The 71,290-nt window shown below is 42.4% G+C and overlaps 3 protein-coding genes across 9 annotated transcripts; all 3 read right to left on the bottom strand.

The window, feature by feature from the left end:
- Positions 1-3,593: 3,593 nt before the first annotated feature.
- FAXC (failed axon connections homolog, metaxin like GST domain containing) lies at positions 3,594-31,694 on the bottom strand. Of its 3 annotated transcripts, none has more exons than XM_083497694.1 (7): positions 31,419-31,694; positions 30,784-31,315; positions 24,360-24,495; positions 20,835-21,031; positions 16,129-16,346; positions 14,616-14,732; positions 3,594-11,664 (listed from the first exon to the last, which is right to left on the bottom strand). In XM_083497694.1, the coding sequence occupies exons 2-7, from the start codon at positions 31,287-31,289 to the stop codon at positions 11,378-11,380; spliced, it is 1,461 nt and encodes a 486-aa protein (XP_083353820.1). In that variant the 5' UTR covers positions 31,290-31,315; positions 31,419-31,694; the 3' UTR covers positions 3,594-11,377. The 3 variants fall into 3 exon arrangements, with proteins under 3 accessions (XP_083353820.1, XP_083353818.1, XP_083353819.1); XM_083497692.1 differs by having other exon boundaries at positions 30,784-31,319; XM_083497693.1 differs by lacking the exon at positions 31,419-31,694 and having other exon boundaries at positions 30,784-31,398.
- Positions 31,695-35,565: 3,871 nt separating this feature from the next.
- COQ3 (coenzyme Q3, methyltransferase) lies at positions 35,566-46,461 on the bottom strand. 3 transcript variants are annotated; one of them, XM_083497709.1, is made up of 8 exons: positions 46,294-46,440; positions 45,678-45,746; positions 44,149-44,260; positions 43,021-43,173; positions 42,389-42,488; positions 39,641-39,883; positions 38,284-38,443; positions 35,566-36,748 (listed from the first exon to the last, which is right to left on the bottom strand). In XM_083497709.1, the coding sequence occupies exons 2-8, from the start codon at positions 45,682-45,684 to the stop codon at positions 36,543-36,545; spliced, it is 981 nt and encodes a 326-aa protein (XP_083353835.1). In that variant the 5' UTR covers positions 45,685-45,746; positions 46,294-46,440; the 3' UTR covers positions 35,566-36,542. The 3 variants fall into 3 exon arrangements, with proteins under 3 accessions (XP_083353835.1, XP_083353833.1, XP_083353834.1); XM_083497707.1 differs by lacking the exon at positions 45,678-45,746 and having other exon boundaries at positions 46,294-46,461; XM_083497708.1 differs by lacking the exons at positions 45,678-45,746; positions 46,294-46,440 and adding an exon at positions 46,153-46,246.
- Positions 46,462-49,284: 2,823 nt separating this feature from the next.
- PNISR (PNN interacting serine and arginine rich protein) lies at positions 49,285-68,385 on the bottom strand. 3 transcript variants are annotated; one of them, XM_083497634.1, is made up of 12 exons: positions 68,074-68,385; positions 60,874-60,980; positions 59,265-59,450; positions 58,121-58,347; positions 56,256-56,442; positions 55,455-55,645; positions 55,218-55,355; positions 53,940-54,039; positions 53,223-53,276; positions 51,857-52,027; positions 49,911-51,024; positions 49,285-49,651 (listed from the first exon to the last, which is right to left on the bottom strand). In XM_083497634.1, exons 1-12 carry the CDS (start codon positions 68,127-68,129, stop codon positions 49,621-49,623), a joined length of 2,562 nt encoding a protein of 853 aa, XP_083353760.1. In that variant the 5' UTR covers positions 68,130-68,385; the 3' UTR covers positions 49,285-49,620. The 3 variants fall into 3 exon arrangements, with proteins under 3 accessions (XP_083353760.1, XP_083353761.1, XP_083353762.1); XM_083497635.1 differs by lacking the exon at positions 68,074-68,385 and adding an exon at positions 67,961-68,059; XM_083497636.1 differs by lacking the exons at positions 49,285-49,651; positions 49,911-51,024; positions 51,857-52,027; positions 68,074-68,385 and adding an exon at positions 67,961-68,069 and having other exon boundaries at positions 53,056-54,039.
- Between the last annotated feature and the right edge of the window lie 2,905 nt (positions 68,386-71,290).

The raw sequence follows: 71,290 nt of genomic DNA on the forward strand, positions 1-71,290 counted from the left end.
AGAGTAACACCACAAACGATGGATTCCTTTCTGCATATTTAGGTCAAACTTGTGCCATGAAGAACCCAAAACCACTATATAACAACTCCAGCTTAAAGACTGCCTGCTTGACAGTTTATCACCCCCAGTGCAGCAGTCTTCATCATTATCCACTTTTAAGCTCTGCAACAGCTATAACTATGTGGTTGCTTTATAGCTACAGATTTTCTAAACTCTGTATGTGATCGTGCAATTTTAAGCTTAAAGTAATGGAGACTTCAGGGCCATTGCAGGGCTTTCAAGCTACTTGAGGACACTGGTGTACTTCTAAACTCAATGGGGTCTAAGTCTTTGGACACTGAAACTGGCTATTTTCCCACTCCGAGTAAGGTCTTTATGTCCTCATTCAATGTTTGCACTACCTGCAATCCAGATCCACGTCCTAGTTCACATGTCAGATGGGAAACAGGTTGATGAAAGAGACACAAATGCCATTAAGGAGCCAGGGCATTCCACCCCACTTTTTGGCTTGCTGTAAAAGACACCTGCATTTGTGGCTTGCTCTGCATTAAGTATAGAAACCAGCAGTGGAAGAAACCTTTCTTCGTTTTTTAAAAAAAGATACATCCCTAAATGTTCTGAGGCATAGATCACTGAGGGCTACAATTGATTAATGGTCTGTGAACTGCCTAGAGAATTCAGTTATATGAAGAGGAACATAATATAAATGTAATGTGATAAATAAACGAATGAATGAAAAGAATAGTAGGGCTACCATCCATCAAACTAAGAAGTGGCAGTTGCCCTGCCTGATTTTCACTGTAAGGATTCAAAGCATCTTGGCTGTGAGTCCTGAAAGACCTGCCCCCTGCCTTGCAGGCCTTTTCCCACCTGGCCTGGGAGGACCGGGCCCAGACTGACTCCAGCTACAAAAGCTGTGGCTGCTGAACTTGGATTGAGATATAGTTGGGGGGGGTTGTTGGTGGGTTTTCTCTCTATCTTAGATCTTATTGTGATTTATGTGGAAATTATTTAATTTGGTTGTGTACTTTTTGATCTTTTATTTATTATTTGTGACTACTTTTGTTATGTTTGTAATGATGTAATTTTGCCATGTTGAAAGCCACCTTGAGCATGGTTTTAATTATGGAAAGGCAGCATACAAATAAAATGATGTATGTATATAAGCAATATTTTCCATTATTGGAGCCCTGAGGCTTTTAGGGATACAGTGAAACCTCAGTTCACGAACGAAATCCGTTCCAGAAGCCCTTTCGGCTTCCACAACATTCGAAAACGTTCCCATTGGTTGCAAGAGCTTTTTGCACTCAGCGGAAGCCGCGTTGCACATTTGGGTTCCAAAAAAGGGTTGAAAATGGAAGCATTTTGGCATTCGGGAACCGAAACGTACGAGAATGAAGATGTTCAGGAACCAAGGTTCCACTGTATCTGGAAGAACAGGGGAAACTTGAAACATGTCCCTTCATATTGAGAGAACTGAGCTGGTTACATAAAATTGTTTCAGGGTATTATGTAGCCTATCTTTTTTGTCATTGGGGCCCTTAATGTTGCAAGGCCATGCAGAAGATTGAGAGGATTTGAAACCCTTTCCATACAGTCAGGAGTAATGGGACAATCACATAGAAGGGTCATAACCCATGGTTAGCCATGTTTAATGGTAGCACCCCAAAATAGCACTTTTGTGGGAATCAAATACAATCCTAGGGAGAGCAGGACTTACAGTGATACGGGTGTGAACCTGCCACTTTTTAGTTTGATGTAGATCAATCCTATTATTCTTCTATAATGAATTGCAAGATGGTGACAGGTTATGGAACTACAGGTACTTAATTGGATCCTGCTGATTAGGTCCACAGAAACTAAACTGGCTTCTAGTTAAACATCCTCATTAAAGCAGCATGGTCATTAGCAATATAAAGATTATATGTAGTGCCCAACTAAGCACTGGGGCTGTGTGTGAGAAACTATTAAAAGTCCCAGGTGCTCCTACTTCTTCGTTCAACAAAGGTCCTCTAGCTTGCCTATACATTTTATGTTAAATAGCATTGGAAATATTATAGTGCCCTGTAGTACTCCACAGCATAACAGCCTGGGGGGTGAGACGCATTCATCCAATACTACCTTCTGAGAGCTTCTGTAGACCATCTCCCATAGTCAGTCTAGGAGGATACCATGGCTGATATCAAAAGTTAATAAGAGATCTACTAAGGGCAACAGAGTCCCCTGTCCCTCTCCCAGTTGAGGTCATCCACCACCAGGGCAATCAAGGCAGATTCAGTCTCAAACCCAGACGTGAGCCCAAATTAGAATGGATTGCCCAAAAACGTATGCCAGATAAGATGGCACCATATGGGGGGGCATACAAAGGGAGTTCAGGTTGAAATGGGTATTCAACTGTTAATTCTCCTGTGATTTGTTTATAAATACTTTGACTATAAGAGCAAGCAATCTTGCAGTGTGAAGGAATATGAGAGAAACATTTTACTGGCCCATCCAACACTATATCTAGCCAGGTATTCTGTCTCCCCCCAGCAATGGCCAAAAGCAGCTACTATAGGAGATGCCTACAAAACAGAAAGTGCACCAAGAGAGCAATGTAACTTCAAGTGTATAAAAGGATTCTAGAACTCAGATCATGAAAAATAAACTCGTATATTGTTCTTTTATTGCACTGCTCTCTCTTTCTGCAACCAACAGCAGCAGGTACCAGAAATTGGTTTTATATTATAGCAAGGAACCTATTGGTGATGGGCAGGGCCTGAGGGGAAAGTGGGTAGAGCAATAGAAACAAAACTTACCTTTCTGGAATAGTCAACATTTCAGCCATAACAAAGTCAAGGGATTCTACACACCTATGTTATCGCTCAGCATGGACACCAAGGTTCTCCTCCAATGGTCTTTGGCTGGTTCCCTCATTGTGAGAAGCGAAGCTACAGGGAACCAGGCAGAGGGACTTCTCTGTAGTGATGTCCTCCCTGTGGAAGACCCTCCCTGCAGTTGTCAAGGAGATAAAGAACTACACAACTTTTAGAAGACATCTGAAGGCAGCCCTGTATCAGTAGGTTTTAAATGTTTGATGTTTTACTATGTGTTTATATATGCTGTAAGCCAACCAGAGTGGCTGGGAAAACACAGCCAGATTTGGGGGGGGGAGGAGGGGGGAGGAGGAGGAGGAGGAGGAGGAGGAGGAGGAGGAGGAGAAGAAGAAGAAGAAGAAGAAGAAGAAGAAGAAGAAGAAGAAGAAGAAGAAGAAGAAGAAGAAGAAGAAAGGAGAATGTGTGTGACCTGAGGTGAGGCATGATTTTGGGGGGTGTCTACATTCAGCCCCCAGACCTGAGATTCCACCACCTATGATCTATATCAGACTTCCTCAACCTCGGCCCTCCAGATGTTTTGAGACTACAATTCCCATCATCCCTGACCACTGGTTCTGCTAGCTAGGGATCATGGGAGTTCTAGGCCAAAAAACATCTGGAGGTCCGAGGTTGAGGAAGCCTGATCTATTTCCTGTAACACACAGTTAAGAAATATGGCGGTGGCAAGCACTGATATTTCTTAATATCTAAGGCAAGAAGAACAAAGATGGACTCACATTATATTTGATATCTGTTCATTGTCATTTACATTTAAACATCAACTACATATAGCATTGAGACCAAATATACAGATTTCCACATGTATATATTTACACACACACATTGATCAACATAGTGCACAGTTTAAAGGTATGTTACACTCAAGTGCACAAGTTTAAATATGGCTTTATAAACTAGTAGTAATAACAGTACTAAAATAATGGATCCCCATGTAACTTCATAAATTAAAAATAACAAATAGAATTATTTTCTTCTTCTAACGATGGGTTACTTATTTCTGCAAAACAATGCACAGGGAACAGTTGGGCATTAGCTTGTTGTTCCACACCAGCTACATACATTTCATTCTTTCCCCAATATTTTTGGATACCCTGGTTAGAAAGACTTTTGGAGTTATCAGTGTTTTTAAAAATTAAAATCTGCATATTGTTCTGAACTAAATATTGGAGTCATAATAAATTTGAGAGCGTGCACAGACAAGTAGACTGATCCATATAAAAAAAATATGCCACAAACCAATGAACCCTTCATCTTTTTAATGAGTGTAAAAACAATAGCAACTGAACAGCAACAGCAGCCCAAATCCTGCTAATTACCAGAAAGTCTTGACTTACCAGTGAACATATACAGAACAGATAACATGGTACTACTCCATCAGGGATCCACTCATTTGTAATATGCATATGCTAGATCAGATATAAGATGCAATTTGTGTAGCAAGATGTCTGGAGACAGAATGTGCATATGCAGTACCATGTTGATTTCCCACTCTCGTGTTTATTTCATGGCATCTATGCAATTCCATTGCGTAGCCTGCAGTGAAGTTTCCCTTAACCATACATATTATGCAACATGAATGGCAACACCAGTTTCAAGGTCAGATGATACAATGATCATTTGCAAACTGAGAAAAGAAAACTACATGGTAACAAACTCCAGTCATTCTGTTGCAACTAAGCTTCTTTATGCCTTCATTTGTAGTGTTTTCCATGCCTGCTAAAAACTTGTATTCAGGCAAACCTACACAAACATATGATTTCATTATGTATATTTGTCATCAAATGCAGTTGATCTTAATCTATATTATGATAATTTTACGATGGCTACTTGCTTTTAAGGTCTGTTGAACTTATTGTTATTTTCTTATATTTTATACTATCGAGGGGTATTAAGAGGTCTATAAATTGTTAAATAAATGTGCCGCCATTTGCTAAAATATATATTTAACTATGTCCAGGGGCCAGTGTACACACTCTCTCTTTAGGCCAGGGATGGCTAAGCTGTAGCACTCCAGATGTTGCTGGCTACAACTTCCATCAGTCCCAACCCACATAGCCAATGGTCAGGGAGGATGAGACTCATAGTCCAGAAATATCTGAAGGTGACCCATGCTTTAGATCAGAGTGAGGAAGCTCTGGCTCCTGAGCCAAATCTGGCTTGTCAAGACATTCCCATTTGGCCCACCAGTTTGTATCAGGCAAGTCACATCCACGTATAGCCAACAGCAACCACCTATACACCACATCACATGTGGCCTTTTTCTCTTCTGAGCTTGAAGAACGGGGCTAATTTATTAATTTACATCCCCCTCCCTTGCCAAAACAACTTCTGCAGGTAGCACCATATAAGCTGAGCAGTAAGTAACACATGAAACACATTGCATTTCATATCTCCTGCTCAGTACACAGTCACAGCACTCATCTTCTAGATGCCAAAATCAAAGAATAGCAAAGAGAGGCATATTGTATCACTGACAAAATATCAGCAACAAAAAGACACAAAGGGAAACCCTCCGGCACAAACCTTCAAACCTGTCAAGCCAGAGGTCTGCGCACATTTCCACCACCAAGGCAAAAACAAAACAAAACAAAAACCATTTAAAATCCTGCTTCCTTCCTATCCCAGTCATGTCAACTCTTTTCATCAAAGCCTGGCGCCATAAATATTCTGTCTTCTTCTGAAGGTTATGATTGGGGGGCATAGCAGACTAGCTGCTGCACACACACACCCCAACACACACACAAAATAGCTCAGACATTTTTAGGGAAATAAAGCATGGCACCTGTTATATACTATCCATTTCAATGTATCAAAACTGAAACATTGACTCATCAGTAAAAGATATAGCCAGGCCAGCACAACTGGTATACCACCCAGGCTGAACATGGAGCATGTATTGTGTGGCCTGCCAATTAGTTAACAACCCCATGCTATGTAGTCCCAGGTACTCCTTAAAGGTCCATGTTCACTTTGGTGAATAATATGTTATGCTTGTATGATCTACTGATTCATTCACCAGCAGAAGATAGGTATTCACCTGTAGTGGCCCATCCATGACAGTCACCTCTTAAATGCTGCACATCTTTCCCTTTTGTCTCTGTGGAGTACAAACAAATCTACAAACTGGTTGTCAACTAGAGATACAAGTAAGGTATACATTGAGACCTCCTGCTTGCATGCCTGGTCTTGCTTTTGTCTGGTACAGCATGTTCCCCCACAATCTGCTACATCTAAGGAAATGAGGACACATGAAATACATGCTGTTGCTCAATCACATTAGTTAACTTTGGGTAAACACCTTCTGCTGAAATTGGCAATATGCGCTTGCTTAGGTCCAAACGCATATCTGCTTCTTAAGATTGTTTCCTATTTGTGGCAGAGGGAAGGGTGAGGAATTGAATGTTAAGGTTGTCATATACCCACTTGATACAGGTGTCAAGAGTGGAATGCTCAAATTGGCAGTCTTGGTGGCCCATGAAGAGAGAAGGGAGCCACTTGACAACCACAATGTTCATTCTGTGCTAACAAAAAAAGCAGCAAAAATTAAGAGAGAAAGAAGTCATTGGGTGCAATGTAACTTGTACAATTTGACAAACCTAACTGTCAAATTCCTGATGCATTTGAATACTCACATTTTTCAAAGAAAACTGTGCATCTATACAGCAAGCTAGTTGATATTTTGCCAAGTAGTCTCTCCAGGTTTGGTTTACCAGATTATTGGATTGCACCCATTACTGTCTCTCAGAGAAACAGCTTTTTAAAAAACTGACTATTTGTATAAGTGTGGAATACATTTTCCCTTGGAAAGAACAGGGATATCTGAAACCTTATCTTGCATGTATCCTATTTATGTGTTGTACAGCCTCATCTAACCAAAAAGTAATGTCAAATCAATCTCCTAGCACCACAACTTACAATATGATCTGGCTCTTTAATTTCAATACTTTTTATAGGGTCACAGTCACTGCCAGACATCCTTTGCAAAGGGAGTAACTATATTTCTTCAATAGAAGCAAGATCTTCAACTATATATCTTAGAAATCAATATACTTATGGTATCCAAAAGGTTTGCGTGTCCATGCATAGTTGCCTTATCCAGTTTAAACTCAAGCAACTCAATTGACTACACCAAGGGGGGAACACAGGCTAATTAGCTTCTTCCAAATAACCTGAGTTGTTCCTAAGAAAGAAAAGGCATACAATGTGATAAATACATTCACACATTTCCAGGGGGGAAACAGAAAACCCTGCAGCTAAAAAATATCATGGGTTCCAGACATAACACCATGTCCTTTGTAGCTTCCTTGCAAGGTTTCCAACGGCTGCTTCTTTGGATAGACAGAAAGAAGGAAAAGAAACTGCTTAAAAGGTTCAAGTAATTTTTTCACAGGCAAACAAACGAAGCCATCTTAGAGTTGTACCCAACAGTATTGCTCAGGTGATGGTAAGGCTTCCAGAATGGAGAGAGAAGCAATTCAACCTCCTTTATATAACACCCCTCGTGCACTCATCCAAAACTGTGCTAGAAGCTCCACCAACCCTATGAAGACGATATATTACTATCATTATCATCATCGATATTCCAATTAATTTGTTAATCAGCTTCTAAACCAGCATCTCAAGGCGATTTACACAAGAGATCCTTAAAACCAGTTAAAAACACAAAGACAACAGGTACATTAAACAAGACTAAAACCCAAACAATGGGCACTTGTGGTAAAGACCCATTTATCCAGCTTTGAAACCCTGTTGGGACAAAAATGGCCTCAACTGTTTCCAGAAAGTGCAGGTAGTAACTTGACAGGAATGCTATCCCACAGAACAGGGGCAGGCACACAAAAAGCCTTGCTTTGAAATACTGCAGAGAAGGCTTCTGCGATCTTGGCAGCTTGCTGAAGAAACTCTTCAGCAGACCACAATGATCTACTGGAAGTGTCGGCTCATGAGGCCAACTGAAGCAGCTGCTTTGGGTGGTGGAATCCATTCCTAGCGCTGTCCCCATGGGCGCCCTTGCCCACTTCTGCCACCAGGGTTGCACAGTGGTGGTTTCTGGTGGGATCTTGCAAAAGTTCTGCAAGATCTAGTTGGAAGCCACCCTGGCAGGTGTGTGACCCCAGTAAGCAGAAGAATGGGAGGGGATGCCCCTGTCTGTTGGGTGTATAAGAGATAAAGCAGTCTCCCAACTAACCTGGACCTGAGCTGTATAGGGACTTATACGTTAGCACCAACACCTCAAATACATTTACACAATATTAGGAGGAGGTGCAGTGGGAGGCAGAATGACCCAAAATTGCTTCCCTCTCCATTCCACTGATGGGAGTCTGACCATCAACTGAGAAACACAACTGGACACAACCCAAACACAGGTCCAATTATTTTCAAACACATTTGCACCAGTGCAGTGATTTCTCATTCAAGCCATTAAAGAGAAGAATGTACAATCTTTGTATGACCCTATATTCAAAAGAGAAGACAATCATATTGAATATTCTTTCTAAGGGCATGCCCAAAGTGCTATGATTTTGGAGACCAGAAAGTATGTGGTTGTTTGAGGTGTTTTTGTTGCAGGGGTGGAAACCACTGTTATCTCTGTGAAGCACTTCTGTGATTCCCTGTGGTCTGCTGTGGAAAGCGCAACAATGGGGTGGGGACCTGAAAGCACTCCCCAATTAAGATTACTTACAGAGCTTGGTTTTATGGATGTTGGTGCATTTTATTGTTGTTGCAAGTTCTTGCTTTGCTTTTTAATTGTTAACATATCTAGCCATCTATATTTATCCAAGTATAGGTTCCAATAATTTTACATTATCTATATGTCATAGTGTTAAGTTGTTTGAGTGTGTTTTGACACAGAAAAGCAACCAATATATTAATAAATATGAACAAACAGAGCAAATGGAGCTTAGGAGCAGAGTGATCACATGCACCATCTAGAAAATCCTGCCCCATCCACATTCAGACACTTCCAAGCACCCTCACAAGCCACTAAAAACTTGGCAGAGACAACTCCAGCCCCAGCTGTTCCAGAAGGGGCTCAAAGCACCTTTCAGTACCATCAACCATCATGGTATTCGTCTGCTTATCTGGGGATTTATTAAGTGGTTTTCAGCACCAGCCACCATGGTACAGTTGGGGAGTGATTTGTACTGATGAGGATTTTAAGTTGGACCGTTTGTATATGGATTGGAAGCCACACTGGGAGCAGTTAAAACGAAGAAGAGCAGGATATGGGAATAAATAAATACAAATAAAGACATTCAACCCTGTGTTTAGTTGGGTGTCTGGTCCTTTGGAAAGCCACAGAAGTTCAGAGGAAGCCGAGAGGCAAACAAGATTTCCCTAGCTCACAAGACTTAAGGCCTCAGTTGGCATCCTTCATTAAATATCATCATTACAGACAAGGCACAATGAATTTTTGCCGCTGCTACCAACTTCTCTGTCTTTTCAGGCATATTTGGAACCAGCAAAAGTAAAGCAGAGGCCTTGTTAACCTCCCGTCAAACATTCCATAGTGTTTTTGTTTCTCTTTGTAGAAAGGCATCAGCTAAGTGTTGGGACCTTAAAGAGGATAGCCTACGAGCATTTTTTTTATGGATAATGAGAGTAGCTACTGTTCTCATAAACTACATTTCAAAGAAGGAATAGGCCACATAGCAACTAAGAAAATTCCAGGAACCAGAAAATTAGAAGATCTATGATAAGTAAACTAGAAGCACATATTCGTTAGACCAGGCACGCTGATTCAGTGTATCCCAGTTTATCTCTGGAGGTTTCATATCTTGCTTCCTGTTGCAAGGACACTTGTATCCTGGCTGAGCAGCTCACTATGAAGATTGATATAATTACATCTGGATATGCATTTGGAGCTGAATCATATAGCTCAAGTTATCTGGCTCAATGGGAACCCCAAAGTACCCTGAAAACGATAAAAATTAGTCTGAATATTCCAATATACCTTCCCTACAGTAGCCCAGTCTGTGTAAGGTTGCATTCTCTTTGGGTGGAGAGAAAAGAGAGAAACCATTTTCTTTCCATCTCCATTAGTTTACTTATACACTGACAATTGTTTAACATCAAGACCCAAACACTGATGGAGCCACAAGAAGTGGGAGATGGTTAATAATGGGCAAAAGAGTAGCTTCAAATACATCTTGCTGACAGACAGACTGCTCCAAGTGCAGGACTCAGCTGGAGTCAGAGCTCTGGAAATTCATTTAGGGTTGAACAGGGGAGTATAAATACTTATATATAAAATCCCAGAAGCTGGTGCCCCAAGTGCCTTTCCTTTCAGAATCCTGTCCACCACCATGTTCTGGATGCTAGGTGTTTGTGGCATGCTCCACCCAAGAGCTGCTAAAAGCTCCTTGGGAAGATTATTAAGTACTAGCAGAAAACCTATTGTTGTGTGTGTAAGGAAGACTTGTATACCTGGAGGACATCAGTGAAAGCTGCAACACACTGTAGGATCCTAGCTAGTGAGAAACAGACCTCTCATTCAGGGATGGAGAGGAGAGAAAACCAAGTATTCATTTATGTAGTAGAGAAAGGGTTGTTGTGTTTTTTTAAGTGTAAAGGAAGATATTTGGGTGAAGGCTAAACCTCTTCTTTTGACCTCCAACAATTCAAGTCCTCAAAGATCAGTTCTGCTTCTCTGTGCATAGCTCACCTCTCCATCTGCATAACCTGAACTTGGCTTCTGCTTCTCAGTCACACAAAAGTGTGATGAAATGTTGGCAGTGGGCTTTATCCATAAGGCTGAAGAGCAAAATTGGTGCACTGACCCCTTTAAAAAAAAAAAGTTACAATATAAATAAATAAATTGCCAAGCTGATGTGTCAGATGGGAAACAATTGGTGGGATTTTGAATGCAAAAACAACTACCCCTCATTCTTTTTGTCTCTGTTGGCCGTTTCTCTGTGAAATTGGGGACCAGATGAACCTTCCTTATATGGGTACACAGAGGAAATGCAGTCACTTGGCACACCCAAACTTATGGAAGACACGGGGGGCAGGGTGGAGATAATGTTATAATCCCTCACTGTGTTTACTCCAGTCAACCATTTCCACAATCTATGTAGAGACGAGAAATGAAGTCCTAATGACCCCTCTTTCCTCCCTCCACCAAGCCTGTCTCTGGGAAGAAATCAGCTCAAACATCAGCCTTTCTCAATACTTCCTTTTGGCCTTTGGATGGTTTCTGCATATCATTCGGGAATGTTCTTCTTTAAAAAGGAAGGGGGGATCTCGTCTCCACACATTACCTTCCTTGTCAACTATACCACCTTGTTAAACAGAATTAAAATGGGTTTCTCTAGAATCCAGTGGAATGTTCTAAAAGAAATAAAAATAAAAATGCTGAGAAGATCCACATGAATGGCATAAAGCAACATTGTCTCACATCCCAACCAATTTGGGTCTCTTTAGAACCTGGGCCAATTGGCAGGATTCCCAGGAGGTGGTGGCATTTCTGATAAAAGACGGAGAAGCGTTTTGTAGACACATCACTTGCATTGTTCATGATCTGTGTAGTCATCCATGTCCACATCAGAATCGAAGAGGGAATGTCCCGTGTAATCGGTGTCAGGTGTTCGCGAAAAACTATTCTCGGTTCCCTCATCGTCAAATGTTTCTGTCCTTGAGTAAAAACTGAAGTCCTGCAACGGGTGAGTCTTACTTGCTTCGCTGCTTTCTTCTGACTCATACAGAGTGTTGTCATCATCATGGTGCCATTCTGGCCAAAATTTCCTTCTTATTCTCTCACAGTACATAGCAAGGTTAATCAGTTCTCCTAAAAAAACACAGGGAGGGAAGGAAATAGCATTATATGATTACCCAACTACAAAGCCTCTAAAAGTAGTAATAATATTATTTTTCATTGAGAAAATACAATTCATTTTATTTTTATAATGTATAACTCACTTTTCACTACCTCCTGAAATAAAACTAGGTTTAACTAGGTGTCTGAAATTCAGCAGGGATGGGGCTTATGGGAGGGAGTTCCACAGAGTTGAACCTGCAACACCGAAGGGAAAACTTCTAGTCATGCATCTGGTCCATAGGGAACCACTATTAGTGGTCCTCCAGTTAATATCAGTGAGCAAAATGGGATGTACATCCTTAAGGCAGTCCTAAAGGTATTCCAGGCCTAAGTTATTCATGTGCACTAGTACAAGAACTACGAATCTGGCCTGGTAGCAGATGGGAAGCCAGTGCAGATTTTTTAATACTTGTGTCTAGCCCTGGCATTCTGCATTACCTGAAGTCTCCAGACCACACCCAAGGGCAGACCCACACAGAGTATGTTGCAGCAATCAAGTCTTGAGGTTACCAATGCATGTACAAGAGTGGTCAGGTTGTTGTTGTTATATATTTAATTATGCCTCATGTTGTTGTTGTTGTTATATATTTATTTATACCTCATGTTGTTGTTGTTTTCCTGACAGGACTCAAGGCAGATTACAGTTAAAAATAAGGACCACTAAAAATAGAAAAATATATATTTTTAAATACTGTTTAATTTAAAAAGGGACCCTTGTGGTCCTTTCCATCTCTGTGATTCTATAACTGATTTCTTTTGGAAGAAGGGTCTATTTCATATACAACCAATATGCTTCACATTCTTGTGGCTACATCTCAAAGTACCATTCCTATTTGTTCATACTTTAGAACACATTTTATTGACTTGTTCACTGTTATATGTAACAGCAGCCATTATCTAGAAGAGAAAAATGATATATGTTCTGAGGACAACATGGGACAAAATGAAGCCTAACAAACTGCAGTGGATGAATGCTTTCCCCTATAGCCTGTTTTTAGAACTCTAATAGACATAGGTAATGTGCAACCTTGTACCACCAGGTGGCAGGGTTGTCTGAGAGAAACTTGCCTTTCTTCATCGGGATTCTACAAGAAAATATTCTGTAGAACAATATTTTTCACATACATAAACATAACGTATCTTCTGGCGGTTCCCTCATTGTGAGAAGTCAAGTTACAGGGAACCAGGCAGAGGGCCTTCTCAGTTGTGGCACCCGCCCTGTGGAACGCCCTCCCACCAGTTGTCAAAGAAATAAACAACTACAGTGGTACCTCGGGTTAAGAACTTAATTCATTCTGGAGGTCCATTCTTAACCTGAAACTGTTCTTAACCTGAGGTACCACTTTAGCTAATGGGGCCTTCTGCTGCCGCCGCGCCGCCAGAGCACGATTTCTGTTCTCATCCTGAAGCAAAGTTCTTAACCCGAGGTACTATTTCTCGGTTAGCGGAGTCTGTAACCTGAAGAGTCTGTAACCTGAAGCATCTGTAACCCGAGGTACCACTGAATCTGACTTTTAGAAGACACCAGAAGGCAGCCCTGTTTAGGGAAGTTTTGAATGACTGATGTTTTAATGTATTTTTAATCTTTTGTTGGAAGCTGCCCAGAGTGGCTAGGGAAACCCAGCCAAATGTGTGTGTGTGTGTGTGTGTGTGTGTGTGTGTGTGTGTGTGTATTATTATTATTATTATTATTATTATTATTATTATTATTATTATATTGCTTTGGGACAGTTCAGCTACAGATACTCTTCGACAAAACTGATTATCTTGGCCCATTCTAGTCTGGGTTCAGATCCAGTTGGGTACCAAAAGCAGCTTTGGCCACCCTGAGAAATGAGAATTTGAGAGGTGCAGTGCAACCCTGTTGATTCTCCTTGATCTTTCAGCCATTGATCACCATAACATCCTGGAACACTTCAGAGAGTTGGGAGTACCATTTTATAATGGTTTCTTTTCTACTTCTGGGGTCAGTTCCAGATAGTAGCATTAGGTAATATTGGGAGACTATACCTCAGCCCTCCGGCAGCTAATCTGTGGGGTACGAAAGGGTACACAATGCTATTTAATATCTATATGAAGCCACTGGAGGCAGTCATGGGGAGACCTAGAGCAAGGTGTCACCAGCACACTGAGGATGTCCAGGTCTATTTCACTGTAGCATCTGAATCAGGAGAGGTTGCGCATGGCTAAACTTGTGCCTGCCTAGATGCAGTCATGGACTGGATGAGAGGTAATGAACTGAAACTTAAATCAATATGCTAGGATCGAACAGCAGAGACACAGCTGGCCTCAATCAGAAGTCAGGCATTTAATATCACCAGTCTGATGCTCTTCTACCAGAGATTTGGCAGGTATCCTTGCTTTTTACTTTCAGACATCACTTGAAGACCATTTTATGCCTACAGACCTATGCAGTTGTTTACTCAAGGAAATTTTAGCCTGACATTTACAGATTGTTCTCTATTGTCTTTATAGCTTGTTTGCTTTTTATGTTGCCATTCATCATCCAGATGTTTTGTGAGAGGGTGATATATATTAGTTTGACATTTAAAACTCTGATCTTAGACCATAGGTTTTGCCTGAAGTCAGAAGTCCCATGCACACTTAGCCCCTTCAGCAAAGAACTATGCCTCCTGGCTCCACCTTCCTGACAGTGTTCACCATCCCAGCTCTACCTTCTGACTTCCCTGTCTTGGTCAAAAATCTGAAGGGTGAGCTAACTGCAGTCACTTAGCTTGGATAGCTCAGTTGGTTGGAGCATGTTGCTAATGGCAAGGTTGCAAGTTTGATCCTCATATGGGGCAGTTGCAAATTCCTGAATTGCATGAATAGGCCTTGGATCAGATTGCAAACAGGTCCTTTCCATTCACTATCAGACAATGCCTTCAAATCCATAATGCAGGAATTAAAGAAGCCCCTACCTTTAATTAGTCTCTCCGGCCTAGTTCCTGGCAGCGTCCACATTGCCTGTGCTAGATGTCCAAAGACTGTAGCATCTAAAGTGGAAAGTTTGGGCCCCATGATGTACTTCTTGTCACCTACAAAGCAAAGCCAAAAGCATTTCTTTCTTTTTTTAAGCCTGTGGGTATTTATTTATTTCTCCCCTCCCAACTCACATACTGGTGACATCCTGCTATTATCTTCAAAGCATTAAGCTCAGCAGTTGAGCTTTTAAATCACAAATCACCAGGCACAAATTTCAATGATTGTAGAATGGCATTGCCATGTCACTGCAGGCGTATTTCAGCCAATTAATGCATCAAAAGGAAGAGTGTGTTAGAGTTCATACTGTATATAAGCCTGCATTTGAGGACTACTGCAATATGACCAAGGAGTTTTGTGCATTAGCAGTGATAGACAATTTCCCCCAAAGAATAAGATAAGCCCACAGTGCTCATTTAGCACAGGGGTGGGGGGCCTCAGCTACTACACAAGCAGCCTATTACACAAAGGCAAGAGTCAGCCTATTACACAACGGCAAGACCCATTGCTCTCTCCACTTCTTGCCTCTGGCCCCAGGGGTGTAGGGCTTCTCGCCAGTGCCCAGGGCAGATGCGGAGTGTGCTTGTTCAGCCCTCACCTTGGACCCCACCAGGCAGGTACCCCCCAGCCCCTACCACCAACAGGCAAGCGCTTGGGTGCTGGATGAGACACATGGGCGCTTGGGTGCTGGATGAGACACCCTTCGTGCTCTCCAGCCCCCACCACCAGCAAGGCACAACAGGAATCTCTGTAAGTGCACCTGGTTTATGCCCTCCTATTGTGCGCCCGGGGCACCAGCCCCCCCCACACACACACACACTACACCACTGCCTGGCCTTCATGCCATAGGCATCTGGCCTCCAAAAGGTTGCCCCCAGAGAATTGTGACGTTGGGGCTGACAAAGGTTCCATACCCCCTGAATCAGAGTCATCATTGCAAAGGCAAATGAGGATGCTCATTCGCAAGGGAACTCTATGTGTGCATTACTGTGGAGTGGAAATGTGTGCAGTAATTTTAGGTGATCCATAGTGCCGGTATATTTAATTATTGTAGAGAATTTGAATGAATCATGGTGCATTCCCGAAAACATGTCTGAATCCTAGAATGCTGAGCCAAGTCTTCAATGACACCAGCTCTGCAGGTTTCCTTTCAACACAAAATTACTCTTACGCAGAATCAGAGTTGAATAGCCAAGACTGTGCATAATGAGAAATTAATCTCTAAAATCAACGCAACTAAATAAAATGTAAGTTGGCATATGAAAGCATCTCACGGTGGCTGAATTTCTGAAGCGTGTGCAATTTGGATTGTGGGGGAGATAATTTAACACATTCATGAGGCATATACCTAAACTATGCATAAGATGAAAGTGGTTGGAATAGTCTATCAAAACAAGTGATAATGCATTTTCAATATAATAATGTAATGTAATGAAAGCCACTGTACATTACCCAGAAGACCCGCCAGAGAGCGCATGTCTTTCTCCATCAGCTTGTAGATCTCTTCCTCAGAGAAGCGGCCGATGCCATGGCCATACATTTCCCGCCTCACTATTCCTTTCGTTATATGGCAGAGAATCCACTTCAGCAGGTCACTAAAAGGACCAGTAAAGGAAAGCATCTTCTGAGTCTCATGGAGATTGTCCACCCACTGGCAATATGCTAAGGTCCTAGAATGTGGTGAGGGGGGAAAAAACGTTTATAGCTGTGAGGAACATAAACACACTTCTCTCGACCAAACCAAAACGGAAGCTGATAAACACAGATAATAGGAAGAACAGGCTTCACTGAGGCAGTAGATTCCCCAAACTTCTTTTGTGCTACACTGAAACAGAGAAACGCTGCTTCGGGGTGAGGGGGAACACCATTTCACCACCCAGCTAGATCTACCATGAAGAGAAGGGTGACAGTATAATTATCAAACTTCTTTCAAACTCTTATTTTTAAAATTTTTACTATTAATAATAATCTACTACTTTTTAAAAGTAGTAGATTATTAGTAGTAATAATCACACACACACACACACACAGGCTTCCACCTCAGTAATACTGTATTTTAAACATTTTTACACCTTCCTTTCCACAAAATGCCCATAATTATCTTGAAAGAATCAAGTTTTTCTGAAGCTTAGGTATGAGCAATTGGCTAGTGCTCTCACAGGCTAGTATTTCAGGTGCTTTTGCTTTTCCGTACATGGCTTTCTCTTCTGAGGCCTCTGGAGCTATTTGCAATGTACCTTCTCTCTGCAGTGGCATATTGTGATTTGGAAAGACCGTTTTGTGGGTTGGTGTATGAGTGGCCCTACCTCCCAGCAGCAAGTTGCACCAGGTGGCATTTTAGTCCCATCTAACCCTTCAGCCTAGGCGATGATGATGCCAGTAATTACAAAGTAGTGACTGCAGACATTTTTGAAACAAAGGGCTGCCTTGTGGATTAATAATAATGTTCTATAGCAATGCTTGTTTGAGTGTGAAAGCCACGTTTAATGGGACTGTTAATTACTTCTCTCAGCGACACTTGAATATTCCCCTTTCAAGAGGACTGCATGCAGCTGGAACCGGAGATGCACTTGTCAACACAGTATATTAACAGAGACTTCCAAAAGCTAAACATGCAAGGAAGCTACCAAGACAGGCTTTGCGCTTGCGTGTCCCATACCCACCCCCCTAGCCCCAGCCCTCGCCTCTTTCTCAGGACTGTTCCGGGTAGCAGAGCAAATCACAACTTTAAAAGAGCAAGAGATCAACAATGCTCTCAAAGCTAGGCACAGTAGTTTTTCAGCAAGGTTCAGAATGAAATATTTATAAACCCAGAAATACTTTCTAAGTGGTGTCAATTCAGGTCGTTTACCCTACAGAGCCTGTCTACCGGCTCTCTTCCTTTGCCTCCTCATGCTGGCTTTTGAACAAAGTTGAGCTTCACCCTTACCCTAATGCAGCTTTTACCAACCAAATGCCCTCCAGATATTTTGGACTACAAGCCCCACCAGCGTAAGAGCACAGGAAGCTGCCTTCAACTGAGCCAGAGCATTTAGCTCAGTACTGTCTTACAACAGCCATCAGCAGTTGCCCAGGATTTCAGGCAGTTGTTTCTCCCAGCCCTACCTGGAGACACTGGGGACAAAACCTGGGAGCTTCTGCATGCAAAGACCACACTGACTGGGACTGATGGGAGTTGTCATCCAAAACATCTGGAAGGCACCAGATTGGTGAAGCTTTCCCTAAAATGACAGAGGGTGGCCTCAGGTGACCCCACTGTGGGGTGGAAAGGAAGCTTTCCAGTTAGATCACACAAACAAATCTGGTCCCCTACCCTGAAAATATGCCAAGTGTGCCAGCAAGGTGCTTTTAGCACACAGTTCTCACTTCAGCCAACTGGCTTTGGGAAGTTCCAAGTGCCTATAAAGCTCACAGAAAACAGTCAGAACTGCCAGGGGCTCCCCAGTAACATTGACAGAAATCATTCAACACTATGCAGAAATTGATCAAGGAGAAGAAATTGCCACGGAGAATTACACAACATTTAGAAGACATCTGAAGGTAGCCCTGTATTGAGAGGTTTTTAATATTTGAAGTTTTATTCTGTTTTTAGTGTTCTGTTAGGAGCCATCCAGAGTGGCTGGGGAAACCCAGCTAGATGGGTGGGGTATAATTATTATTATTATTATTATTATTATTATTATTATTATTATTATTATTTAATGCTTTATGTTTTTATTATGTTTTTAGATATGCTGCAAGCTGCCCAGAGTGGCTGCGGAAACCCAGCCAGATGGGCTGTTGTTGTTGTTGTTGTTGTCATTATCCATATTCTTTTTTTAAAAAACAGATACACACAGAATGAGCAAAACAAATGCCATTTTAGGTCTTATATACAAAGGTCTTGTATGAGTACCCATCTGCAACATATGTAAGAGAGCCATGCCTGGGCATCTTCTTCGGAGCCCAGATAGCAGTCCTGAAATCACTGCTAGTGCCTCTCAGCTCCCACGCCCGGTGTTCTGTGACCAGGAGTACTTCCAGATTGTCACTACTTCGGAGGGGGGGTATTCAGTCACCTAGGAGCAAATTCAGGTTGCACAATGACAGTTAATTAGGAGGTTGTTGGTGCAACAACTAGCTTCCCCAAAAGATTAAACCTTTTTGAAATGAGGAACGCAATAGGACGATGGGATAACACTTGCTTTCAGTTGCCAATGTTGCCTAATCTCCCTGAATGCAAATCTGAAATGTTCAGCATACACTACTGTTTTTTTATGCCTTCTATAGATCAAGATGCATTGTTCAAGGATGACATGTTTATTATATTTATTTCTCTCCCCTCCCTGATTGTTTGGGTTCTTTTGTTTAGTATTTAGTTTTGGATATACTTTTATAATATCACAAGCTATTCTGCAGTCCATGTGTATGTATACACGCTGAAATATGAAAAACCTTCCAAAAATATTTGTTTGCTTGTTTTAAGCGTGGGATGACACATCATCATCTAACCTCCCCATAATCAAAACAGAATGCATGCTCATTCAATAGCCAACACAGTCTAATCTCCCTGCAAAGAAATCAGGGCGAATGTGCATTGGGAAGCACTCTGGGTTGCCAGAGCTCAGCTGCAGAAGCTGAGTTGGGGAGGGTTGGAAAGGAGGAGGAGGAGGAGGAGGAGGAGGAGGAGGAGGAGGAGGAAAAAAGAGAGAGTCACGCCAGCACAGCAAAAGTCTTTTGTGGATCCAACCCTTAATTATTTATCAAGCTAAACTACTTGCTGAAATGGAACAAGAGAGAGACGACATCAATAGCAGTACTTTAAAGGAAATAACAAAGCAGTGGTTGAAGAGGAATGTAATGGAAGGGAGGAACTCTCCCAGCTTCATCTCCTCTGTCCTGCACCTTTATTGCTGAGAAGGAAAAACCAAGTATAATTGTAATCATTTCAATTCCCCAGCATCTCCAGACAGGTCTGGGAAAGCCCCCTGTCTGAAACCCTGGGTAGCTGTTGATGACAATGGCAACTATGAAGGAGCTCAAAGCACCTTGGACTGCAATCTATAGGGACTGCAATCCCATCCAGGCAGCTTACAGGGCCAGAACCCATTTGACTTCAGAAATGCACTGTTTGCCTTCAGCACATGCTCCTTCCATCTCCAAGCACATTGCCATTGTATGGTGTCAGCTGCTTTGAAATGGCCCAAAACCGTACAGAATCTTTGGGGAAATTTCTTGAAACTCGGGAGGCTTTGCAGGCATATCTAGATGGTACAATTCTGAACTAAATGTACTGAAGTGGAGAAGTTGAATAACATGAATCAAATGTAAAATATAATATGGGGTAGCATAAGTTAATTCAGAAAATGGCTTAAAACAAGCTGCTGCGTGAAGAATCCTGCCTTTGATTAGGGAGGTGAAGCAGCTGGCTTTTACTGACTTATTATGGAAGCAAACATTGAATGTCTAAGAACATGAAATCTCTCTATGGCATTCTAACTGTGCTTTTTCCATTATCATAAATCCTCCAAGTCAGTGTTGTTCTCCCTGGGGTCCATGGGAGGCATTTGTTGACTTGATGAGTCAACAACAAGAGAATAAGCCTAGGTGCAAGGAAATGGAAGTAGATGCGACTGTGTATTTTCAGCCACCTTTATTATCTGTATTTCAATTTTGGATAATCCCTTCATTTTGTTCCTTCCTACTTGTTGCCGTATAGCTGATTGATTAGAATGAAAGCCTTAGGAGGCCAGAAAACCACTTTGGGCAACTGCTGTAGCCCTTGGGAAAGGGCAGGCTTGCTATCAAAATTAAAGAGAGATGAACAGAGGCTGCAGCCCTATATTTCTATGCAGACATAGATATTGCCGGGCCCCCTCAAAGTTGATGAGCATTGCCATTCAAATGGTGTGTGCCCCACATCTTGTGATCAATTATGTGGGGCAGGACTTACCTTCCCCCTCCCAAATGTTTTATTCAGGTTGGAAACCCTGATGTGCAAAGTTTATGCAAATCTGTGCCCCCTTGTCTTTTGGGGTGAATGGAATATTTTTGGGTGGTGTGAGTAAGCAGAAAGACAATGCTAATATAACTAGAAGACAGAAAAGAGAATTGGGTCTAACAAGTGTGCTATCACATCTGAAATCATCAGAGAGCATCTAATATCCATGGCAACTTACCAGTAAAAGTGCTCCTCCACCATTTTTGTAACAGCTCTAGAAACAGCTCTTTCATGTGGGCCAAGATGTTTGTTTAAATTGACTCCAAGCTTCTCTTCCAGAAAATCAATAATGAATTCTGTGCCGGACACTTTTTTGCAATTGTATTCAATCCACGGCATTTTCCCTTGAGGGGAAAGTTTTCCATCAAAGTAGTTCTAAGAAAAGAAGTACCAAAACAAAAACAGGGGGAGAAATCAAACACACATTTAAAAAATAATAATAATAACACAACAATCACAAATCAGTAATTCAGGCTCTATTGCTAAGTCAACAACAAACCCACAGGTCACAACCAAGCATTATGTCTGCTCCTGAATGAATGGTGAGGTGTTTTATCTACCTTTTATGCTTTCATTCTCTGCCCACAGGAAAATTTGCTGCAGGGGGACTCTCAAGTGTAGCTTGAGCTGAGCAACAGAGAAGGATAACAAGAGCAGACAGGGATGGGTGACTGGGCAGGAGAAATCACAGATGCCTCATTTCTAGATTCAGAAACATGTTTTAAAGGTAAATTTGGCACCTCTCTAATCCAAACTGTAATGAGCTCCCTAGACCTGTGTAGGTATGCATGCCCATCTCCTGAACCAGCCTACATTTTTGGACATTTCTAGACCAAAAGTAGGTAACAGGCAAAATTGCAAAAAGTGAGATAGCCCTCAGCTGGATTTTTCAGACTCTGTGGGTGTGGGTGCATGTGAGACTCTACCACCAACTTTAATCCCTTGGCAAGTCCAATAAAGACAGATGGCTAGACTGAGGGTGGGAGGGTTCAATTGCAACCCAGATCTAGCCCTTATTCTTTCAAGTGTTCCAGTATGGGCAACCAATTCTTTCTGCATGTCAAGCACCTGCCTTCCCATTCCCATTTGAATATGGCTCACTACAAGAAGGTGGCAGGGGGTTAAAGGCAGGTGAAGCAGCAAAGGAAGAACAAGAAAGGCAACATACAGAGCCCATCAAGTAGTTAATAATGGTGATGACATGATAGAGAGGATAAGTAGATGAAAAATAAATGATAGTCAAGCATAACACCCAGTGTTGTTGTGTAGAAAAAATGTTTGGTGGGAATTTTCCAAGATGGATTTTTTTTTCAAATTATGTTTTTTAAAACAAAAAAAAACCTCTGCTGCTACATTTTTATGTAAATCATTCTCTACTTTTCGAAATCCATTGCTTCACAAATTTAATTAGTAACATAATGAACCAACATAATGCTAGTCAAATTGAGCAATTGGAATGGAGACAAAACCAGTCAAATCTAAAATCAAAGCTGCAATTAACTTCTTCTCATGAGTCTAATCCTAGGAAGCACATTCATGAGCACAGTTCTTCAGGCCTGCTATGTTTTGATCGCCTTCATTTCTCCCACCCCCTTAATATCTAAACAACATAAGCAAAGAGTGTGCAACCGAGTCATTATATTTATATCTCACCTTCCCTTCCAGCAACACTACGTGTTTCTCCTCTCCCTCTCCCTCTCACATATTTACAAGTACTCAAAAAAAAACCCCGCCTTTACATGGGAATTATTTTTAACAAATTAACATTTAAACCATACGAAGTGTTTTATTGATCCCCTAATCAAATATAACAATTCTACTTTTAGTTACATTGGAAACAAAGTCAAATAAACCTGCTAAAAGACATCAAATCTGTGGGGGGTGGCAGAAAAAATAAATAAATTTGGGGTTGGGGAATCCAGTTCAAAATGGGCTGTAAAATTCACATGGCTAATAATAGCAGTCGTTTGTTACAACCCTTTGCCAATATGCCAAAACAATATGGTTTCTATGTTCTTGTCACGTGTAGCAGTGGGAATGACGCAAGCCTGGCACATGTGAATGGCACCATTGGGCAGGCAGGTTCCAGCAGGCCGTGCAAGAGAGGGAACCTCTTCTGCACATGTATGGACCTCACCGAGTTAAGACAACAGTCAGCTCCCAATCTACTGAAAGTGCCACAATAATAAAATCTTCTTCCCGAATCTGTTCCTTGACAAAAATAGCGAGGGATGTGAAAAGACAAACTTCAGTATAATCAGGATATACCCAAGAAATAATTGCTTTTTAACAGCAGTTGCTTTCCCTTCCACATGGAATTGCAAATGCCAGGTACAAAATGTATTAACACCACCAGGCAGGTGTTCAGGCAGTCCCTAAGCAAACCTGAACAACTCCTTCTATTTCCAGTGTACAGAGGCAAGTGACAGTGCTTACGTAGCCAAAATCACATCACCCGCTTACAAGAGGGAAGTAGCAGCAGGCTCAGGGGAAACACCCCCCACTTCCAGGTTTTCAGAAGGTGGGGGGAACTAAAGAATGGGGATCAGACACCCTGGAAAGAGCATTCTCAATGACCATAAAATGCTTGGTGTCTTTGACAGAGGCAGAAGGGAATATCTGGGGACAGCATGGCTCATGGGCACCACAAGATTAAACAGGAGCACTCCGCACAGCAAAATTATGTGGCATAGCCCACTGAGATTCTGCATGTTTTAAAGCAAACTTAGGGGTAGTAGTTCAGTGGTAGAGAATATGCTGTGCATGTAAAATGTCCCAAGTTCAGTCCCCAGCTATGGCTGGGAAGAATCTCCTGGCTGAAATTCTGGAAAGCCACTACCTGCCAGTGGCAACAATATTGGGCTAGATGAACTAATGGTCTGACTTGTTCCAATGTTCATCTGCTTCCTAAAAAGGAATATTCTACTCTAGAAATGCTCTTCTGACCTGGTCCCCCTGGGCTGTTCCACTTGTCTTCATGAAAATTCAGTCCAGATGCATACTGCTCTCTTGGACTTTGGGTTGCTCACTGGATAAGGTAAGGAATGTGTGAGATAGCTATGCAGCCTTACACTCATATGGCTGTTACTTTCTTAGCAAGGGGTAGCGGAGTCTTCATCTCTGTGAATTTTGGAAGCAGCAAGAACCATGAAAAGTCAGAAAAACACAAAAGTGTGTGTGTGTAAATGGTAGAGATAGACTGAAATTCGGTATTAAGCTATGGTTTTTTTAAAATCAGAATTGTTATTTTTATGGACACACCTAATATATTTATCTATCTACTAAAATTAACATGTTCAATCAAGTAAATGTCACCTTAATCAGAAGGCAACCCTAAGAATAATTGATTAAAGAAGGAGGCAATCACATGGTACAGAACTCTGGCATGACTGTACTACATCATTTATATACAAGGATCGTTTTTTGAAAGCAGTCCCACCCACGAACCTGTCTACTACACACATGTCAAAGCTTACTTGTAAAGAGTTATGTGTTCCCATGTGCAATATGGGAGAGTTTTCCAACAAGCTGCCTAAAAACTTGCATCATGAGGTGGTACTGTTCTGCAATGACTGTACCACGGGACTCTTTTCTCATTAGAACAGACCAATACACCTATCCTCTAGGCGAGGCATATGGTCCTAAAATAGGTGGCATCATGCGCCTGTAAGTAGCCAAAGTAACATAACATGCACAAGTTTACCTGGTAGGGCAAATCAGCCATCCTTAAGTAAGTCTCCATTTTCAAACAGAAAGGAGATAAACTCGGAATACCATTGTTTGGCCTTGAAAACTGATGCAGTATAATAGCATCTTTTGAATCAACCTCTTGCTCTTTCCTATAAGCAAAACAAGCGAGTAAGTTTTACAAAACAGAATCCATCATGCGTCATACAGCATCAATATGTCAAACTTGCAAAGCACAATGCAACTGCTGAGGCAAACTTTCCTTATGTCATTCAATAGGCTGCCACCATTTTGTATTCATTAAGCTTTAAGTCACTAAGAAGCACTTTGGACTGCAAAGGCAAAATAAGCCAAGTCAAGATGATTCAATATTTCAAATATCTAAAACCTTCCACAGTTAAATTCATATACACACAAATGACCATATTCATGGTTATGATGAAAGCGTTACATGTAGAGATGCCATCTTGTCCAGAAACTGCCTTGATAGCAAACATAAGCCTTGATTTATTATTAGTTCATATCTAATGCTACTGAGTATTACTTTAAAATTATCAGGACATTATGCTATACTAAAATTAGCATGGTACTTGTAGCATGTTGAAGGAGAAGATAACATATAGCAATGGACCCAAAGTACTTGGCAAAAGCCTTTGAAGTTAGAATGTTGAGAAGTCCTTTTTTTTCTTTTGAAGCAAGCTTATAGTCCTCATGGTGAGATAATTACTCTTTCCCTCCACCCCACCTTCCTTATTTCAAATAAACTCAGTCAAGTCAATCCAAGGATCAACTTAATTTTTTCTATGCCTGTGAGGAACCATTTCACAATAAATATAACCAGGCTTGTGTATATTCTGAAATCCCAATATCAGCAAGCAGAACATTTAGTATTGACCAAGGAAGTTAACATCCTGAGAAGATCAGTTTACTTCTATTTTAAAAGCAAGGTTCAATCCACTAAGATTGCTGAAACAGATTTGGTTAAAAGTCCCAGAACCCTGGGGTGCAAATATTTACAAAGGTATTTCTTACATAAGGATGCCATACATGGTTCTTCCTCAATCAATTTTACTTTCACAACACCCTATGAAACAGCCTAGCAGCTGAGAGATAGGGACTGGCCCTGTATCTTCTAGTAAACTTTATAGCTGAGTAAGAATTCAAACCTGGGTTTCCCTGGTCCTAGTCTGACAATCTCAGCACTACACCATTCTGGCTCTTCAATATGATCTATTGCCTCCACCTTTGTCTTCATCCCCTATCCTAGTCCCAGGAGCATCAGAAAGAGCAGGATTCCTAGAGTGGTTGCTTTAGGGTGGCGCCACCTTGTCCAATATGGCGCCACCTTAGAACAACCACTCTAGGAAACAGGTGTGCAATGCACACATCTACCCACTCAAGCAGCTCCCAGGCTTAATGGTGCATGAGGTCCACTGCCTGAAAGCAGTGTCCAGAAAAGTAGTTCTGTCAACATAAGGATTTCCATTTGTGCAATTGATCTTCCCCTCCCTCTCATTGCCCTGTGTGCCCACACAAATCTGCTCCAAAGGGTTGGGGGAGGAACCAGAGCAAAAAGGAAGAACACAGGAAGAGGAAGTTCCATTCAGCAAATGGAAATCCTTGTGCTAATGAAACTATTTTCTTCATTGCTGCCCCAAGTCTGCCACATGGCAGGGCTACTTAAGACACTGGCAGAGGACAGGGGAAGTAGTGGCCAAGATAATGCGGCCCCAGTGCCTTGCACAGCTCTTTGCCTGTCCTACAAGTGAACAGAAGTTATGCAGGTATATGCAACTGTACTTATTTTGAATTTTAAAATAAATAAAACACATGGAGCCCTGAATATTATGTACAACACCCACCCACTTTGGTTGGACATCCGCCACATGCATTAAAATGATACAAAAAGCTTGATAATTCATGAAAACTAAAACATGCAGATCAGCAAATCCTTTGTTTTCATAGATTATTTCCCTCAGTGGTGCTAATCAGATTTCCACATTCTATAATCCCATTGATTTTAATGAGATGGGATACACATAAAACTTGTGGATAAATAAAAGCTGGATAAGCCAAAAGGAATTCTGGTTATAGGGGGCTTCAGTTGCTATGAGGCACCCTGTATGAAGAGATTGATAGAATAAAACTCTTACTATGAGCCTTTGTCCCACACAACTCAAAATGTGCTAGTCCTATGACAACAACAGTATTTATTATTGTGCTTCTCCTAATCTCTTGCAGGTTATCTTATACTTTACCGAAGTCAACCTGACAGTAGCTCTGTGAAGAAACTTCACAGTTAAGGTAAAGCCCAATACAATAATATTGTTATGATATGCATACTTTTGGATGAACATTGTCCACTGCGTCAATTGGGGCAGGATGAGAGGAGAGGAGCCTCCTGCTCCTGTCTAGAGAGCCAGGAAAAACACAAAGTGCTTGGGTTCAGCAGGCAGTCTAAGAAATGGTTAGGTCAATAACAGTTTCAAAATATTGTGTTTTTTTGTTACATACTTGCAAGGCTTCAGTTAACAAAAGAATCTTCTTGTTATATGGGTCAGGAGAATTGAAAAGGGTCAAATTGTCATAGGTTCTTTAGCAGACAATCTATTCAGAGATCATTCGTCCTCACATTTATAGGCTAATGGGGATTCAGAAGTGCAGAGAGAACTCTGATGATTGCTCAGAGGATTCTGGCAGGGGTGGAGGAACGCAACAGAAGCAGGGAAAGGAAAAGGGGAAAGGAAGGACTGCCCTGTATGGAGCCAATCATGAGAGAACAGTTGGTCAGAGAGTGAAGAGACTAGAAAGAGGCAGAAGGTTAGCAGAGAATCACTAAAGGCAGACAGAGAGGGAAGGCAGTGTGAGGGCATTCCAGTTTCAGTTCTCCAGAATAATTATTTAAACTGTATGATGTGGGGATCCTATTTATTTTTATTTTATTAAGATTTATAAGTCACCCATCATCAAAGATATCAGGGAGGTGAACAAATATAACCAAAAAAACCATTAAAAGAACAGTGAGAACAAAACGTAGCTACAAGGCAGTAAGGATACATAGGACTAAGTGGCAATGTCCTTCCCTTGTGTAGCAGAAAGGCAGACCTTCATGAACTAGGAGACCTTATCAAAGCTACAGTAAACCTTCCACTTGCTGTCAGGCATCAGTTTGGTACCCAGTGGCTTCACCATGAACTCTGGCCCCAGAGGTTCACCTGCAAATATACTTACCACTAGATGCATGACACACAACTGTTCATCACTATGTGTGTCTATCCCAAGTATCTCCCACCCAGCACTTTTAGAAAATTCCATTCCAACAGGTTGAGCTCTTAATGCAATGTCCGGATATCAAAATTTCCCATAGACAGTCCAGTCTAGCTTCAGCTACAGAAAGTATCATTGTACTAATGCCAGGGAACAGATATTGGCCTTAAGGCTGTGCTGTTTATTGCAGTAAATATAGTTACAAAGAATGCAAAGTTGGTTAGAGTGAAACAAGAATGCCCTCTGGCTCTTTTTTCTTCCCATTCACCCTTCTCCTGTTTGATACCTGTGTCTTATCTGTGGCAAGCTCAACATCCTCTGAGACGGGGTGGGGAGTGTCTACACTGGACTCTGAAGCACTGTTTCCCTCATCCTTGGAATAAGGAAGAAATCTCTCTCCACTTGCCTTCCTCAGTGCTTTTGAGCTTCCACCAGCTCCTGCTACAAAAAGAATTGCTGCGTGTCTTTAACCACAGTTGGTTAGAGACTGTGGTGCTGATAACTCCAAGGTTGCAGGTTCAATTCCCATACAGCACAGCTGCATATTCCTGCACTATAGGGGGTTGGCCTAGATCAGGGGTGTCCAACTTCCGAGAGACTGCAATCTACTCCCACTAAAAAAACTGGCAGTGATCTACGCATTGTATTTACCAGAGTTGTTTAACTTTTTTTTAGGGAATCAAAGTTGTTGTTTTTAGGGAGACAAAGTTATCACTCCCCTTGCTTAGTAACCAGAAGAAACCTAAAGGGCACAATCCCTTATCAGGTACTTTCACTTGTGCGTAGAGTGACACTCTGATCTCATCTCTACTGCAACAGATAGGTGATGTTGGCCTTGCTTGGTGTCAAAGACCTAAATGAGTGCATAAATTACTACAGTGCTCCATTTCCTGATTGCAACCACAGCAAAATCTCTAATGATTTTCTGGAGCACTGACTAACCAGTGTTACAAGAGTCTTCTCCTCTGATGACTCAGGCCAGCACAAACAGCAATTCAGGATAAATCCACCTAATTCATTTTACAAGCTTACTCCAAATTGTAGAATAAAGGTATGCATTTCCATCTTTAATTGTTCTTGTTTCTCTCGTGGCAATTTGCAACAGTTCTCAGATGCCACAGATATCAATCTGTTTACTCCTGTTTTGTGCAAGGATGGCTCCTTTGTCTACCAGAATAAATCTGTCCCAATAATCTCTGGATGTTGCCTCCATCACCACCACTCCATACTTATCATCTAGATCTATAGGAGAAATTGTTTGCCAGTTGCTGTTCCAAGACAGCCAGGACTCATGCTACAGTTATTTAATATAGTTTACAAGAATAATAAAGACCAACTACGGCACCAGTTGTTCATTTCAGGTTCTGGCCTATGACAATCACAGCTGTATAATTTATCTAAACATTGATGGTCTCTCATTTTAAGCTGTTTGTGGCATTTACAGCAAGCTATACTACAGTGCAAGAAGACCATTGCAAATAGATGGAGATGGTATCATTTTGAATTAGGAGGCACATCTATATTGACTTTTATGTCAACAAACCCTCATGTCTGAAGGTAAGGAAGTGTAAGAAAGGTGCTTCGCAGATCTGGGACAGCTTTGGAGGGTTTGGGGTGCAATTCAGCAACTGTGGGAGAATGTAAACATGTGTCAGATGAGAAACACTAACTGATTCTCCAACTGCAAAAGAGAGAGGAGGATGTGGTGACTTATTTATGGCAGTGGGACTAGCAGGAAGTTTTTTGGGTCTGGGTTCATCCCACCATTACCACCTCCTAATACCTTCCCCAAAGAAGTAGCATTGCCAGAAAGTTAGAGGCTGACCAGATATTTAGTGGAACTGCTATGTTTTGGTGGAACTTGAAGACTTAGAGCAATGAGGAACTACAGGCCTGGGAGCCAAATGTAGCCCCTCAGGCTTCCCTGTCTGGCCCTTGGGCCTTTCCCCAGTCCTACTTCATATCTCTCTTGAGTGTCTTTTCCTGGCTGAAATGTTTTGTGGAACTCCCATAATGCCCCTTGGTTGCCTGGAAACTAGCCTAGTGTATCAATGTGAAATTTACATTTGCTTCTTCAATCGCTTTTGCCTCTGGCCCCTCCGACAACACACTGATCATTTAGAGTTTAAGGACAGTGAAGGACAGGGAATGGACAGCTGTGTGCCATGGAAAAATCCCACAGTAAGCAGTTTTGTAAAGGTGACGTATTATGACTCAAAATGATAACAGAAGCAGAGATAACAGAAGGTGCATCCCAACTGAATGGAGTTGCTATCCAATACATGAAAATGAGGTAACGGAAGTTTACGCTCTGATTCTCCCCCTCTCCCTGTTTTCTACACCCATTTCTGTCATATTTGGTGCTCATATCATATGCTTTGCAGCATAAACACATACCTATAATAGGATAGAGAGGGCCATATAAACCAATGCCACAACCCACCAGGAAGTCTCCAGTGCAAGCCCTATTTGTCAGAAGGCTGACCATGGGGACTACTATTCTGTATGCCCAACCAGTATTATTTGGCTGTGTGTCAAGTACTTCATAATAACCACATTGCAAGAAACCCAAAACAAACCACACCCCTACGAAGTGTCCACATCAACTGCTAGCATTTAAGACCTGTGCATATATTAATATTGGGATATTATTTTTCCATGGCCCCTAACCTTAAAACATAGTTGGCATGGCCTGATCAGCTTGAAGCGTATTATAAAACTCACCTTTATTCATGGGGGGGCATGAAAACCTGTCTGCAAATCGCACCTGGAAGCCCCCCACCCTTCAGCTGCATTCACTCAGTGCCATAAAAACACACTACATATGCTCAGAGGCCCATGACAAGCGTTTCACGGGAGCACTGGCACTGAAAACAGGTTCCGGGGTTGATGGACCTTGGGCTCAGACTTGGGCCTGCAGTTGTGATGGTCCACATTGAAACAAAGGAGGTGCAGCTTCTCTTTCTGCGGGTATCCTGGAACCCATTTGATCGATGCATTATGGCTGATCACAACCCATCCCTTCCCCCACCCAGCAAGGAATCCCCTTCACCCCACCCTAGGAAAACAACCCTCCTCCCTAAGGGTGCCCTTGCTGCGCGCTATTTTGCACCTCTTAGCTCTCCATCTCTCTCTCCCAAAGACACCCCCCCCCGGAGGTGCCCCCCTCTCACCTGATGGCCAGGAGCTCGTGGAGCAGGTAGGCGGCGGCGGCGAGCAAGGCTCCCCCGGTCAGATAGAGGGTTTTCTTCCACCACGAATCGGACCCCAGCCCGGCCATGACCCCGCCGTAATCCTGCAGAGGGAAAGCGATGATCTCCCCATAAAAGGAGAAGCGCTCGTCGGAGCCCGCGCACCAGAGGCTCTGGTTCCGGCTGAGATCCACCACGCACGACCTGGACGAGGCGAAGCCAACCCCCCAGGGCATGCTGCGCGGCGAGGGCGGCGCTGGATCCCGGTTCCCCCAACGAGCACGGGCGCAGCCAGGGCCGGCGTCTGCATCGGGGGGGAGAAGCAGGCGGCGAGCCGGAGGCTTAGTTAGAGGCGGAGGAGGAAGAGGAAAAGGAAAGCGAGAGCAGCGTGAGCAGCAGCAGCAGCCGCGACGGGTCTCCTTGGCGAGCTCTGCAACATCATCATCCCCGTCCTCCTGCAGCTGCTTCTCGCCTTTGTGCCTTTGCATGCAGGAGGGGTGATGTCATGGCTCTCCTGCCTTGGGGGAAACAAACAAACAAATAAATAAATAAACCTCAGGATCGATTCATCTACCCTGAAACATCCCCCCCCCTCCCCGCGATCCAGGCGCACCCACCCAAGCCTGCCTCCCACTGTGGCGTCGGCTGGAGGGAGGACGAGGAAGGTCGCGGCGGCAAAAGGGCAGGTCTGCCCAGAGCTCTGGGACAAACAGGGCGGGGATCGATGCGGGATTGAGGGCTGGTTTGGAGGGAGAAAGCGCGCCCCGGTCTGCTTCATTGGCTCATCATCATGGTGCTGTCCTTCCTTCCCTGCAGCTTTCACAACATTAGACCGGACCGTGTCACGTGGGTGGCGTTCAGGTGTGTGTGTGGTGGGGGAGGGGGGGGCTGGACGCAGCATCCTAACAAATAAAAGCATGCGTTCTCGTTGGTAAACAAACCCCTGCTTTTTAGAAGATGCGGGTTTTTATTTATTTTAATTATTAGTTTTCCTTCCATGTTTGGCCATGAGGACGAACGGTGTGATCCTATTCATGTTTACTTAGAAGCAAGTCTCACTCTAGATTCAATAGGGCTAGCTCTCAGATAAGCGTCCAGACAAAAGATTTGCCGCCTAGCTCCTCTTGGCCCTCAGAACCATGGTTGCTTCATTCATCACCATACGCCTGGCCCAGAAGTCAGCAACCAGTTTGGGCAAAGGACCGTTGTTGCTTTTTTATAGAGAATGGGGTGGGTCTCTGATGGACCCCATTGCCACTTACTCAAATGGCATTGATGCAAAGGCCTACTGGCATGGATTGGCATGGACTGCTCTTCCAAACCCCTCTTGGGAGGGGAAGGGTGACTAGTTGCTGAATCCTATCATAGGGAACAGCTAATTTCCCCACCCATGTTACCCGAGATGCCTCTGCAGATGGAAAAAAACTGTTCACAATCCTCCCAATTTAGGGTGGCAAGTGTGAGGTTATCCTTACAAGCCTAAGAAACAGTCTAGAGCAGATCTAAATGCCAAGGCCATTTAGCAAACTTCCACTTGTCTTCCTGCTAATGTTTTCATTACTGTCCCTTGAAATCTACTTCTTCCTGTATTTATAATAGTAATTTTTCTTTCTTTAGACATTTTCTTTCTTTCTGCAGAGATTCTACTGACCGAGGACAACTTGTCCTTTTTCTATTATGAAGTGCATCTTCTTTTCCAATTAGCTTCTGGCTTACCGCTTTAAAGATGACTTCCATCATACATATTTAAGAATCCATCAGTAGAGTAATCTTGATGTCAATAATTGGAAAGGGGAAGCCTTGTGGTTATGGGAATGTTGTTGCGCAACCAGGCAAACAAACATTAACAAATCAACGAAGGTTTCAAAAATTGTGCATTTACTTGTATCTAACAGGACATGAATGATTATTACTTCACAACTGTACACTGTGGGAATGGGAGTGAAATGCTTCCTCTCTCTCCCCCCTCCCCCACCCCAATTAGCCCACAATTGGAAAGCCAGAACAGAGACCTGGGTTCAGAACCACATTCTGCATCAAGTTTGCTAGGTGACCTTGAAATAATGATTATCTAAGAGTGTAGGCAGTGGTGAAGCTGCATGCTCCGCTACCAGGGGTGGAGAGCAGGTGGGGGTGTGGCTGGCGCCCCCCGGGGGGGCATGACGTGCACCTGTGGGGGCACGGCATCCGCCACATGGGGGGGCATGGCGCATGTCTGGGGGGGCACCACGATGGCACCCTACTGGAATGGTATCGGGGGCGATCTGCTCCCTCCACACTCTGGTTCCTCCGCCAGTGAGTGTAGGTTACGAGGAAGATGGGAGTATAGAGTCAGTTATGCCACCGGATCTCCTTAAAAGGGAAAGGAGGGGAATATGTAATACAGTGGTACCTCTGGATTAGTATGGGATCCGTTCTGGAGTCCTGTTCGCATCCTGAAGCGAACGCAACCCGTGTCCCTGCGTCTGCGGGTTGTGATTCGCCGCTTCCACGCATAACGTCATCTTGAGAGTCTGCGCATGTGCAAACGGCGAAACCCGGAAGTAACGCGTTCTGTTACTTCTGGGTTGCCGCGGAGCACAACCCGAAAATGCTCAAGCCGAAGCTACTTCAACCTGAGGTATGACTGTACAACTATTTCTATTGCGTGTACTTTGCCTTAGTTAAGATACTGGGGATAGCTCCAAAGGTTTTCCAGAAAAGGTGGATCATATGCAGTGGTACCTGGGTTAAGAACTTAATTCGTTTTGGATGTCTGTTCTTAAGCTGAAAGTGTTCCTAACCTGAGGCACCACTTTAGCTAATGGGGTCTCCTGCTGCTGCTGCACCGCCGCCTGATTTCTGTTCTTATCCTGAAGCAAAGTTCTTAACCCGAGGTACTATTTCTGGGTTAGCGGAGTCTGTAACCTGAAGCATCTGTAACCCGAGGTACCACTGTAGTTTAGCTCAGAAAACTGGGATCTAGTTTCAATCCCTTTGTGTACTAAATCTATGGAAAATATACGGAGTATACTTAATATAGACACTATACCTTTGGTGATACCCAGAGAATCTGCCATTCACATTTCGGATGAGTTGATATATTAATTTGGTGCTAATTAGTAGTAATAAAGCTCACTGGCTTTTTGTCATGGAATACCATAGTAGATTATCGTTTGTTAACAGGGTGCAACAGATGGAGCTGAACATTTCCTGAATTTGGTAGCTATATGGCCACTATATAGATATTCCAGCAGAAGGTTGGACTTAATGGGGCAGTGGTTTTTACACCTTATAATCTCCTACCATAGAAGTCAAGACTTCAAACCTCTAACTACTTAATGGGAAGCAAACCCCATTAAACTGAATGGTACCTGCTTCGGAATCGTCATATAGAGTCAGGGCTAGATTTCTCTCAGTAGGAATGTGGCAATTTTGTGCAATCCAAAATATCTTGCTAGAATTCTTGTTTTCCCACAATCCTTACTGTCACAGTAGTGACTGAAAGGCACAGAGTTCCTCAAATAAAAAAGCCCTCATGAATGGTTTCAACTTCTACAAGTGTTAAAATCTGTGTTCTTTCCATAGTTCTATTTTTATTTACATGTTTCCTTAAGACTTCTTTTCCCATTTATCTGATAAAAAGCAAGAGCTATACAAGATTGTATCTGCCCCTATTCAACCCACTGCTGACAGCACAGCCCTTTGCTATCAACAGTGAGCGAGTAGTGGCAGATATACTCTGCTGTAATTCTTGCCTTAATTGTTTCTAGGGTGCAAGACTATAAGGTAGGGCCAGCTTTGTTCTCCTGAAGCCAGGATCAAAGAGATATAAAAGGCTGCTAAAATACAGAAACAGGAAGTTAATAAAGCATTTGCTACACAAATAGCATAAAGCCATGGTTCCAAGTTAAAGGTAAAGGTAAAGGTACCCCTGCCCGTACGGGCCAGTCGTGTCCGACTCTAGGGTTGTGCGCCCATCTCACTTAAGAGGCCGGGGGCCAGCGCTGTCCGGAGACACTTCCGGGTCACGTGGCCAGCGTGACGAAGCTGCTCTGGCGAGCTGGCACCAGCGCAGCACACGGAAACGCCGTTTACCTTCCTGCTATAACGCGGTACCTATTTATCTACTTGCACTTAGGGGTGCTTTCAAACTGCTAGGTGAGCAGGAGTGGTTCCATGTTACTACCAACAAAAACAGCTGCTGGTGAGGAACAACATCCTTTAAGTACCCGACCTCAGCTATTTCTCCACGGACAACAAATAATGCTGCAAGAGTCTCCATTCATTGCAAAGCAAAGCAGTAATTTGGGAAGGTTTCATAGAATTATCCCATCTTTTACTTTTACAAAAATAAACCTGCAACACAATTTTGCCTTGCAAAATTCTATTGAGAGGTGCCTACATTTTTCTGCTAGAGATGGAATGTGTCTGTTCCTCTGGTTAGGCACCAATGGTGCTATTGCAACAAACCTCACATGAAATATTGATTGTAATATTTAATGGAATTATTCTTCATTGTTTCTAAGGGTGGTAAAAGCTATTTTAGCAAAAAGCTTTTGTGGCTTGGTACTGACAATCTTGCTGGTGCAGTTCAGATTTTAGAATTTAGCATAAGATGGAATAAGTCTTAGCTACTGCCATTTTTTGGTTGGGCAGTGTTCTCAAAGCTACTGTACTAACATGAGTTTGACCAAACTGCAGGAGGCAGTGGAAGACAGGAGTGCCTGGCGTGCTCTGGTCCATGGGGTCACAAAGAGTCCAACACGACTAAACAACAACAAATTGCCATTTTTAAAGACCAGTTTATTTCTAGGCATTACCTCCATGAAGGAAGGGACCAGATTTACACTATACCCCCACCCCAGAGTTTGTGATATGTTTTCTAAGCACATTTTCCAATCCAAGCTTCTTTAAGTCAGGTGACTTCAATATCTAGTAGAGTACAGCTTACCCTACCATTTCCTTAGATCACTGGACAAGGCTTAATTTCCAGTCTGGATACCATACCAAGGTCCCTTGGAGTCTAGTGATCAGAATGTGCCAAGGCACAGTTCAATTGACAAAAACATTCTAGCGTCTGTCCCTACAGCTATGGAGAATGCATGGCTGTATTTTGCCACAAGCACATGTATTTCCAACAGGATAGTCACATGATGATGTCCCCATTTCCTAGCCCTGCATTTCCACATGGGAGCAGTGCATTAAGCAACCCTCTGCTCACCCACATATTGAACAGCAACTCTTAACAAGTCAAGAAATAGTCCTCGCATTGATTTAAGTCTTGGTTCCATTGCATGTACCCATAACAGCATACCTGAAGATTAACAGGCAAGCAAGAAATAAGTAGGGGTTTATTTCTTAGACAAGCTGCTGAATTAGGATAATAAAAGCAATTCAGCTGTTTTACAAATACAAAATGTAGCATTTTAAACCAGTAACTCTAAAGTCTATGAAAATAATTATTCTCTGGAATTTTAGAGGCATGCATTTTAAGAACTCTTTCACAAAGAACTGCCCCTTTCCCAATAACTTGCACAGCACACCTAATCTGTAGGTATGCAATTGACTCATTATTTAACATAACTCATCTCTGAGAGCTTTGTAGATCTGATACTGTGGAGAATGAACCATTCTTTACCACAAGACAGACTGGCAGACACATTCTAACATCCAGCACTGTGAACACAATACTGTTTGTTCCTTCCTGGTTCATTACAGTCATTTATGCAAATTTTCCTCCAACTTCCTACTACCTCTGGCTATATTGTCTTATCCGGAGGTTCTGATGCCATAGTTTTTGTCTGGAGCTGCTCTTTGTCTGTCTCTAGATTTGGATCCACTTGTTCCTGTATATCTGCTTTTACAGCATGGAGTGCATAGTTAATACTAGTGCTTTCAGTCCAGCTCCAGGACCCAAACAGGGGGTTGTACAACATTCCTTTCACTGTCTTGACTAAAAAGCCATCTGTAAGAAAGGAGAGAGAGAGACAGCATAAGGAGACTATTCTTAAAAAGGACCTAACATCCACAGTAAACATGTGCAAAATTTCCTGTAATGTCATTCTGGCACAATGGTGGTGTTGTCTCAATAAACTGCCAGCCAAAGCAGCATTACGAACAGGTTTTAAATCTTGATGCTATCAAAACATTCAAGAATGTCCATCCCAAGTAAAATGTATCTTGCTGAATACAGTGCTACAAAGTCAAATTAGCACCTGGCTGATTATTTTTGAATTGTGACTAAAATCACAGGTTAACACATGCATTAACCCAGTGGCGTAGCATGGGTTGTCAGCACCCGGGGCAAGGCAAGTAATTTGCGCCCCCTAACCCGTGGATTTGTGCCCCCTAACCCTAACCCCCAGATGTTGCGCCCGGCCCCCCCGCACCCCCCATGCTACGCCACTGCATTAACCCAAACTCAGAGTCAAAACAAAATACCTATCTTTAGAAAGTTGATGTTTATAATCATTTTTAAAGGACACCTACAATTTACACACCAACATTTTACACATCAGATGATCCAATAGTCAGTGTTTAGGTATATCTACATGTTCCTGTGTGTGTATATACCACTTCATCATTTCATTGTCAGCCCTCTCCCTCCCCCAAGTGGAATAAACACTGTTACCCAAACCTGCCACTTGTAGAACGGTACACTTGCCCCTTCCCAACCCCATGATATCATACAGTAAATCTTCTCATTGATGCTTAATTAACATAAATTCCTAAAGCAGAGAAACTGTTTTATGATAGAATCCCTTCTGAAAATACCCTTTAAATGCAACCTACAAAAATCAGGGTGAAAACGGGACACCAAAAAAGGACTAACAGGGCAAACCTATGTTCACTCGGAAGAAAGTCCTATTTAATTCAATAGAGCTCAACCCCAGGTAAGTGGGGTTAGAACTGCAGGACAGGGACAAGATGCTGCTCTCCCTGACACCTTCCCCCATTTAATTATTTACAGTCATTCTTCACCACTCTTCATCAAAGGATTCCAGGGTTGTGGGTGTAAGTGTGAACAAATTCACAAAACTGTCTTTCACTTCCTGGTGTAAGCCTGGCAGGTCTTTTGATTTAGAAGAGTTTGGATTTGATATCCCGCTTTATCACTACCCAAAGGAGTCTCAAAGCGGCTAACATTCTCCTTTCCCTTCCTCCCCCACAACAAACACTCTGTGAGGTGAGTGGGGCTGAGAGACTTCAGAAAAGTGTGACTAGCTCAAGGTCACCCAGCAGCTGCATGTGGAGGAGCGGAGACGCAAACCCAGTTCACCAGATTACGAGACTACCGCTCTTAACCACTACACCGCACTGGCTCTAGATTTAGTATTTCATACACCTTAGATTCTCCCCACCCATTGACTACATATGATTACTCTGCAAAGCATGCTTGCTTTATGCGACACCTGTATCAAGGGATAGTTAAGGTCAGCTAGCAGCCAAACTTGAAGGAAGTTACTGACTATGTCCTTTCATTGGGGTTTAAACACTTACTTGACTCTAGGAGCCTCTCTAGCTCCTCAGGCGGTATGAACTTCTCCCAATCATGGGTGCCTGTCGGAACAATGCCCAATACTTTCTCAGCTACCACAATGCCAAAGATGTAGGACAGCTGTGATTTGTTGATTGTAGTAATAAATAAGGAGCCTTCCGGCTTAAACAACAACAGCACAAGTGTTAGCACATCTGTCATGTATACACAATATAACTAGCAGCATCCAGTTAGTGTGTGAAAATTAGGATTGTCACCAAAGTAAATTAAAAAAATGTGGTTCAAGCTTAAATTGATTTTAAAAATCTTTACAGATTTTCAAGACATTGCAGCAGACACCATCTTAGAAAAAGAATTTCCTTACATATGTGCATATAATGCTTCTTCAAATATTATTCTTGCCTCCAGTTTTCTGGAATAAAACTATTTTAAAATTCTGCCATCCCTACAAATACTGGCACCTTTCTTGCCAATCACCAGATTTTTAATTGGTGAAACTAGCCTATCAGCCAAGTAATGTAGCTCTAATCATGTAGGCCTAGCCAAAACATATTTGCGTGGGTCAATTCAAAAACAGGTCTCATCAGAGCTGTTTGAATTTGTACTATAAGCAATGCAATTTATACTGAAGCCAAATTCAAATTTATTCATGTTACTATGGTTCTGAGATTGGTATACAGAATATCTGCTAAGCGTTACTGCAATATTTTTGTGCACTAATAACTGTTTGGCTTGTTTCTATAAGAAAACAATCTAGGGCCCCATCTGCATTCTATATTCAAAGCAGTATTGTATCACTTTAACAGTCATGTCTTCTTCCCCAAAATCCAGGGAACAGTAGTTTGTTAAGGATGCTGAAAGCTGTGACAAGACTGCTATTCCTCTCACAGAGTTATAACTCCTAATGGTTTAATAGTCAAACCCTCTTTGCAGGGAATGCTGCGAGTTGTAGCTCTGTGAGGCACAGGGTGCCACAAGCCAGGGTTATGTGATCGCTAAACTACTATCATTTACCCTGGGGCCCTTGGGATAAATAGAACTCAAAATATCTACTTATTTATTTTGTGTTTTATAATTTATTTCCTTCATGTTTTTAGGTAAACGTAACAGATCTGTACCCAGAACCCATTTATTGTCTGGTTCATTTCCTCAGCAGGAAAAAGTGCAATATTCTAAAGGTTGTGTTTGTTTTCAATCTGGATAATTTGAATCAATAAGGGTTGCAGAAAATTACACTCTTTAGCACAGAGCAAGTAAAAAAAAAAAAAGGAAACCAATGCAAAACATTTCTTATAATCAACAGCTTAATTTTACAGTGCAAATGATTCAGCATTCTTTTTTTGCTTTCTTCCAACTCACTTTTAACACTTTGCTGCAGCACCTGATAAACATTTCCACATCAGCCACATGTTCTACAACTTCAGAAGCTACAATGACATCAAATGTGTCTGATGCCTCTTCCACAATATCCTCTAGCGTACAGGATTTATACTGTATTCTCTCAGCCAGGACTGGATCAAATGATTTATGCAGTTCTGCTGTTCTAATGCTGTCTTCCAGAGGATCAATCCCAGTAACCGAAGCTCCCAGTCTACCTAGAGGCTAAGACCATAGATACGTTAGTCTCTTCTGCTTAAAAAAAAATAGAATATGTAACCAAGTTGTTATTTGATTAGAAGGAAGTTACTGAAGAGCTTAAAGTAAAATCCAAAGCTTCCTCCCTAACATCTATCCCTTTGGTGTCTCTCCACCCCCCCCCAAAAAAAAAAACCCCTACTGGAATAATAGAAGGGACAGATCCAATAATATTCAATTATTTTACTTTTTCTAGGTTGATTAAGAAGAACCGATCATCATAAGCATAGTTGCAGTTTAGACTGCCAATTATAATAAATAGCTAATTATTTTGTCTTCTAGAAACTGTAGACCACAAACACATACTATAAAAAGTAAATTCTGCATTTCCAGCAAGAACACAGCAACGTCCTGCCTGCACATAATAAATATGTGCATCGGCGCGCACACACCATAGCATTTTGCTTTACAGTGGTACCCCGCAAGACGAACGCCTCGCAAGACGGAAAACCCGCTAGACGAAAGGGTTTTCCGTTTTGGAGGCGCTTCGCAAAACGAATTTCCCTATGGGCTTGCTTCGCAAGACAACAGCCCATAGGGAAATCTCAGGGACAGCGGGGAAGCGCAGCGCGTCTTCCCCACTGTCCTCGGACCTCCTCCCGCCGCCGGCTTCGGAACGAAGCCCCGATGCCGGGCGGCGGAGGGGGAAAGCCTCCCGCCGCCGCGCGGCATCGGGACGAAGCCCCGGTGCCGGGCGGCGGAGGGGGAAAGCCTCCCGCCGCCGCGCGGCATCGGGACGAAGCCCCGGTGCCGGGCGGCGGAGGGGGAAAGCCTCCCGCCGCCGCGCGGCATCGGGACGAAGCCCCGGTGCCGGGCGGCGGAGGGGGAAAGCCTCCCGCCGCCGCGCGGCATCGGGACGAAGCCCCGGTGCCGGGCGGCGGAGGGGGAAAGCCTCCCGCCGCCGCGCGGCATCGGGACGAAGCCCCGGTGCCGGGCGGCGGAGGGGGAAAGCCTCCCGCCGCCGCGCGGCATCGGGACGAAGCCCCGGTGCCGGGCGGCGGAGGGGGAAAGCCTCCCCCCGCCGCGCGGCATCGGGACGAAGCCCCGGTGCCGGGCGGCGGAGGGGGAAAGCCTCCCCCCGCCGCGCGGCATCGGGACGAAGCCTCCCGCCGCCGCGCGGCATCAGGAAAGCCTCCCGCCTCCGCGCGGCATCGGGGGAAAGCCTCCCGCCGCCGCGCGGCATCGGGACGAAGCCCCGGTGCCGGGCGGCGGAGGGGGAAAGCCTCCCCCGCCGCGCGGCATCGGGACGAAGCCTCCCGCCGCCGCGCGGCATCGGGACGAAGCCCCGGTGCCGGGCGGCGGAGGGGGAAAGCCTCCCGCCGCCGTGCGGCATCGGGGCGAAGCCTCCCGCCGCCGCGCGGCATCGGGAAAGCCTCCCGCCGCCGCGCGGCATCGGGACGAAGCCCCGGTGCCGGGCGGCGGAGGGGGAAAGCCTCCCGCCGCCGCGCGGCATCGGGACGAAGCCCCGGTGCCGGGCGGCGGAGGGGGAAAGCCTCCCGCCGCCGCGCGGCATCGGGACGAAGCCCCGGTGCCGGGCGGCGGAGGGGGAAAGCCTCCCGCCGCCGCGCGGCATCGGGACGAAGCCCCGGTGCCGGGCGGCGGAGGGGGAAAGCCTCCCGCCGCCGCGCGGCATCGGGACGAAGCCCCGGTGCCGGGCGGCGGAGGGGGAAAGCCTCCCGCCGCCGCGCGGCATCGGGACGAAGCCCCGATGCCGGGCGGCGGAGGGGGAACGTCTCCCCCCGCCGCGCGGCATCGGGAGGAAGCCCCGATGCCCGGCGGCGGAGGGGGAACTTCTCCTCCCGCCGCGCGGCATCGGGACGAAGCCCCGATGCCCGGCGGCGGAGGGGGAACGTCTCCCCCCGCCGCGCGGCATCGGGACGAAGCTCCGATGCCGGGAGGGGGAGGGGGAAAGCCTTCTCCCGCCGCCCGGCATCGGATGGCTTTCCTGAAGACTTGGGGTGGGAGGAGGGTTTTCCTTCCCACCGCCAACATTCAGAATGCTGTTCTGAATGTTGGCGGTGGGGAGGAAAAACCCTCCTCCCACGCAAGCCCCGGGAACAGAGGGAAAGCGCTGCGCCCCTTCCCCTCTGTTCCCGTACCTGTCCTGAAGGCTTGCGGTGGGGAGAAAAGCCCTTCTCCGCACCGCCAGCCTGGCAAGCGGTTTCCCTAGGAACGCATTAATTGATTTTCAATGCATTCCTATGGGAAACCGTGCTTCGCAAGACGAAAAACCCGCAAGAAGAAAAAACTTGCGGAACGAATTAATTTCGTCTTGCGAGGCACCACTGTACTAGACTATCTTACTATAAGTAATACCATAATGAACTAATAGAGCAGATTGCAAGAGAGACTTCTAGTTAAACAAGTACTTGGAAGAACAAAATAAGCACTATTCAAAACTTCGGTGCTGTGCTACTTCAAAACAAAGGGTCAGGGATAAGAAAATTTATTATCAAAAGGAGTAAGCCCTACCTCAGTTAACAATCCACCACCACAGCCAACATCCAGGATCTTCACACCAGAGAGAGGGCTTCCAGGCTGATGATCATTTCTCATATTTAAAACAGTATCTCTTACACAAAGTACAAAACAAATTATGTTTTAATTATGACTGACCACCAGTAAAGAGCTTTTAGTTGATCAACTACACTTGCATATTACCAATGCCTCAAAATGTTTGCCTTGCTGAGATACGGAATGAAATCAGGGAACTTTCTGTTTACTAAACAAAGATTCGTCATCCTTAATATTCTCTTCTTTTTCATCTCCTATTACAATACACACTCCAGAATCAACATTGGCTCAAAAATAAAGACGCATATGCTTACCTCATAGCTCCCATTATTAAAACACACCCTCATTAAGTGAAATTGGTCTCCACATATCAACTAAGTAGTAAACAACAAAAAGCCCACTTACTTGTGAATAGAACTGCTCATTCAGTCTACCACTTAAAGTCTACAGCTCCAGTTGTAATAGCTTTGCACTCAGTAAATATTTAAGCTGAGCAATACAAATGAAGACACCTCTACTCTAAAAGGTGATGTGTTACGATTTTCAGATTCCCAGAAGTTTGTAAAAGCTGACCCATTCGAAAACCTTACCTAATAAATGGCACTCTAATATCATTCATAGAATGAAGAGCTGCATAATCTCCATGCTCATCCCACCATTTATGTGCCAGGAGTTGGAATTTTTTCATCTCCTTTGGATCGACTGTTGTTTGTGACATGCTGTAGTGTCGCTCTGTGAGTAACCTAAACATCAAAGGTGTTATTACATTAGGTGGCATAAAAACAGGGATCAGCTAGCAAAATATGATTTTAGAAGTGCAACAAGAAGTTCCCTTTATGGAAATGGGAAATTTCACGAGTGGATAAATTCAGATTACAGCTGGACCCCACATGATCGCTCCTTACATTGAAGGCTAATGTATTGAAGGCTAATGTATTTCGGAAATAGTTTTATCAATGGCTAATAAACACAATAGCTTCATGGAATCTCCATGTTCAGGGAGTGACATTATGCCTCTGAATACCAATTGGTGGAGTACGAAAGATGGTGGTTTTCATGGCCTGTTTACGAACTTCAAAAAAATCTAGCTAGCCACCTTAGGGTTAATTGGGCCCTTGGTTTGAATCAACCGAGCACTTGTTACATTCATGTTGACAAAGTCTAGAGACTACAAACTATCTGACCTACGTAGAGACAAATAATTCACAAATCACATCCAGTAGTCCAAGAGGTGGATGTGCAGAATCCTGCTGCCCAACATATATAAATTATGCCTTACCAACATGTAATGGCCCTTTTTTTGAATAAAACAAATGGCTGTCCATTAGCAAGGTTTGCCATGCCACTACGTAAAAGATTGGTGGCAGGGACATTAACATAGTGGCACAAAATGTGCTTTATGCTTACAATACAAAGGCACAAGTGCCCAGAATGCTACTAGTTTGTAGGCCATGTACCAAGAGAGTTACAGATTACACTACTGTTATTTTTTTACTTATTAAGAAATGTATGAAAACCATAACCCCCTCCAAAAAAACCACAATCTTCATTTTGAGCTGAGTCAATCATTATGAAGTAATCAGAAAATACAGGAAGTGTGGAAGGTTATTATTTTTGTTTATTACTATGTTATGCATTTTTCTGTTTTTATATTGTAAACCACTCTGTGATCCTTGGATGAAGGATGGAACAGAAAATTAACAGATAATAATACTCACATTGTGTTCCTCGCTTGAACAAAACTAACAAATATATGATATTTTAACTGATTTTTACACCTCTTAAGGAAGGGTATTTGGACTATTTGAGGAGGCTGTCCATAGTGATTACCTGGAGAGAGAGAAGTAAAGCAATTTTTGTTGTAAGCTTCCTGGCCCAACAATTTTTAAAACTGCTAAGAATCCCTAATACATCTGAGTTTCTAGCTGAACAGGTTAGCACCTATTTTCTACAAACAATGGCTGCAAACAGTTGGCTCATGTAACATTTTGGAGTTCTTTCAGCAGCATATAATGTTTTGCATATTTTCATAATTAGTCTCAGGAATCAGATTGTTTTAATCCAAAAGGGCAACCATGTGTTACCACTCTTATACATAAGTTATGTTTGTGACACTGCTTTTTAATGGGCTAAAACTACTATGTGCAAGAGCTCCTTTTCCCATATTGACACACCATTCCTATAAGATCAGCAGATCAGGCACTCCTCATCTAATATGGTGCAAGAGTCAAGAAAAGGCCCTTTTCAGTGGTGGATCCTTGCACCTTGGGATCCTTGCACATGCATCTCGCCTCATTTCTTTACAGATCCAAGTAGCTAGTAAATACAGCTTTTCAGCGGGCATTTGGAGGAGATGAGACCTGATTGTTGCTGTGATGAAAAACTGTTATTCAGTGATTGTTGTATGTTTTTAATGGATTTTACATATCCTTATTTACTTGCTTTGATTTTAAACCATCCTGTGGCCTGTATAAAGGTGACAAAAATCATCTAAATAAATAAATACACAAATACTGTCAGGAAAACTACCTCAATAGTGAAAGATCCACACCCTCACACTCCAGTGATAATTTCAATGCAAACTTAACATTCAACAGAACAAGCTAGTGACATGAGTATCAGACAACCTGGTTGGAGCTGTGAAAATTCATCCAAAGTTAGATGGCAAAGCCATTTACCCACCTTCTACCGCATTAGCAGCACACCCTAGGTACCCCTGCCCGTACGGGCCAGTCTTGACAGACTCTAGGGTTGTGCGCCCATCTCACTTAAGAGGCCGGGGGCCAGCGCTGTCCGGAGACACTTCCGGGTCACGTGGCCAGCGTGACAAAGCCGCATTTGGCGAGCCAGCGCAGCACACGGAAACGCCGTTTACCTTCCCGCCAGTAAGCGGTCCCTATTTATCTACTTGCACTTAGGGGTGCTTTCAAACTGCTAGGTTGGCAGGCGCTGGGACCGAGCAACGGGAGCGCACCCCACCACGGGGATTCGAACCGCCAACCTTTCGATCGGCAAGCCCTAGGCGCTGAGGCTTTTACCCACAGTGCCACCCGCAGCACACCATAGCACCTTGTAAAATTGCATAAGCAGCAAATCGAGGTTCCTGTTCCTAAGGAGCTTACAATCAACAGACAGCGGGGAAACACTACAATGGCAGGGGCAGGCAAATGCCACGAAACCTATCTAGAGCTTTGGCTGTAATCCGTGACAGCTGAAACACTGGGGTAAAAGGAAAAGTTAAGCTCACCAGGCATGAATGCAACAGGTGCTGTTTTCTGCTATGTCAATTGGTAGGGCTGTAATTGGTAGGGTTGCCCTAAACAAAAAAACTCAGTAACTTCCAGAGTGTCCTGGTTTTTACTTTTAGAAATATGGCAGCTCTACGAGAGGAAGCCCCGCTTGCTAGGGTTGCCGCCTGCCTTGTACAATACATGATTGCCCCCTATTCCGATCTGAAATGCTGCGTCCTGTATTGATACATTTTTGTCTTTTCTCTCTCTCGTTAGGGATCCTCTCCAAATGCACGTGTTTGAAAGTGTGCTTGAAAGATCCTGTATTTAAGCCAAGCACAGACAGATTTAGAAATCCATTTGTAGGGTGGGTGGGTGTGACCAATTTCAAAAGGATCGTCCAGTTAGGCTGCAGCAGATTGTAATGAAATGCTCTGAAGTCACTTCAGCACCAGATTGGGGGGGGGGGTTCCGGCTCCCCAAGCCTTTTACCAGAGCAAAGGTGCCAATTCCGCAGGGATAACAGAGAGCCACCCAGCCGGAGATACGTGCGGAAGAAGCCCGTCAGCATGCAAGGACACCGAAGGTAGGGCAGGACCCCATAGCCACGGCGAAGCGCAAAGGCTTACTCACAGGAACTCAGGGCACGCCGGCAAGCTGCCCAGTCTCCCGCCGTCTCCCCGCGGAAGACCCACAGCCGCCTGGCCCGGCTAAGGCAGCCGCTCTGCCAGCCCTTCATGGCTCAGGCGGATCTCCGCGCGGTGCCACTCTCAGGCGGGGCTCCACCTCCCGGCCCCTGCACCTACCAATAGGGCTCGTCGTTTCCAGCCACAACCCGCGCTCAGCTTCCGGTTCCGGCGAGAAGAGACGCAGCTTTTAGGAATAGCGCCACGGTCATCCTGAAAGGCCGCCGGGGGAAACAGCCCTGCAGCAAAGTCAGATTGTAGTCCTGCTTGCGGGATGCCAGGAAGCCGCTTTTTTGAGCACAGTTTATTTGTTAGTTTATTTAAAATATATATTTTTATGTACCGCTGTGTCATTAAAAAACAAACAAACAAACCACACACACCCAAATCGGTTAGCAGCAATAAAACATAAAACCATACAATAAAAGACAAATAGGAAAAAGTTAACTACTGTGGGAAGGATGCATTCTTAATTGTCTGCACAGGCCTGAATAGAGAAGTTTACACCAAGGCTGACACAGAAGGAGCTTGCTGAATAATGGCAGATAATTCCACAGGACTGGGCAGATGACAGCAAAGGTTCCGTTTGTTATTGTCCAAGGAGCCGCCCCAACTTGGGGAGTGACAGACAATGCTCCTGCAGATTATCTCTGGGCTATAAGGATTCAGGCAATTCCTGAGGTACCCTGGACCTAAATTGTTCTGGGCTTTGTAAATTAGTGCAAGAACCCTGAACCTGGTTCCATAGTAAGTGAGCAGTCAAAGCAGCTGTTTTAGCAATGGCGTCACAGGTTCTTGACCAGAAGCTTCTGTCAGCTGCTTTCTGCACCTGTTGGGAGTTTCCAAACCAGACCAAGGGCAGGTCCACATAGAACACATTACAGTAATCCAGCCTCGAGGTTACCAATACATGGACAACAGCAGCCAAGTTATCCCTGTCCAGGAATAACTATAGTTGGTGAATCAGACAAAGCTGGTAAAAAGTTTAAAGGGGGGTGACTCTTGTTTTAGGTCTTTCTCAGCAATCATCAGTCTCTGTTATAGCCTTTCCTTATTGCAACGTTTCAATACATATTTCGTAAAGTGGAGAATAAAATGGCTGGAGCAACAAATGTATATTTTAATTTGTACAGTAGGCTAATTTCACCAGCCAAGCACTCGAGTGTGGCCTGGCTCGCAGACAGATGTTCCCTTCCTGCCTTTATGGCTTGCACATGAGGGGAGAAAAAACTTCTGGTTGTTTACAATCTTGTACATGGGATGGTTCTCTGTGAGACCTTCAACCTCCAATAACTCTTCAATTGTCTCTTCATTCAGCAGAGAGAATAGACTCTTACCTAGGCAACCGTTTTGATTCCACAAGCACTAGAATAATTGGCAGGGTGTGTAAGAAAGGTGATGAAATTATAAGAAGGTAGGTAACTGATTGTATGGGCTGGTGATGGCACAAGGCACTAAAACCCAAATAGGCCCAGACAGCCTCCTTCTCTCACTTCTTTGGATCCAAGTCAATATGTTTATCATATTCTGTAGAAAAATTAATTATAGCTCCAGTAAAGGAAACTCAATTTACTTAAAGGCTCATTGTGACAACAGTTTGGTCCCACCATTCTCTCTGTGATGTGTTATATAGACCATTAAGTAAAACCTATGAACCTTTTAAATAGGAAGAGTATGCTCTCTTTATTGGCATACAGACATTACTGAAATTAGTGCACTTGTGTGAATGAAATTTCCATTGATACAGGGAGTGACAAATCCAGCTGATGTAGTATATAAAAAGCTTCATGCACAATCTTGTTTACTTAACAAAAGAAGTCTAGTTTAAAAAGTGGATGCAGTAGATCATAGAAAGCTGTATTCCTCAGTACTTCATTTTAAAATAAATGGGATCACTGAAAAAAATCTTTGCCCCCACTGTTTTAATTTTTTAACCAAATCTCTCAGATTCTTAGTTATCTAAAAACCAGTTTATCCTTAGAACTTGTTTCTCTTCTTTCGTTTAAAACTACAGTAGGTTGAATTCATGAAGAAAGGGATGGGAGGACTCTGGGCAACATAATTGTTTGGTGCAGTTCTTTTTATGCAATATTTACCTGGAAGATTTAATGGAACATTCCCAATTGCATATGCCATTGCATCCGTTAGCCATTTTTAAAGGGTATATTTAGTCAGCAAATTATATTTAAAAACCAAAAAGCATAATACCCCTCATCAGAATGTATTATTTGACATTTTGAAGTTCCCAAGAACTCACAATGTTTGTTGACAGTTGTTTGGGATGGGCAGGTTGTAAATTTGCAGTTTGCAAATGCCTGTTTTTACGAGTTCAGTTCTATCAGCCAAAAGACCATCTCTCTAGATGGTTAATATGTTGGAAAAATAAGTTTAAAAACTGTCTTGTTTTTTAAAGTGAAACCATATTTCTAGTAATAAGTTGCAAGACCAGACCTAGTTATTTTTATTAACCTTCTGTATCACAGAGTTATTTAATGGTTTCTAATGCAGAAGTTATAGAGTAATAAAACAAATGAATCCAAAATAGATTCTAGCTTCTCTAACCATATGAACCATTATAGAGTGTGCTTTTTAACACAGAAGTAGGATATTGAGGAATAGAGTTTCAAAGTTACAAACTCACATCATACATGTTGTTTACTTGCACTTCGCTACTATTTGTGCTTGGCTAATATTGGTATGTTGTACAATAAGAATTATGCACATTTTAGTCACAGACAGTAGGATGATAATTCAATAAATGTTTTTTAAAAACAAAACCCTACAGTTCATTTTAACAATTCTTTTGCCCAGGGACTGACCGACCTTGAATTATTCAAGGAGGAAACTTAAAACACTGAGAAAATTTAAAACTGACAAACTGTTCAGTATTTTACAAAAGTGTATTGTAAAAAAAAAAAAGTAAATTAAAATACAAGAATTTAAACAAAAAATGAACTAAAGAACTTTATTGACATCACAGTACATTCAATAGCAATTTTAAGAACATTACAGCTGAAAGAGAATGGCATATTTCATAGTCTTAGTAAGCACTACTAAGGAAAAATGTAAATACAAAGAAATCCTAGCAAGTACTTAACTCCGAGCAGCGTTTCCCAAAAATACAGCTATTTACAGATTATTTTTTTTAAAAAGGAGGGTTCAGCTTTCACCTACACAGCCACAACTGTAGCCTCTATAATGAGCCTCTATAATGAGACAAGCCCTTAAAAACTCATGGAATTTTTAAATCGTATGACTAGTGCCATATCATTCCTCAGCGTTTACGACGTGGAGGAGTCATTGATCTGAAAAATAAGGAGAAAGGGAGGGAAATTAAAGAGGAAAGGAACTATCAAAAAACACACACGTTAGGCTTAAAAACTTAAGTTTTCTTAGTTGGAAATCAATGCTATCAAAGTCGTTCCCATCCGCCGCCACCCCCACCCCACTGAGAATAATCTAAAGAAGTTAGCTTAACTTGTAAAATATATAGTTGCAGGCATGATGATGAACAAAAACAGAAATAAATACATAAATCAAACAAGATACTTAAAAGAATACTACCTTGATCGTGATTTAGACTTGTGTTTGCGGCTTGCCTTCTTACCAGACCTTTGAGATTTCTCCACGGACCGCGACCGACTATGCTTTGCTTTCTTAGACTTCTTTTCTTTGCTGCTGCCTGGTGACTCAGAACTGCTCCTTGTGCTAGATTCCGAACCTGAGTGCTTTTTGCTCTCTTTGGTAGAACTTTTCTTGCTTTCCTGCCTAGAATCATGCCTTAATGTTTTTGAGGAAACTGAATCGCTACGAGAGACCGTTCTTTCACTATCTCTTTTTCTCTTTAATCTCTCATCATGATTGCCAGCTTTACTGTCTTTTTCTTCTTTTCTCTGTTTCTCTTTGCGCTTCTCCTGGTCTCTCTCCCTCTCTCTGTTCTTTTTCTTGTCTTTTTCTAGGCTCCTGCTGCGTTCCTTTTTCCTCTCCTGAACTTTACTATCGTGGCTGTGTTTGTGCCTGTTTCCACTTTCACTTCTACGCTGGTCCTCACTTTTACGCCTATCTCGACTCCCACTACGAGTGGAAAGGCTAGCAAGTCTATCCCTTGAGTGACTATCACTTCTACGCCTCTCCCAGTTTCGGTCATGGGAAGGACTACGATTTCGCCTCCTCTCCCCCCTGTCTGCACTCCTATGTCTACTAGATCTCCGCCTTTCTCTTACCTTGCCCCTACTCCTGCTCCTCTCTCTCCTGTTTCTGTGAGAATAGCTCCTGCTTCTGCTGCGCCTAACCTTATGTGAAGGTGATCTACTGTGGCTACGCCTCTTTTTCCTTTTAGGGGAAGAAGAATGTGAAGAGCTGCGACTGCTACCAGAGCTACTGCTATAGGATGAACTAGAGGCTGTGCTGCTGCTACTACTGCTACTACTTCTGCTGTTGGCACTCGAACTACCACTGCTTGAACTTTTTGACCTACTCCTCCCTATTCTCTCTTTTTCTTTAACCTCTTTTTTGAGTTCAGCATCTGGTGTCATTTGCTTTGGAGATTTTTTCTTTTCACTGAACACATCCGCCTCCACCTCTTCTTTTGCATCCTCTGGTGGTGAACTGCTGTTTTGCTCTTTACTGGTGAGTTCACTCATCTCTTTAGCAATTTTCTCATTCTGGAGCTTTTCTTCTGCAAAAGTAAGTGCATAAAAGAAACAAATACAAAAATCACGCCAAGCGAGATGGCAGAGATACAAGAAACTTCTCCCTATCGTCCACTAATGGCCAGTGTATCAACAAGGCAAGATAGTATAACATTACTTCTTTTATATTACTTCTTTTCTGTAGCTATTTGAAAGTCACTGGAGCTTATTTACAAGTGAACATGAATTAGATTGGGTTTTTAATCATCAACAATTCCCTTTTTAATAGGGTTTTGAAGCAAGAATATAAATGGAACCTAAACAATAATCACAATAAATATCTATGAAATATCTCTGTTGCCATGGGCAACTGTAAACTGGCAGTCTCAATGAATTCAGAGGAATCTTTGTAATATGTGTGTTCCTGGAATCTCTGTACTGGAAAGTGTGTGCCTTTCCCCAAGGATTTCTTCATGCTATAGCTAATTCTGCCTCTATTCTATCCAAAGATTCTAGCAGATTCTTTACTTGTTGCATTCTGGATGTGAGCCAGTCCTTGTGTATCCAACTCTTAACAGATCTTAGGAATTACAATGGCCAAGGCCTCTGCTTATGAAATTTTACTATCTGTGTTATTGACAGAGGTGAGGTCACCTAAAGATAAAACTATTTGGAGTTGTGAACTAGTATCAAAGCACAGAGAAAACCCCAAATTCCTCAGTTACCTGTAATGTACTCTATAGCTCAGGCTTGTGTACATGGTGCATTATTCTGCACTTGGCTCCCAGGTTGCAAGTTAGGGTACAAGCTGGCACATAAGTCTGAGAGGTTGGAAACCATTGCTACTGTCGTCAATTCTGAACCAAACACACATCCTACCTTCCAGCTGTTTCTCCAGCAATAGCTGCTGTTCTCTCTCCTTTCTCCAAAATGCTTCTTGTTTTTGCCTGATTCTGTGTCGCAGTTCCTCGTCATCAGTATCGGATGACTCAGAGCCTCTGTCGCTCCTCTCATCGTCACTGTCTCCTGATCCATAACCACCCAGTCCACCTGCGTGCATAAAGCCTAGTCTATCACGAGGGAAGATTAATCCTGGTTCTTAATATTTCTGCAGGGCAAAGAGGAGAGTATATTGCCCATCTTTCACTTCTTCACTGAAGAAGCCACTTATTCTGGAGGAAGTGCCAAAGGTGGTTGACTGGATGTTCAAGGCCCACACATTTGACCTGCTGTTCAGTATCTGGTTTTACTTCTTCCGGAATAGCTTGCCATGTTTTCCAGCAAGCAATCGCTATGGTTACATACTTTCCCGTTAAGTATATGGGTAAAAAAGCTCTTTACAGAGCCAGTACCAAATGCTTAGTGTACATCAGAAAGCATATACACAGGAGTGCAGTGCCTAAGACCTGTCCCTGAAGACATCTTTGCAATGATTTCAGCCAGCTTCAATATCCAGGGCTTTAAAAAGTCCCAAATGCCAATCAATTTTCTACTGTTCAGAAAAGACTGTACATTAAAGAGGTACAGGTATGGAATAGGAATGGACTTCTCTTCCCCCAAAAGATAGATCTGGAAAAACTACCAAGACTAGCAGAAAGTAATACTGAACATCTGATACAGAAGCATTCTTACTTTCTTTTTATGTTCTCTTCAGTATTAGTTGACTAATACATTTAAGCTAACGTGTAAGAATTTGTTACTAGTAGTAAAAATATTTAATATAACAAGTTACTAAAATTGTATAATGTTACACTGATATTTCAAACATTTTTAAAAAAACTATTACATCTCAGAATGTAATTCTGAATTTCATATCCAGCATATCCCAATATTACACTAACTGCTGGCTATGAGAACTCAAAACATACATTTGTTGTGTGGATTGCTGGCAGGACAAAACTGTAGATTTTTATGGGTTTCTCTTATCAAAGCACACACTAATAGCTGAATTAAAAACAGGAGAAAAATTCCTCCAAATTCACTTTATTTAGATACTGTAGTAGCTATCTGGTGCAAAACATTTCATTTACAGGACAGGCTTACATTATGCTTACAATGGAAATAACACCACTGTACAATTTTGTGTATTTCAATAGGTTTATTTGCAAGATAAGCCCTTTCTAAGAAACACAAAAGTTATCAGATGCTTGCCTATTGCATGTTGGGCAGTTTCAATACATATTTAGAAATGCAAGCCAGAGCAATCTCCCCATTAAGTCCCTCTCAAAACTGGGAACATACTTACCAAGTCCAGTAAGGGAAGCCAATGCACTGGACTGTGCCAGCTGTTTTGCAGGAGCTTTGTATCACATCAACAACAGGAACAACATGTTAACACAAATAGCCACGATTTCATAGGCATGAGAGTCTATGGTATTGTTAAATCTACTACTATTGCTGTTTTGTGGAGGAGAGAAAAAACATTAAAAACGTAATCCATTGAAAACCCAGTTATTTTCTGGCCACGAATGTTTAGAAATTTAAACTGTGAATTAATAGTGGATAGATCAGTTTCTTATAGTTATACATTTCCAAGTTAATAAATTTCATCTGTAGACAGAACTGTACATAATTATTTACTCACAACTATATGGAATAAAGCTGCCTATTTTCGTAAAAAGAAAATAGCTGGCTAACAGTGAAAGCAAAATCATTCATAATTCAAGTATGCCCTAAGTTTTACTCAGCTAAATTTGAACTAGAATTATCTAAAATATGGAAACATTTAAAATAAATAAATGACATTCTATAGGAAAGAAATGGAATAACTGAAGTTAACTCACAATACACTGCACAGAACAATACACTGCACAGGACAATAGTATATGATTATTACAACTGAATTTTTGCAACTTTTCTTCCTTAACATACAGACTGCTTTTAGGTACAGATACTATGGATTTAAATGTTCTAGGACATGCAAAAGGATATTTAATTAAAGTACTAGAAAGCCTAAGCATACCTTTTATTGCTTTACGATGGGCATCTTTAGCCACGTAATATATTTCTTCATTTGTGACATCTAGGAGAATTTCTGTCAGCAGCATTTTTGTCAGCAACATCTATACAATTATAAATAAAAATCCCCAGTTCAAACACAATTCTCAGCAAACTTTTGCAATTCTATTCAGTTATTCAGGTTAGGAAGCATAATGGTTCTATTACCCATGATTTCTTGGAACTGCTGAAGAAAGCATTGGGCTCACACTATGCAACTGGTTACATGATCAACCACAAGCAACGTACTTTAAAATGTACCTATTTGTTCAGTATGCACAGCAGTTCACCTTTGCATTCAGTAATGTGTAGTCAAGTAATGAAAGCAGATGGAAACAGAGTTTGGGAGAGAAGAGCGCTACAATCACATTTCACATACATCTTTTCTTCTCAGTAAGAGAATCCAGATCCTTATAGGAATCTGTTGATCCTATAAATCAAGAGCTTGAATTATCTAAAGTCTGCTCAAGCATTTATAAACCTTTGGGTATGTTATGTGTACCTAACTTGACTCTAGCCATTCTCTCCCCTTGCCATGCATCTTATATCAGCACCATATTATTGATATCCAGTGTCGCTCTAGCCCATAACTTTACAAAATGTCCACTTTTTTTGCCCAAATTTGGTTCTATGTCCTTTCTCAAGCCGGTCATATGTGTAGTTAAATGCTGATGCTGGTTGTGTGGCTTTAAAGTTGGAGTTGACTGTCATCATATTAGGCTGTGCATACAACCATTTCGTTCTTGCCTTAATAGCTACTAGTGGAAGCACTAGCGGAGGCACAGAGAACTTGCTTGCTAACGGACTTGCTAGCTTTCTCTAGCTTAGCCCAAGGGGAACAGCTTTTCCTAATAACTAAGAGTGCAAATTTTAACTAATTAAGGACAGGTTGATTAAAGTTGTTTTTATTCAACTCAAAAAGGAATCCTTGCTTAATTTAAAAAATGTTTTTTAAGTAAGCATAAACAGGCGACAGACACTATCTTTAAAGAGGCACCCCCTTCAATTATGTAAAGGAGGGAATGCCTCTCTAAAATTGAACTTGCTGCAAAATACATGTACACGATCTAAAAACAGAGTTTTCTGCAAACTATTATTTTAGTCAAATGAATTTTAACAAAAATTAATTAAATCAGCATTATTTGATAAACCAACTATGATTTCTTTAAATAGAATGGCAGCCCTACTAATAAGCAAGCTCATATAGGCATGGCCAATGAAATGGTCCCAAACTCCTCCATACCATCTGATACTCCTTTTCTTCCTCTGTCATTTCTGGTTCACTTTGCTCCTCTTGAGGAGCTGGAGAGGGACTTCTACTGACTTTTCCACTACTTGTAGCTTCTACGTTATCAAGATCTTCATCTTCTTCATCACTATCCTATAAAAAAAGGGTTATGAAATAGGTTAAAATACGGGTTAGAATTCAATGCAGCATTATTACAACTGATCTGTCAGTGAAATAAACTTTTTCACTTACAAATTTACTTTTCTGAGGTAACCGTGGTCCATCTTCTTCTCCTGTGTGAGCATTTTCCTTTTTTTCTTTCTTAGACAACTGAGAACGCTGCTGCTCCATTCTCTCTTTCTCTAGCTTCTTTTGCTTTTCTCGTTCCATCTTCTCTAGGCCCTCACGAATCCATGCAGGCAGAGTTCGGCGTTTAACAGCATCTAAATATTCATACAGAAAAGTAGTTTCTTAAAAAGGAACCCATTCATTTTCTTTTTAAGCTCATCAGATAAGGGATGTGTTTGAGGTTTTTAGGATGTTTCACAGGGAGAAAGCCACTGTAGCTTTCTAATTCTCTTCCTAGGCTAAGCTAGACATTGTGGTGGCAAACACATAAATAGGAGTTGGGATGTGGCTAAGGTAAAGGACCCCTGGACAGTTAAGTCCAGTGAAAGGCGACTATGGGGTTGCAGTGCTCATCTCGCTTTCAGGCCAAGGAAGCCGGCGTTTGTCCACAGACAGCTTTCTGGGTCATGTGGCCAGCATGACTAAACTGCTTCTGGCGCAACAGAACACCGTGACAGAAACCAGAGTGCATGGAAACGCCTTTTACCTTCCCACCACAGCAGTATCTATTTATCTACTTGCACTGGCATGCTTTTGAACTGCTAGGTGCAAGGGAAATCTCCTGCCCATGCAATTTCTCAGAATTTCTCTCCTATTGGGGCTCCAAGATCAGCACGCTCAAGCTGTGATAGTACTGTACTGATAACAGGAGCTGGTTCAGCCCAAGGCACTACATTTATTAAAATTAATATGATGAGGACATACCGATTTGAGGAGTCTCCTGTTTTGCAGGTAATGTGATAGGTGAGCGCTGGCGATCTCTGAATGCTGGCCTCTCCCTTCGATTCTGAGGTGGTGCAGGAGGTGCTGGAGGACCTGGAGGGCCTGGTGGTCCAGGCTGCCAGTAAGGTGGATGAAACCCACCTTGAGGTGGACCAAAATTAGCCCCATGCTGAAAGAGTAACGAAGCTCATTTTCTTTCAGATCAATGCTTCACATTTCCTAACTTTAATATTTGGTCTGTACAAAAATGCACAGTAGAAAGAACCTTACTAAAGTTGAATAGAAGCCCTTTTAATATTTTAAGGGACAGCCTATATTCTCTGAAATTGACAGTTTCAGAAAAGAAAACTGACTAGTCCTTCTCACTTCAGAATTCAGAAATAGGAATTTTGCTTTACTGTAACACAACATAAATAAACTGGAACAGTTCCAAGTCCCTTCCGTATTGGATGGGTGTTGGAAGAGAAGATTTAAGTAGATAAATTAATTATATTAATTGCAACTACAATTATCAGCTTGATTTATAGTTCAAAGGAAAGCCACCGTAGCTGCAGTAAGCCAGCTGCTAGTTTGGGATATAAAGTAAAGAAACATAACATCTAAGTTTCTTTCTTTTTAAATCATACTTGCCCCCTGGTTATGAGAGTTGTAAATTAGTTTATGCTATCTCTGTTCTAAGGAATGGTGTGGGTTTTTGGCTGCCTCTTACTGTTTAATTTCATTTTAATTTAATATTTTAATATTTTAGTAAGCTGCCTAGGGAAACTATATAAATGTGATATGTGCGAGAACAATCTGCATAGCAATTTCTGCGCCAATCTCAGTCCCAAAAATTCAATGTGTACTTTTTTATTTGTGTGTAGAGCTTCAGCTGACCAATCTAACAATTACACTAAAGTCTGCAGCATTTTTTTCAATTAAAAAAGGCCAGGGGGAAAAACTTGTAATATCTACATCTAATAAGAGTGTGGGGATTTGACACAGAAGTGAAAAAGGAAAAAGAAAGAGCACTGAAAGATTCATTCTCCACTGATGTTTACTTAAAAAAATCATTTACAACTTCATATTTGACTGCCATATATCATACTTTATAACACTGTATAACATCGACACACTGTTTATAATGGCAATTCAGAAAAGTGTAGGCATGTTTAAGTGCCACTGAAATGAATGGAACTTGGCACTTCCTCTGAAAAGCCTAATCTAGAAAGCCCACACAGACTCAAAAGGATAAATGTGCACAGTGGTCCACACTGCTCACTTCAATCCACACACCTAAAGAAATATACACTTCCAGTAAAATGAATGGAGATGCTTTTTCAGGTAGAGATGTTCCTTGCACATACTGGGACTCTTGCCCAGGAAAAATAACAAAACCAGAGTAAATGGCTATAATTTTGGCCAGTTCTATACTTCTAAATTACAGTATTTCAGAGAAGCTTAGTTGTGTGCAGGAGCGCAGAATTCATTTTGGAAACTGATATTGTGGGCATAATTCACCTTTATGAATCAAATCAAACTGGCGAGAGGTGGAAAAGAAATACTAAATCATCTAGGCTATCTTTCTAAACAGGCGGTTCCTTCTCAGAATACACTTGCTCATGTATTTAAGCATTTTGTTTTCTTTCATATTTTTCTCTTTTACACAAAACTTATTGCATTGGAAAACGAGGTGTTTTAACAACCAAATTATAAAGAGGTGTTCACAATGCAGGTGGTTTGCAGATGACAAATTGTATCTGAGCAAACAATAAAACTTGTGGATTCTGTTGAAAATCAGCACTAGAGGCACAACTCCGTGGAATGGGCTCTGCATGCTTACAATATTTAAGCAAGAAATGTTTCACCTGATAGTCAAACTGGTTCACTGGGCCCATTGCAAAGTTATCAGGTGGTGGTCCCCCAAAGTTGTGATTATTCTGACTAAATATATGCCTGTTGTCAGGGGCAAATTCCCCACTGTCCTGACTGTTGCTGTCTTCCGATGGAGGAACAATATCCATTGGGCCTGGTGCTGGAGGAATCCATGGCTGCTCTGGAGGTGGATGAGGGGGTTGGTGGGGCACGCTCCAGTCTGTTTGGATTTAAAATCAAAATGTTAACAACTCATTCTTTCCATTTCTTCTCTTGAGACTTTCAAAATAAAATCTTTAATGTAAAATACACACAAATATATACCTTAATAAAGCTATCATTCATTGTTTGTGTCCAGACTATCACTGATATTCCTTCTTGATTTTTGTCTGCTGGCTAAATATACCATGAAATCAACCAAAATCAGGATGATCTTGTGTTTCATCATCCATAACATACTAAGAGCTAGTTGTGGACTTGAAAAAGGATCATGAAACAAGCCAGTGAGGAAGAAAACTGTTCTTGGCTAGTTTCTCCAAGTAGCTTACCATTTCCGTTAGCATATAGCTGTACTAGGCACACAGGCAGAACTGGGGACGGGGACGACGGGGACGACTTTCAACTATACATTTCCATACTGTATCCTTTAACCAGCCTAATTTGAAATACATTTAAGAGTTTGTGAAACTGAAAAATCCTTTGTGTACATTAAGCAATGTACCATAAGTACTTTTGTACCATTTTAACAAATAAAGTTAGCCCATTTGAAGCATAGACGAATAACAGCAGCAACTGCTGAAAAAGCACCAGACTTGCTGGTATGAAAGTCTGTGTATGAAATGCCTGTGAGGAAATAGAAAACATTTTGATCTATAGATTGCTATCTGACCAGAACCTGAATCTGACTACAGCTGGCTGATTAAGGCAGCATCTAGGAGCGTATCACAGAGCACTACAAAGGGCAGAACTATATGCTCTAATTTACATTCTGTGCATTAACAGAGAAAATAATTCAAAGCCAATGAGGTTTGGATCTTGCAGTCAACTTGCCTTTTCCAAGGATGCTCCAGGCTTAGAAAGATAGAGCATATCAGTGTTAGAATCCAAAAGCAAAGAGGAAAGTATTAAAAAACAAACCTGGCTGCCACATTCTGTTGAAGTTTGGATCACCCTGAAAGTTGCCATGGTTGTTTGGACCAGGCTCCATGCCTGTCATCTCCTGGCCATTTGGCATCATCCCTTGCTGTTCCACTACACTCTGCTGCCCTGAAGCTTCTCGCTGAGCAATCCATGCTTGAGCTAATGCTGCCCAGTCAATTTGGCCTAGAAATAAAATTAGATTTTCAACGTACAGATTTCCATGGCAGAATTAGGAAGAAATATTTATCAAGCCCATCAGAACAGCACCTTATTCACATGTCATGGGAAGTATATTAAAAGCTTCCTTTTAAAAGTGTCCTTCACATAATTTATATGCATTAATCTAAGACTATTTTCTGTTTCAAATAGGGCAAATAATCATTAGATTTAGGCTGTAATCCTATGTTGTTGTTGTTGTTTAGTCATTTAGTCATATCAGACTCTTCGTGACCCCATGGACCAGAGCACGCCAGGCACTCCTGTCTTCCACCGCCTCCTATATACACACACATAGAAATGAGCCCCAGTGAACACAGTGGGACTTCCTTCTTAAGACTGCACCTTAAGACTACCAAAACAGTTCATTGTCCTATCACAGTTTCATCCAATCCTCCATTTCAAAAATATCTAATAAACAGAATTTGTCAGCTGTATTCAGAGAATGAAACCTGTACTGGTACTAATACTCCAGTTGCTATAATGCACATACATATTTAGCATGCATACTTAAGCTTCAATGGATTTAGTGAAACTTATTCCTGAATATGTAGGAATGGGCTGCACCCCTGCAATCCTCAACACACGCCAATTTTAATGGGATTTAAAGATTTAAGCAGTCTACATGAAGGCTTGCAGCCTAAAAGGTTCAAATCAGCATCACACTGAAGTCAAGGGGGAAACTGCTGATGGATTTAAATGGATGTGATATGCGCCCATTTTTAATTGCAGCCTATCTTCTTTCTCCCATCTCCCAGAAGCTTTTTTTTTGGGGGGGGGATACTTTTCAGCCAGACAACCTAAATTTACTATCATTTTCAAGGCTGAAAGTTGCAATATTATTTTTGTGTACCCATGTTATCCAAGTAGGATTCATTGTAAGTATTCTAGTAGAGCCCGGGTCTTTAGTTAGTGCATTCTGATCTAATTGAGGGGTGCTGGTGCTGACCATAATAGTTTTAAAACACTATAACAAATTGTCAACCAACCTACTTCAAGTCAACATACAAGAAATCAAAAGATAGCAAATAAAATACTAACAGTTGTATTCAACCTAGTGTTACATGTACAAGGTTTTCCACTTGTGCAATGGGATTCTCACCCTCTCGCCTTCCCTTGCCTCCCCAATTTATTACAGGGGTTCCCTCAATTTTCTGCAGATTTGGGGAGGCTGTGGGGTGCACGCAGTGGAAGATAGAGGGAGAAAGTTTTGTTGTGCTAATGAGAATCCTTGCACTGGTGGGACATGTTAGTTGCATGCTGCACTATGGAACAGATTAGCTTGATTAATTCTGTAGCAGGTGAAAGATCATGTCCTCGTCAAATTCCTAAAATGCTAATTGCTGTGCTAGCTTTTATCTTGAAAGCACTTTTCCAGCTATTCACTTACTTGGATCTTGCTGGTGCTGAAATGACTGCATCCATTGCTGCTGATTCAAAGGCCACTGTTGCCAAGGCTGTCCGCTTTGATCCCACATCTTTAGTTCTTTATATATTCTACATTTAATCAAAAATAACAGTTGATGTTCGAGTTGAAACTTCATGTGTTTAGAGTCATTTAACTCTTTCAAAAGTCACAAATTATATTTTAAAATAAAATTAACTACCCAAACATTATCTCAAACAGATCAGGTAGCATTTTCATTTTGTTCCAATTCCTGGTAGCATCCAGAAACACTTATATGCCAGACAATTGCAAATAACAGAATTTCCATTTCATATTGCAGGACTGTCATCAGTTGAGAAACAAGTAAACACTTCCAGAACTTTACACTTTCAGAAAACTGGTCAATTTAGATATTACATGAATTCCTAACAAAATTGTGAAGGAGAGTGAAACAACAATAAACACTTTTGGGAAATAAATATATTGTGAAAAGATGTTTAGAAGAGTTGCCAAATCACAGGCATTGGCCCAGAAGTGCCTTCCAAAGAACCCCTGTCAAGAAAGATTAATTTAGTCTCTGTGACTAGACAGGTGATCACAAAAGTGTTCTCAAAGCACACTATGACTTTGAAGTGGCAACAAAAGCTAATTAATTATTGAGACTATAATGTATTATCATTTGCTTAAATAAAACTGCTACTGGGCGGGGTGGGGTGGGGCATAGACCAGAAAGCTATCGATATGCTTAAGAGACATGTTCCTTAGAAATACTTCTGGATACTACTGAAACATTCCTACTAAGTAGGATTCAACAAATATTTGTAACAAGATTATTACAATTTCAAAAATGAAATTATTATTATTATTTTGTTGTAAATATTACACAAACACAGACAAACTCATAACATGGGAAAGTGTAACTTCCTTCTGTACAATTCTATGAACGCTACCCTAAGCAGTGGAAACTACTGAAGGAAATGCATATTTCTATTCTCCCAAGCAAACATGCTGGACCACTTTTTCTCATTACCAGTCTGCTTGATCACTAAGGTCAGCATCTGAGGCTCTTTCCCATGTGCTTCAATGCTGTATAGTAAGGCATGTGGCTACCAAGTACAAAAAGAGAACCGCCTGTTCACTGTTCACATGCCAACTTGCCTGTGGAATGTTCTCCCCAGGCTCACCTGGCATTCACTTTGATGTCATTTTGGCACCAAATATTTCACACACACCCTTCCAATCTTCCAACATATTTATTACACTCCACTGATTTTTTTTTATTTTATTATTATTGTATTTAGGTGTTACATTACAGTATTGAAATAAATTGTTGTATTATTTTCTAGGCTAAAGGGACGCGGGTGGCGCTGTGGGTAAAACCTCAGTGCCTAGGACTTGCCGATCACATGGTCGGCGGTTCGAATCCCCGCGGCGGGGTGAGCTCCCGTCTTTCGGTCCCAGCTCCTGCCCAGCTGCTCTGGGAATATATCCAGCATTGGAAGGCGCTTGATATACATCTTTGAAATTATTATATACTGGATACGAAGAACCATGAACAAGAGATTTGAAAAACAGCTTCCACAAAAAATCATATATAATAACAGGCATGGGGAGAAATTCAACACCATACAGTAATGTGATTTGTCTTGCTAGATGGAATGCTCCCCTCTAACACCCCTCAGCCAATTTTGGGGGGCACACAGTGAGAGAGGGAACCCTGTTGCACAAGCAGAAGTCCTTGCATGGGGCTTTCACTGATGAGACTCATTCATATGTTGAATCCCACCCTTGGTTTATACTATAGCAGTTCAGATGCATCCACTAAGAGGCTGCAGAAGCTCTTGTGCAAGCAGGTGAATTTACTTTTACTTTCTTTGCACAACATTCCAGTGTGAGATGGAAGACAATCTTTCCATAAACAGTGGAAGCCATCTTCAAATCCAAACACTTGGTTTTGCCTTCAGTGTTTCACAGAAGCCCTATAGCAGGAGTAGTCAATGTGGTGCCCTCCAGTTGTTGTCAGACTGCAACTCCCATCAACCTGACCTTTGGCTATAATGGTTGGGACTAATAGGAGCTGAAGTTCAACAATGTCTGGAGGGCACCACTTTGCCTACCCCTGCCCTAGAGTATTAGGGTACTAATCTACATGCTTTATTAAGACTGGATTTGTTTCCACTTGACTGAATAGGAAATACTTTACTTTACTTTACTTTACTTTACTTTACCAGATCTAGACATATTGTCCCTTCATGACCTATCCCTTCCATCTTTTGCCTTGTTTCTGAATGCCTTGCTCTTCTGGTGCAGCTAAGATACAATATTCCAGGCTTGAATTTTACAAGGGGGAACCCCAATTCCTTCTGATGCAGTTGGATTTAGAATCCAGAAATTGTTAGGATATTTCCGCTCCACCTTAAAAGGGATCAGGCTTTGTGAGTCAGAGTCTGCGTATTTCCTGTTCACAGGATGTTTATGTTTCTATTGCTTTCGTTTTCTCTCTGTGTCGGAGACACTGATGCAGGCAGTCATGTCTTTCTTTGTTCTGATCAACGCTGAATAAAACTTGTAAATAATGCTCTCCTGAGTGTGACTTTTGCTGTGCATTATCTGCTGATAGAGTGTGCATGAGCTCTAGAATGTAGCAAGATATTTTCTAGAAACTCATGTCGCTAATTGCTGATACTGCGTGCCTACGGGAGACAGATGGATCGTCCGGCAGACAGCTTGGGGCCATGGTGGACTTTGTCTCCCTGGCAGTATCCCAACAGAAATATGCTAATGTTCAAACCATTCATATAAATTAAGACATGACCTATAGTTTCTGGGATTTTTAAACTTTTTGAACAAACAGAAGTGACAACAAACAATCCTACGATCATCTAGTACACAAGAAAAGTTATGCCATTATATATTTACACATAAAACGTCTCATAGAACTATAAAATAGGACTCTCCTTCGTAAGTATTGTTGAATTCCATAAGATGTGAAATTTGAAATACTAGAACTCAATCTGCTGGTTTACCAATTTCCAAAGTAAATTATAAAGGATTGATATTGCCTAGTTTTTATTATGTTTTAATCCATTAGAGACCAATATCTTATGTATATTAAGAAAAACAATTATATTTAATGGAATGTTGTTGTTTAGTTGTTTAGTCGTGTCCGACTCTTCATCACCCCATGGACTAATGGAATGTACTTCGTAATAATTTTGGAAAAATATTTTACTATGTTTTTCTGTATCAGAGCATTCCAAACATAAATGAAAAAGTTGCCTTTTGATTCTCGCCTTCTCCTCTATTTGCCTACTCTTCTTGTTGAACCGTATATAATTTCCAGGTGGAAAGTGTTAGTACAGAACCACTGTAAAGCAACACTCTATCTTGCATGCCGCCCCAATTCTCATACATTCAGCTGAGATGGCACTGCAACAAAATAATGATGACTGAGTGGCACAAGACCACCCTCTCCTCCATGTGTAACTGGCTCATCTGCTTAAGTTTGCATGGTGACATATTAATGTGACTTTATCCCTTCAAAAAGCAGGGGGAGCTAACAAGTCAAATGGGCATGTGCAGAGAGCCAAGTTCACACTAGAGACTGTTTATGTGTAGGTGAGGAGCAGCCGACATTGGTCCTCCACTCTATTTTAGCATGAGCCAGACAGTAAATTTTCATCTATAAATATTCCCAAAATATGAATCATTTTCTTCTTCTGTACTTGGTGTAGGGAAGCATTCACCCTCCAGATGTTGTTGAACTACTACTTCCATCATCCTTAGCCATTGGTCATGCTTGCAGTGTTGATGAGAGTTCTAGTTCAGCAACATCTGGAGGCCCAAATGTTCTCCACATCTGTTCTAGATCTTCTACCATTTGTACATGCATTATTTTTCAGTGTTCTAAAAAATGCTGCAATTGATACCTTTTTGATCTCAAATGCTTTACTTCTATTAATAAACGTTTCAAAATTATTCTTTCTGCCTTTGAACTTGCATCCCCAAGCTGCCTACCTATTCTCAGCAGATGGGACTATGTGTGTAATTTCAGTAAAGGACTGAAAACAGATGACCAGAACATACTAAACATACATGACTCCAACACAATCTAACATATGTATATAGAGGAAGCTGCAATTTCCTGTTTGTTACTAGTACCATGCTACATATGTTTCACTAAGATCTTCAATAGGTGCTCCCATCATCTGATGTGCAGCGGGTGGCTAAAGAAAACAACCTACCGGTACTTATTTTTCTTACAATTGGATAGCCCTCCAATTGTAGAATGTTGCACCCAGGGAGCATTGCCTGAAAACGCTATGTAATTTCATGAGTAAGCAAATACCTATTTTCTGTTCAAGCCTTTTAATCCTATCTACATTACTTTTATGCTTTGGTGTTTGCTTTTATGCTGTTCATTTCTATTATGGCTTTTTAATGTTTTTAATTTTAATCTTTTATAAACTACCCTGGAAAACTGTAGAACAGATTTGACCTGAACTAAATCTATTTATTGGAAAACACTATTTCCCCTAATTCTCAGACACTAGTTTGACTACACACAGGATCATGTGCAACAAGATACCTTCCTTGATTTCAGGCATTTAACAAATATATTTTACTTTTAAAGCCAAACTGGTCCTTTATATTTTATATTTATATTTCTTTAACTAATATCATATGCCTTGTATAGGTCTATTTTGTCCTCTATTAAGCACAATGAAAATTCCAACAAGCAAAATGTTGCTGAGAAGCCATTAGAGCATTCCCAGAACACCCATCACAGTATAACTAAGTCAGCTCCCAAAAGTAAACTGAAATTGGCAAAAATGTGGCCAAGGCTTATGTACAATTTTGCTGAAAAGTAAACTTGGGTGCAGATGTTTCACGCGTTAGGTGTGTGAAGCTATTCACTGAAGTTCAAGCTTCAATTAATTCCAGAAGTGCAGCAAAGCCTTCCTGTCTGGAGTTTTGACAGCCAAAGTTTTGACACCCATGTGGTAATTTTAATTTCTAAATATTTTAACTGGGTAGTCTGTTTTTACTTTATTTTCCTGAGCTGCTATTATTCATCCCAAACCTTTGGGAAGAGGTGGGACTTAAACAGAAATAATTATTTAGACAATGGCTGGTACAGAGACATATGGATGTTATCAACATAGATTACCCAACAGTGAATTTTTGACTATCAGAGTATTTCAGTTTTCAGTGTATGTTGAGAAGTGTATGAAGTTGATAAGTATGTTTTAGTACCTTAGTTTGCCACCATAAACCCACTTATCTAGAAGCCCTATTAAATACAATAAGACCTGCTTCTGAGCAGACATAGTTAGAATTAAGTTATCAAAATAGCTTTATGATTCGAACACTATATGTTAGCATGGACAAGACAAGTCCTTTTGTACATACTCCTGAACACTGCATTCTACATGCATTTCCATCAATAATGTAACCGGTTCCATGCATACTGAAGCTTCTTTTCCATGAAATATTTACACTCAGGCCATCCAGAGTTGGTATACAATGCGGACTAAGAACTGTCAACTGTGAATTCCCTGTTTAAAATCTCAAAGCCATTAACTCAGCTGGTAGCATTCAGTAAAATTGCTACTCTCTCTTTCCTCTTTCCCATCTACAATGTCAGAATACTCTCCTACATTACAGAATTCTTTATTAGGATTACTTAGATAGTGCATGTAAAACCAGCTGAATTGCTGAAATAATCTGTATATAAAAGCTTAGTTCCCACCCCAATTTTTTGTGTACACAATCACAGATTTTACTGCTGTGAAGCAAAATGAAATAGAGTGCTTCAGTTAGCACACATGCTTTCATAGCAAAGATGTGAAAGGCTGCAAATTAATCCTAACCATGATAATCTTTTATTTATTTCATTTATAGTCCAACTTTCTTCCATCATGGAACCCAAATCATGATACATAAAGTTCCCAGACTGTCTCCCATTCTGGCACTGATTATTTATTGTGTTTACTCCCCAAGGTACCCAGGAAGGCAAATAAGATACCCAACTTAAAAAGAAAAAAAGCAAAAACATCCTGAAAACAATCAGTTAAAAAATCTCACGTAGCAAAATCCAGGGTAAATAGGTGCGTTTTCAGCATTTGCCAGAAGCTGTACAATGAGATTGCCAGAATAATGAGAGGATAACACAACTTCAGGGTTGCCACAGAAAATATGCTCTGCCACCGCTCCCCTTTGAGGATCTGGGGTCTGAGGAAACACCAAGGGGGCTCCCCCTCTGCCGATATGTGCAAGATCCGTGATGTTAGAGCTGCCTTCCTGAGCCTCAATGCTTGCGGCTAGGCCTCACTAAACTGAAAACAATGCTTACTGCCAAGTAAACATGTGCAGGGTTACTGTTGAAAAACATTATCACAGTTCAAATGAATAACTGCAAGAATTTGACAAACATTTTTGGGCCAGACGATTATGTAGCGAAGTATGAATTGCTTTACCATTACATGAGGCGAAAACCCACTTAGCTTAAAAAGCATCTATCCCCATTAGGGCAACTATCAGCCAGTAATCCTATATCATAAAAACGCCTATCGAGCCAATGGGCGTGACTGACTCCATCCCTTCCCTCCAGGCACCACGAGCAACAAAACCACCACCGGCCCCAAACGTCAACCCCCATATATTTCATTCCGATCAACCGGGAGCGCACCGGCGCATGCGCATTATGAATTCGTAACGGGTTTTAATCTCAACCCGCCCGTTCAGTACCACAGCTAGGACAACGGCGCATGCGCAAAAGGGGGTGGGTACGTTGAGGGGTGGGGGAAAGAGAACCTCGAGAAAAAGGGTTACGTGCAGTAAATAAGCGCCCGCTGCGAGTCAACCAATGTGGGGGAATCAAGAAGGGCGAATCCCTCCACGCTTCTTCACATGGGCCCAGAGGGCAGACCCCTCCCCCCCCCCACCTTCTCAACCGCCCCGGCTGCTGGGACAACAGCGCCGAGTCGAGCCCTGGCGCGCCCCCTGACGGCGAAGGGAAAGGCGCCCCAGTCCTTCGGCGGCGTCGAGCGTATTTTCAACGGTAGCCGCCCTGTGGGCCGTTACTCACCCCCTCCCGCTCCTTCCCCGCCGACCGGCGGCACTAGCAGCTCTTGGGCTGCCTCCGTCTCTCCGGTAGGCTTTTCCCCCGAACCACACAAAATGGCGCCCGCTAGGACTCACCCGGAACAGAAACTCCCGTCACTGGAACCCGCTGGAGAAAGCGATCCGACCGCCATCTTTGGTAAGGGCAGACGCGGCGCCTGAGACTCCCTTAACGAGAAGTGGGGGGGGGAGGTTAGCCATTTAGGGGCTAAAAAAACCCCACTACTGACAAGAGAATACGGGTCCTCCGAAATATATGCTAGGAAGAGGAAAGAGTCCTTTCATGTCTGCTGGTTTTAATTTCAGTCTGCTCTTCCCTGCCACCGACACACACCTTTTAGGGTTCGGATTAAGTTTATTCTGCCGGCGCCATTTTTAGGACTGGCGCAACGCCCTTTCTTCCGCTCTTGGCATTTCCGCCTCGAGGCGAGGCTTGGGAAGGGCAGCGGCGCGTGCCTGGTGGCTCTAAGGTGTGTTCCTGGGTTGCTGGCAAGAAAGCCATTGGAGCTGCGCATGCAGAACGGAGGATTAGTGAGACCGTTTCGCACTTCCGAGACTGCTGCGAATAAGGATGAGCCAAGTGGATGGTCCTTGCAAAATTAAGACATGCCTCACGCTCCTATGCATGTTTACCCAGAAATAAATTCTACACTGAATGGTATTATTCCTAGGTGAGCGCGCGTAAGGTTGCAAGCACGGCAAGTGAAGTAGTCGGAGTGACCTACATCTAACGCCGCCCTAAACTGCAATTATAAACATTTTTTGTTGTTGTTTAGTCGTGTCCGACTCTTCGTGATCCCATGGACCAGAGCACACCAGGCACTTCTGTCTTCCACAGCCTCCCACAGTTTGGTCAAACTCATGTTAGTAGCTTCGAGGACACTATCCAACCATCTCGTCCTCTGTCGTCCCCTTCTCCTTGTGCCCTCCATCTTTCCCAACATCAGAGTCTTTTCCAGGGAGTCTTCTCTTCTCATGAGGTGGCCAAAGTATTCAGGATCTGTCCTTCCAGTGAGCACTCAGGGCAGATTTCCTTCAGAATGGATAGGTTTGATCTTCTTGCAGTCCATGGGACTCTCAAGAGTCTCTTCCAGCACCATAATTCAAAAGCATCCATTTATTTAGAAATAAAAATCCATAGCAGTGAATGTGACATGCTGCTCGTTTCCATGCAAGTTTGCTTTGCAGTTAGTCCCGCTGAATTTGAGTGCAACCTACTTCATAGTAAGTATACAGGTCATTGCAGCTTTATGTCCAAATAAATATGCTCAGAATTTGTGGGTGCACTGCTGCCACAGCCTTCTTATCTAGATAAAACCCACAGAACTCTACAGCTGCAATCTTGTGCATTCTTATCTGAGATAGATTTATTAAACACAATACTTTTAATCATTAATTTGTATCCCACCGTTCCTTAAATTAGCCCAAGGTCCACATTTCATCCTTTCCACAACCCTGCAAGGAAGGTTAGGCTAAGAGATGTGCCTGGTGCAAGCAGGACTGTTGAGTGGTGAGTTGAAGCCTGGTTTCCCAGATCCTAATTGGACACTCTTAACTACAGTGGTAAGGGACGTGGGTGGCGCTGTGGGTAAAACCACAGTGCCTAGGACTTGCCGATCGTATGGTTGGCGGTTCGAATCCCCGCGGCGGGGTGAGCTCCCATCTTTCGGTCCCAGCTCCTGCCCACCTAGCAGTTCGAAAGCACCCTTAAAGTGCAAGTAGATAAATAGGGACCGCTTTATAGTGGGAAGGTAAACGGTGTTCCGTGTGCTGCGCTGGTGCAGGCTCGCCAGAGCAGCGATGTCACACTGGCCACGTGACCCGGAAGTGTCTGCAGACAGCGCCGGCTCCAGGCTTCTAGAGTGAGATGAGCGCACAACCCTAGAGTCTGTCAAGACTGGCCCGTACGGGCAGGGGTACCTTTACCTTTTTAACTACAGTGGTACCTCTGGTTAAGAACTTAATTCGTTCTGTAGATCTGTTCTTAACCTGAAACTGTTCTTAACCTGAAGCACCACTTTAGCTAATGGGGCCTCCCACTGCCGCTGCGCCACCGGAGCACGATTTCTGTTCTCATCCTGAAGCAGAGTTCTTAACCCAAGGTACTATTTCTGGGTTAGTGGAGTCTGTAACCTGAAGCGTCTGTAACCTGAAGCGTTTGTAAACCGAGGTACCACAATACTATGCTATACTGATTCCGAGCAAATATGCATAAACTCATGCTGTATTCAAATTATGTTATGTATTTTCACATTCTGTGTTCTGTGTTGGAAGGGATTTGCATGATGTGGGTGTGTCCCTCTGCTTAGTCCTGCCCAGCTCTGTCATTAGGGAAGCTGTATCAATAGGCCAGCTGAAGCCACTGCCTGCAGCATCCCTAGGGTGGGGCTGGTGCAGCAAAAGAGTATCTTTCCTACCTTCCACCTTGTCTGGTATGAGCAGCAGAGCTGTGCTGCTCCATCAAGCCCTGCCGTTGTTGGTCAGGGACTTGGACCGACCCCTGAGCTTACAGGTAGGAAAGGACCCTGATCCAATCTATCTCACACATTCCATTTGTTTCCACCTGATTATTGGAAACTTTACAACTCGCAGTACAGGCAAGCAATAAGGGGCAAACTGCAGAGCACAGCATCATTCAAGAAGACATAACATAGCTCTAACCATCTGCAGCTGGATCTCAAGAGGTGCGTGTGCCAGATTGCCTGCCTGTGTCTCTTCTCTGACTTCTCACAGTGACAGCACTTAACCAAAGCAAAGGTAAGGGAGATGATGCTAGGGACACATCAGACAAGGCTGACAGCCACATCCATCCCATGCACTCAATAGTAAAAGAATCATTTGGCAAGTTAGGGAAAGCATGATCCCCCACCCGTCTTAATGAAATCAAACACAATAATCTGTTTAACATCTGACATTCATTTCTGGAAATTTCCTACTATTATTTTCCAACATCTTAAATATACAACACACCTCAGAGAAGTAAGTGAACGATAGATTCTGGGTAATCTGTGGATTCAAAATAAGCCCTTTCCCATCCTAAAGTGGGGTGACTTTAATGAACCCACATACTGAATAAAGTTAGCTTGGAGAAAGAATTTAAAAACCAGAATATGACACCGGATTTCAGTTAATAATTTATCTTACCCCTTCAAATAAATGTAAACTGGACATTTTTCTAAACTTGTGTGCTGACTTTTATGTTTTATTTTGACAATCAAAAATAAACAAGTGTTTCTGTATCCCAATGGTATATATTTAGCAGACATTTTCGTATTTTGCCTCCATTCAATTAAAT

The sequence above is a fragment of the Podarcis liolepis genome (genome assembly GCF_965112155.1).
Source record: "Podarcis liolepis genome assembly, chromosome: 3".
Classification (NCBI taxonomy): domain Eukaryota; kingdom Metazoa; phylum Chordata; class Lepidosauria; order Squamata; family Lacertidae; genus Podarcis; species Podarcis liolepis.

Coding starts and splice junctions, on each gene's coding strand:
- FAXC (XM_083497694.1), bottom strand. CDS start 31,289: ATGCAAAGGCACAAAGGCGAGAAGCAGCTGCAGGAGGACGGGGATGAT. Junction 24,496..30,783: donor CACGAGCTCCTGGCCATCAG/GTGAGAGGGGGG, acceptor TTTTGCTTATAG/GAAAGAGCAAGAGGTTGATT. Junction 11,665..14,615: donor GCCGGAGAGACTAATTAAAG/GTAGGGGCTTCT, acceptor GTGTTTTTTTAG/GAGAACTGATTAACCTTGCT.
- COQ3 (XM_083497707.1), bottom strand. CDS start 46,399: ATGAAGGGCTGGCAGAGCGGCTGCCTTAGCCGGGCCAGGCGGCTGTGG. Junction 44,261..46,293: donor CCGGCGTGCCCTGAGTTCCT/GTGAGTAAGCCT, acceptor CTCTCTCTCCAG/GTAATCACTATGGACAGCCT. Junction 38,444..39,640: donor GCTGCAGCAAAGTGTTAAAA/GTGAGTTGGAAG, acceptor TTGTTGTTTAAG/CCGGAAGGCTCCTTATTTAT.
- PNISR (XM_083497634.1), bottom strand. CDS start 68,129: ATGGCGGTCGGATCGCTTTCTCCAGCGGGTTCCAGTGACGGGAGTTTC. Junction 55,356..55,454: donor TACCTCAGAAAAGTAAATTT/GTAAGTGAAAAA, acceptor CTTTTTTTATAG/GATAGTGATGAAGAAGATGA. Junction 54,040..55,217: donor AAGAAAAGGAGTATCAGATG/GTATGGAGGAGT, acceptor ATAATTGTATAG/ATGTTGCTGACAAAAATGCT.